The 72089-nt window shown below is 42.4% G+C and overlaps 1 pseudogene; it reads left to right on the top strand.

Annotated features, from left to right (window-relative positions):
• Nucleotides 1-32024: 32024 nt before the first annotated feature.
• LOC147236211 (uncharacterized) lies at nt 32025-35616 on the top strand (annotated as a pseudogene).
• Nucleotides 35617-72089: the final 36473 nt, after the last annotated feature.

A 72089-nucleotide genomic window follows, 5' to 3' on the forward strand; every position in this document is an offset into this window, starting at 1 on the left:
AGGCTGGGCTTTCATTTGATTTATTTGCAAAGTCTGACCAAACTGAATCTGAGACAGTAATCTGCATAAGCATCATCAATTACTCTGCAAAGTTAGAAATATTATAAGAGAAGGAACAAATACTACAACAATTACTTACTAAGTACTCTCAGGCTACTGAATCACATACATTGTCTTAAATGTCCCAGATCCAGTATTCCAGCCTAATCCTGTTGTGTCAGATAGTTTAGTTGATGAGGGTAATGTAATATTATATAGATTCAGGCTATTATCTTACATGAAACTAAATGTTGTATCATCAACCAGGATTGCCAATTGTACATATGCATCACACTTCATTAAGCTAAATAGTGAAAGTCCAAAATAGCTGCCAAAGCAGTTTGCAGCAAGGGGGCAGCTTAGGTTATATTAAGATCGTGGCAGTGCTTTTATGCTTGATACCTCTATTTTGATAAGACGTAAGAAGACTGTTAAGAACATTTTAACAATAGATTTTTAAAGGTATCAAAGTCTAGGTAACAGTTATCTGTGGTGATGGCTTCACAGCAGCTTGGTGGCAGCAGTTTTCAGTGATTATGGTGCATGTAAGACACTAAATAAAAATGACAGTTAGGGGCTGGTGACACTGTTTAGGGTCAGCATGTGCCAGAGTTATGGATGGTAGGGTCCACAGAGATTGTGTCTTTATTTTTCAGGGATGCAGGCATGAAACATCTCTCTATCGCTCCCCCCCTCTCTCTCTCTCACACACACACTCTCTTTCGCTCCGTCCCGCTCTCTTTGTCTCTGTCTCTCGCTTTTTCTCTCTCTTTCGCTGTCATCGCATTCCCCATTTGCTGTCACTTGCCCAAAAGTTTTTTTTTTTCCTCTTTCACTCTTTTGTAGTCAAAATGAGAGACACCAACTGATCCTTCCTTTATTTTTTTTCACCTCCTTCTTCTCCCCATTCCAAGTATCTCTCCACTGGAAGAATAGAATACATAATGTATATCACAGACAAGCAGGAAAAAACAAGATTATATGAATAATTAATAAGCTGTGATGCATATGTATAAATATTTCCATATCAAATAAATACGGTATCCAGTTTTATGTCTGTATTTTAAGCTTTGGATGATCAGTTGCTGATATGAGTGTCTGATCATTTGTAGTGGGACAGTCTTATGCAGTGGGATGGTCTGATCAAATGACAGTGGGCTTGAGAGTGGGAGGGGGAGAGAGTTGGGCAGTGAAAACATAATTTAAAGATGATGATACAAAGTTTGAAAAAAATATAATCTTTGTGGTTGAAAATTAGTTCAGGTGGATACCTCCCTAATTAAAAAGATAGACTTCCCTTCTGTCAAGTGTCATTATTTCCGAATTATATTTGAAGATTTTCTAGATATTGTTTGACTCCAGAAAAAACATGAAGCTGCACTGTGGTGGAATAAGCTGTGAAGTGTCTGGAAGTCACTGCAAGGACGGCTTACTCCTATGCTCCTATGCATATGCTATTCCTTTGGATAATCTGTAGCACATATGAAAGATGAGCCCGTTTGTTATGTAGAAAAGTACTATTACTGAGTTAGGCCACTACTTTAGCGTCATAAAATGGATAAATACTTCAGCTAGTCAGAAGACAACACATATAGATTGATGTTTTACACAAATGCTGTTAAAAACAAGGGTGGAAGATCCAACTGCTGAACATGTTCAGGTAACTGTGGCCATTCTCTGAGATTTATCTTGACTATTAGAAGGCATTTATATCAGCAACCCCCTGCTTATCAGATAATACTTTAACATTGACACTATCTATCTATTTATTTTTTAATGTTCATTTTGCAGGTAATTACTGTGAATCCCAAAGTGGACAAAGACTGTTTGTTCATCTGTTTACAAACGTTTGTGGTACTGGACATTCATTCATGATTTACTGATGCAGGCTGGCAAGGACTATATATTTTGATGTGTGGACTGAACACAAAATCTATATGCCCTTAAACATGTTTAAAAAATAAATAAATTATATATATATATATATATATATATATATATATATATATATATATATATATATATATATATATATATATGTATATATATATATGTATATATATATATGTATATATATATATTTTTTTTTTTTTTTTCAATTTGCGTGTTCTGTCTAATTATCTGCAAAGTAATTGTTTCCATCTAATGCTTCATGAAAGAAACCTGTTAATATTGTGCTGAAAAGTAAAATCAACAAAAGGTAGATGATTGGGAGGCAGTAGAGTGCAGAGTTACAAAAGGGTCATTGTGAGCCATATTCCTGCAGACTTTTCTGTTTGAGAGCATGTTACACTGGATATCTGCAAAAACATTAGTAGCTGATTCTGTGGTAAGAATGTTAAATAGTTGATAAATGTTAGAAAACCATGAGTCATGTGGAGTCTAGTCCCACAACGTGTGGAGTCTACTGACTGCTGGGATGCAACTCCAGACATTTCAACATTTGGCTCTCGTTACAGCTAAACAGGTGGGCGTTGAGGGACACTTTCCTCATCTTGTATCACCCTCTGTCCCTCTCTTCTCTCACACACTCTCTCTCACACACACATAAACATAAGCATGTGCACACACCTTGCCATCACACTCACCCAATCTCACTCACACATATTCCTACTCTCACCTTTGTCTCTCACTTTACCTTTTATCTCTCCTTCTCTTTTTACACTGCCTCACGTTCTGCTTCTCATCTCAAATGAACTTCCTCTCCCCTTCTGACTCATACTCCATGTCACATTGACCCATGTGCGTGCAAGCATGCACACATAGACACACACATGCTCCTTATCTCTTCCTTCTCATCACTCTCGATTTTGTCTCACACACTCCTGCTCTATCCCTTCATTTTGCCTAGCCTTGTTTGACCTTCTCCTTTTTATTCTTGATCTGTGCAAAATGCAAAAAAACTGACCCTCTAAACAACTTAATGCATTCCTCTTTCCTTTAAGTTCTTTTTTTCTGTTAGTTTACCCCTGTAACCTCTATACCTATCCCTACTTGGCTTCACATCAAGGCACGCACTCATGTACAAGCACACACAGGAATACACATTGGCACATAGCCCATACACACATTTGGGCGTGGATACATGCTTCTCAGTGTCAGAGGCGGATGTGCATGTGTGTTTATGTGTGTGTGTGTGTGTGTGTGTGTGTGTGTGTGTGTGTGTGTAGCTCAGGCCAGATAAAAAGAAGAATTTGGCAGGACTGTAAAATCAGTCTCCACTTTGCTCAACCCCCCTAGACCTGCATGAAGACAAGGTTATCATGTTCCCCTTTCACTGCCAGACACTCACACAGGCCTATTTCCATCCCTTCAGAGGACATTATACTGTCTTGTATTTATTTCCTGAGTTACTCTAAGCTTAACTTCACCTTACTCTTAGTCTTCAGCCTCAACTTTAATGATTTATACTGTAGAAAAGTGTCTTTGGCCCCACAATGAGTAACAAAAACAATGTGAGTTTGAGAAGTAGCAAATGCCATAATGCCATAATAGTAATGACATTCTTATTACTTTCTGTATGATGAAATCATGTGCGCTCCATTTTTTGTCCATGACCACTTAAAACAGAAGCATTGTGAGTTGCAAGTTCTGTGTGTGTCCGTGTGTGTCTGTGTGTGTGTGTGTGTGTGTGTGTGTGTGTGTGCATGTGTGTGTGTGTGTGTGTGTGTGTGTGTGTGTGTGTGTGTTGGTTGTGAGGGTAGATTGTAAGGGTAACATAAAAATGCTACAACCCTGCCTTCTACTGGCCACTGAGCAGAACTAAAGGTCACACATCCTGTGGGCACGTGCACACGCACAAACACACAGACACACACACACACATCAGATTAAGTGTTTAATTCTGTTTAATAGGTGAAATTTCATCATTATGCAATTTCTGTTACCCATACATGTTATCATACAAGCCAAGTGTAGTATATTTCTTGTTTATTTCTTGTTTATTGATTTACTATGATTTAAGTAATTGTGTATCGAATTTTGAGTTACAGTTTTCTGTGTTTTGTATCATCCACTGATTTTAATGTGTGAAAAGAACATTGCATTTTGTTGTTGCTGTTCTGCTGTTGTTATTGCTGATGTTGTGGTCGTTGCTGTTGTCCATCCAGTTGATGCAGGAAGTTCCTTTCTTCACATTCACTAATTAGAGTCTGAATTTTTTGCTTAAACAGATAGGTTTAAAATAATTAGTGACATCTTAGTAATGTTTGAAGCCAGTCGTAATACAATTGAGCATTGGAGCTTCAGGTCACAATTATTAAGAATAGATGAAATCTTGCGTTCAGTTTTCAACTTGAGACATTAGATTGATAGATTTGGCACAGGAATATATGGACTGTGACAGATGTGTTGATATCATTATTTAAAAAAGAAACAAGTATATGTGGAAGTGATGCAGCAGAGCTGACATGCAATGTGCTGACCAGATCAATCTGTCGGTGTGGCTGACCAAGAACACTTGGGCACACACAAAGGAGAGGCTGAGAATCGAACCGTTAACCCTTTGATTGGAGTGACGTCTGCTCTACACGCTATTTATTTCCATGATAGATGAGCCACTTGAGCATTTTAAAACTTTAATACAATGTATTTGGTCCCGAACCATTGATTCTGTATTGCTGGTGTAACAGAGATCACCAGGGGGCCTCAGGGCACATATTCAGTATGCCACATGTATACCTTCAAACCGTTTGGAGCTTCCAGTGAAACCAAGGCAAAAGTCTGCAATAGATTAGTAACTGGATTAACTTTTTTTTTTTTTTTTAATCTACCATTTAGCTGTTAATACATAGCTCATGTGTAAGTGCTTCCAACTCACAGCCCGAAGGTCCCTGGTCTGATACTGACTGGGCCTTGACTGCATGACTGAGTTTTATTGTTTTTCTCAGATCCATGTGGGTTTCCTCCTAGTTCCTTGGTTGCCCACAGTCCAAAGAAATGTATGCAGTAAAATGTTTTGGAGACCCTAAATTGTGAATAAGAGTAACCATTGTTTGTTTCCACATGTGTCTACTGCAATCGATTGGTAACCTGTCCAGGGTGTAGACTCCAGTCCCACCAATCCCACATGCAGGTGAAGCGGTATAGATAATGAATGATTGAATTTATATCTCAAATGTAAATACAGTAAAGTTCTGACTGTGAGTTGTCAAAATGTCTCAGATCAGTAAGATAGTACACATATAACTTTGATGTTTAAACAACAGGACAACCCTTAGTTTTAGGAAGATAGAGTTACAGAGATAACCATGTTAATCCAACAATTTACAATGCTACTTGTAAGAATCTATTAAGTATGCTTTTTTTTTTTAGAGATAATGTTTCCAAATGAAAAGTTGGACAATCGGTTTATCAGCTATAATGTGTTTATCCTCCAGAGACCATGAAAGTGTGTGACGGTGAATGAGATATTCCAATTCAAGATATTTCAAAGAAGCACTGCTTAAATACATGAAGTCATTCCAATGAATGAATTTGAACCCTGGCCAAACCCACTAACAAAACATTATTTTCATCCCTAGAGTTGCATTAGAGCCAGATTTGCAGTAACAGCTTAAGGATCTTCAGACACCAACGGTTTAGTGCAACAGAATTACAATGAGAATCAGTGTACCAAAGGAATGGTTTAGGTATATATGTATATATTTGTTATCTATGAGTAATTGGAGAGACACCACATCTTCATTAATATACCCATCTCTGATTTTCAGTGAGTTTCCTGGATTCACTTCTTCCTAAAAAAACAGGGGCAAACACTCTAGTTTGACCAAAGTAAACCAGGAAGGTATGAAAGCATCGAATTATTCTGTTGTTTTATTTATTTATTTTTTTGCAATGACGCTTCTATATCCTGGAATTTGCAAATTATGCAAATTAACAACAGTTTCTAGACAGGCAGCCTTAGCTGATCAGACTGCCTAATCTGATCAGAAATGACTCACAATAGGAACCCTCATGTTGCTTATTGATAAGCAATCCACACTGTGATGAAGTCACCCTACAGCTTTAAGCTTAAGCAACATCGGGAAGAGTTTGAGTTTGAGTTTATTTGAAAAGAGGGACAAAACATCTTAATGAACATGTACATGTAAATATGAAGATTATAGTAAAAGGCTAAATTCCATCTTAAGTCCCTTCAGCAGATGAGATTAATATTTTGTTCTGATCTTTATTCCTATCACTTAGTTTTCTACCACAGCCTTTCCCTTCTTTACAAAACATATTTTCCAGATGGCTTAGATGAATCGTTAAAAAATGACTGGGAGTTTGTCATTGAACATGTTTTGTTTGGTGGTTGGATGCAGTCAATGCCAAATGTACAAAGTAGCGTGGGCTATAAAAAGCATTGCTGAATCAAAACAACTCTGCCTTCCTCTTTCAGAGCATGAAACATCAGGAAGGATGTTGAAAGCTTTGCATCTGGCTGTCAAAATGCTGGCATGTTCTGTGCTTCCATTGTTGAGGTGGTAGACTGCAGCCGCAGCCGAGGGCAGTCAGTGCTTGTCGGGATGGCAACCCTCGAACCCATTGGCGTCAAACTGAAGGAGTCCTATTGGGCCTTTCGGCCTGTGCGGCTCCAGAGGTAGTTGACAGGTGCTGACAGGCCAAGCAGCATGCAGCTTCGGTGGTCGCCGATGCAAAACCTCAGGTGTGGGAGGAGTTCGGGAGACTAAGGAGAATGACTTCCGGAGGGCCTCGAGGAGATTCTGGTCCACAAGACCGGCAGCTCAGGAGTGTGAAGCAGTGCTCTGTCAACACTGTGTACAGTGGGAGATAATCCACACTGAGTAGGCTGCTGCTGATCTCAACTTGAGACGTTGTAGATTGGTGGAAGGAATACTTCAGAGGCCTCCTCAATCCCGTTGAAACACCATCCAATGAGGAAGCAGGGCCGGGGGCTCTCGAGCGGACCCATCTATTGGCTGAAATACTTCTTCAGTAGCGTGGATGAGGTCTTCTCTAGGTTCCTCAAGGCTCTTGATGTTGTAGGGTTGTCCAAGCTGACACGCCTCTGCAGCATTTCGTAGATGTCAGGGACAACGCCGGACTGGCAGACTGGGGTGATGAACCCCTTTTTTAAAAAGGGGCATCAAAATGAGTTTTGGACATCCAGAAGGGACTCAGAGTAGAGTCGCTGTTCCTCTGCATGGAGAGGAGTAGGCCCAAGCATCTGGTCAAGATGGCTCCTGGTCATGTACCGGGGGAGGTATTCTGGACAAATCCATCTGAGATGAGGTTACGAGGAAGACCCAGGACACACAGGAGAGGCTATGTCTCCAGGTTGGCCTTGGAAGGCTCAAGAAGAGCTTGACCATGTGGCAGGAGCGAGGGAAGTCTGGGCCTCTCTGCTCTGGCTGCTGCCCCCGCAGATAAGCAGCTGAAGATGGATGGATGGATGGCTGGATGGAGATGGTGGTGACTTTTTCCAACAGGCAGTGGGAGCTGGCTAGTCACGACCATGATCCTTTGAAACCCAGTTGCAACTTATTGAGTAGTATAAGTATCTGGACACCATCTTTGACAACCAGCTCAAATTTTCCACAATCACTGAGGCAATCCTCAAAAAATGCCAACTGGAGAAATACCTTCAAAGGATACTCGATTCCTTTGGAGTAGGGAAGAGCATCCTTCGGACCCTCAACTTCTCTGCAATTGAGAAGAGAACACCATCACCATTTCCATGACTTGCTGGTTTCACTCAACCAGCTTCCAGAACAGAAACTATATGCATCTCTCAGAACTATGTCAGCTGTATAGAACAATATGACACTAAGATTAGTTAACCGTGTCCTCCAAGACCTGTCACATGCAGTGTTTGAGCGGCTGTCATCGGGTTGCCATCTTCGTTACCCTGCCTGCAGGACTCAGAGGAGATAAGCTTCCTGTGTACCGAGGGTCATCCAGCTCCTCAACTCCACTCATAAACACACACACATACAATACCCACAATACCCCTACCCCCTGTCCTCAATTTGCACCTTGGAAATGTGTTTACATTGTTTTCAGTTGCACTATACCTTTTAACTTTATTACCGCAATTACTTGTTTACATCAATTACTTGCTTACATATTTATTTGTACTACTTTTTTCCCCTTTGTGTTACAGTTGCAGAAATTGCCCCCAGGGGACATATAACGTTTTTTTTAATTTGAATTTGAATTTGAATAAATGAGATCACTGTGTGCATATGTTCCCATACAAGTGTCAGTGCTTATAAAATCAGTCTATCATAAAGGCATTTCAGTAGTTTGAAGAAGTATTGGATGAAATATTCAAACCAAGGAAAAGTATGGGAAAATAGTATCTAACCTGCAGAAATCATGAGTAAAGTATATATGATTAAGATATACTGTCTGACGAACAAATTACAATTATGTCATGATTTTCCAATTAGCAAAGCTTTCCACCACTCGATTAAGACACTTGTCTTGCCACTGGTCTCTCTGAGGAATAAAAGAAGAGACTCAGTCGATTTCTATAAAAACTATAAAAAGTGAAAACATGTGTAACCTCTGTTGACCCATTATATCTTCCTAATCACATCTTTCCAGTGAGTAAGAGAGGAGGTAAATACAGAAAAAGATGAAGTGATAATAACTATGATAGAAGGATGGAGAGGAGGGATAAATATAGTAGATAATAAGAGGAGAGCACTGGTTAGACCTGGCTCAGGAAATGTCATTGTTAATTACCACCTCCTCACAACCTGCACTACACACACACACATACATACACACACACACACACACACACACACACACACACACACACACACACACACACCACACACACACACACACTCACACACAAACGCGCACACAAACACAAACATTGAAGTCACACTGCCGGTGTGGACTTGGTTAAAGACACTATTAAAAGCATCATATTTTAGGATCATAATTAAATCACATGAGGATAATGAAAAAAAAAAAATACAATGAACTAAAATGTCTCCCTGTGTTTTAAGTAAGTATTTGAATTTCAGTGTATTTTCCTGTTGGCACAATACTTGAAGCTCTGTACACCCTATAAGACTTCAGTGAGGCAGAAAACTCATCCAAACATGCTTCCTGTAAAATTAGAATTATGGCAATTGCAAGATAGAGGTACTTTACGATCACATAATTTCAGGTAAAATCAAACTTTCCACGAAAACCTGCTCTTTATTCTAAGGCAAAAAATGAACCTTGGTTCGATTCCAACAGGGGACATTTCTGTGTGGACTTTGCATGTTCTCTGCTGTGACTGTGTGGGTTTCCTCCAGCTTCTCCTTTTTTCTCCAATTGTCCAAAAAAGCAGGTTAAGTGAGAAAATTGGGAAAATTGCCCTGCTGCACGAATGAGAGAATGAATGGTTGTCAGTCTGTTTATGTGGTTTCCAGGGTATGGCCTGCCTCCCGCCCAATGATAGCTGGGATAGGCTCCAGTCCCCTCTATAACTACCCCCTGAGTAAGCAGTAGACAATGGATGGATGGATGGATGGATGGATGGATGGATGGATGGATGGATGGATGGATGGATGGATGGATGGATGGATGGATGGATGGATGGATGGATAGAGGATATATTGGTCTCGAAAACTCTTTCATTATATGTATAATAAGCTTTGCCTATTGTTTATTTGTTTAGTTGTTTGTGTGGTTTTATGTGAATGTAGTTATTCAGTGAATTAGTTAGTTAGTTGGTTTGTATTGTATGAGAAAGTCTGGAGTGGCAGAGAAGTATGTTAGACTGGTGCAGGACATGTATGCTAGCTGTGAGACACTGGTACAGCTGTCGGGGTAACAGAGGAGTTCAAGGTGGAGGTGGGACTCCATCAGGGATCTGCTCTGAGCCCCTTCTTGTTCGCACTGGTGACGGACAGGCTGACAGATGAGGTTAGACAGGAATCCCCATGGACCATGATGTTTGTAGATGACATTGTGATCTGCAGTGAGAGCAGAAAACAGGTAGAGGAAATTCTAGAGAGGTGGAGGTATGCTCTGGAAAGGAGAGGAATGAAAGTTAATCACAGCAAGACAGAATATACGTGTGTGAATGAGAAGAACTCGGGTTGAACGATGAGGCTACAGGGAGTGGAGATCAAGAAGCTTGAGGATTTCAGGTACTTAGGGTCAACAGTCCATAGCAACGGAGAGTGTGGAAAAGAGGTGAAGAGATGGGTCCAAGCAGGTTGGAATGGGTGGAGAAAAGTGTCAGGGGTACTATGTGATAGAAGACTTTCAGCCAGAATAAAAGGAAAGGTGCACAAGACAGTGGTGAGACCAGCGATGATGTATGGACTAGAAACTTTTACAATGACCAAAAGACAGCAGGCAGGACTAGAGGTTGCAGAGATGAGAATGTTGAGGTTCTCTTTGGGAGTGACCAGGATGGATAGGATCAGGAATGAGTCTGTCAGAGGAACAGCACATGTTAGATGTTTTGGAAAGGTCAGAGAAGCCAGACTGAGATGGTTCGGTCATGTACAGAGGAGGAATAGAGAATATATTGGTAGACGGATGCTGGAATTGGAGCTGCCAGGCGAGAGGTCTCGAGGAAGACCAAAGAGGAGATTTATGGACGTAGTGAGAGAGGATATGAAGGTAGTTGGTGTGAGAGAGGAGGATACAGAGAATAGGGTTAGATGGAGAAAGTTGACTCGCTGTGGCGACCCCTGACGGGAAAAACCGAAAGAAGAAGAAGAAGAAGAAGAAGAAGTTAGTTAGTTGGTTAGTTACAATCTGTCAAATTAATCAATGGCTACATCAGAACCTCAGTAACTACAGTTTTTGTGAGACTTATTTGCAGAATTATGTAATGTATAAGTTAAAACTAGTATCACTATGTGAGAACATATCTAAGGAAAACCACAGCAGAAGTCATTATAAATCAGAGCAAATTTTATAATCCCAGTGACAACCTCAGCCTCATCGTAATTATTTAATGATAACCATAATTTCTAGTCCTTAAGAAATTGGTAAGTTAAAACGAGAAATGATAGTGTTTCCTCTACCTTTACAGGCTATTTGTTTGAACCAAAACCTTGAAACCAAAATCAAACTTTGAATTCCTCACTTATCAATATATTTATTCTGTTTTGATATGGTCACTACTAATGGATAACACAGTCAACTATTTACTGTTTATTTTGAAAGCCCTTCTGTTCCACGTGCTCTACCTACATGGTTGCAGAGAGCTTATACAATCAATTACCTTTGGTGAAAATCTAGTTAAAATCACACATTAAAATGGAAATTTGGATATCTACCTAAAAAAGGAAGAAAACAGTGTCCACACCACCATGTACAGATACAGTATTTAAGATCAACGCACTTGAAGTTTGGCAGCTTGATCATGAATGTGTTGTATTGTTTAGACAGATAAATCAAATCATTTATTTAACTTCCGGCTGTTGACTGATGTCCTCTTGATCATTCTGAGCCTTTTCAAAACCAATAAGGAAGCTATCAGTTTTGAGCGGTGGTTTCATAAGAACAGCTGGTGACCAAGGAGGAGGATTAAATCCACAGCACGGTGCAGAACCAGTCCTGTTGACACCAAAAGCTTCACATCTCAAAAAGATTCATCTATAAAGTGTTACAAGAATGAAAAAGTGATAGTTAGGCAACAAACTTTACTTTCTCAGATTCAAACATTTTCATGAGGTGAACTGAAAATGTTGAGTCACTCCATAGTATGAAAGTATTTTTCTTCATTGCAATCAAATACGTCATAGACAATGATTAGTTCTTTGCAAGCTTTGCTACAAAACTGGTATATATGTATGGTTCTAGTGTTTGAAAAAATTATAGATATATCCATCACAGTGTTTTTGTTCACATCTTTATTCTCCAATAGGGAGACATTTGATTCACCTCACAAGGAAAATAAATAAAGGACAGGGAGCATTATATAGCCTGCACATGTGTCCCAGTATTCTGCTGCTGTAAATTATTTGTTAATATGCAGTGGTGCACTCAGACATTTTTTTTACTCATTCAACAAGCTTTCCATACTTTGCATACAATGACGCATTCTGACAATTACAACTTTCCCGTTATCAATTTTACATGAGCATTCCCCAAGATTATGTTCTGTGTAAAACAGAGATAAAAATCAAGGCAAACAAGAAGAGGCATGCAGAAATCATAGATTGTCTATCACAATTGTCAATTCCCAGTCATGAAACAAGCTTGCTGTGAGATGCAATCTTGTCTCTGCGTGGTTGACTACTCATTTCATAATGATGAAAGGAGTGAAAGTTGTTTAGTCTAGATTTAGAGCCACTAACTTGAGCTTTGGCTAGAAGTATAACGAAATGTTATGCCACTGTTCAGATCAGTGACGTGCAGTCAGTAGAGGCAGGTGAGGCCGGGCCTCACCCGGCATCAATGAAAGAAAAAAATGAAAAAATAAATTGAATAGTTCTATTTATTCAGTGATATGTATCATAAAGTAATTTTCCATCTAACTTCACCATTTTTAGTCGTTTTTTTCAAAATTGCTGAAAAAAAATCACATTTAGCAGTTAAATATGAAGAAGAGATATGTGGTGACACGGAAGCCAGCAGAGCCCACTATGGATTGTGCAATGATTTTGCTAACTGCGCTGCCATGCTATGCGGCTGAGACTGCATTGCTGTCTCTGTGGATGTGACTATTAAAATTTTCAAACACTTCAAGCACTAATATATGAACTACATTTCATACTTTAGCAGATGTGTATAATTTTTTTCATCAACAACTGTAACGTGTTTCTCGTGCCGAGCGATCATAAAGCGGCAGCGACGACACACTAAGTGAGGCACGCAGGGACAGGGCCTCATGATAGGGGGCACTGGTGATCCCAGGGATCCTTTTTACTACTCACTCTAAAGAATAATAGAATTTGCAATAGCAAGCTACTGTAAACAGTTAGCAAGTCAAGTGCAGCCATCCAGTTATTTTTTTCCTCTTGCTTGGCTTTATTTCCAAAATGGAGTATTACATAGCTAAACTGAAAGAATTTTCTAAGCCGGACTTTCAGTCGAAGCAGGAGATAATAAGTAAGGGAAGACCGACGCCGGCCCTAACAGATTTGCTTCAGACTAGGAGACAGAAGACTCGGTCTTTTCAAATGGATTGGTACACTCGAAAAGGCTGTCTGTTTGGATGTCCAGTAAGAAAGTGCCTTTTCTGCTTTTCCTGCATTCTTTTCTCAACTTCTGACAATGTCTGGAGTCAAATGGGATATTGTGACCTGACGAATCTGCAAAGAAGCCTAATCAAACATGAGCGGTCAGCCACTTACATTCAAAGTCAAATCGCACTAAAAACTTTCGGGATGTCCAGGATAGATCTGGCTTTGAATGAACATCAAAGACTCAACATCAGCATCCACAATGCTAAGTTAAAGAAAAACCGGTCAGCGCCGGTCAACGACTTCATTCGTAAGTAGAGGAAAGAGATAATGTTTTTTTTTTAAATGTGCTTTTTTCTATGCTACAGTTTATATATGTAAAGAATGCTGATATGATATTTTAAACAAAACACATCAACCGCTGCCAATAAATGGTGAACAAACTACTCCGTGGGTTTCATATGTTCGTAAATCTGACTGATGACATCAGTGCCTCACCAGCCATGAACCTCACCGCACGTCACTGGTTCTGATATACCTTTGTCTTTTTGTTTATCCGTCTATGTTATAGTCATATTTCTGTGTGTGTGTGTGTGTGTGACAACAAAATCACACTAAAATGATCAATGGAAATCAAATGTTCGGTCAAATGTTCAGTTTCATAGACAACTGCTCTACCTCATGCGCTAACTGTTCCCTTTATTTGTTTGAGCAGTATATATTTATATATTTATATTATAAATCTTTCGGCTTTTCCATTCATGGGTCACCACAGCAAATCAACCTTCTCCATCTACCCCTATTCTCTGTACCCTCCTCTCTCAAACAAACTACCCTCATATCCCCTCTCATTACATCCATAAATATCTTTGGTCTTCCTCGAGAACTCCCGCCTGGCAGCTCCAATTCCAGCATCTGCCTACCAATATAATCACTATCCCTCCTCTAGACATGACCAAACCATCTTTGTCTGGGTTCTCCGACCTTCTCTCCAAAACATGTGTTGTTCCTCTGATAGACTCATTCCTGGTTCTATCCATCCTCGTCACTCCCAAAGAGAACCTTAATTTTTCATCTCTATAACCTCCAGCTTTCCCTCCTGTCTTTTTGTCATTGTAACTGTTTCTAGGCTGTACAGCATCGCTGGTTTCACTCTCACACTTTCCGTTGCTCTTGACTCCTCCCCCTTGAACTTCTCTGTTACCCTTAAAGCACACCCCACCACTGTCTCACAGCTAGCATACATGTCTTACACTGGTCTTACTTCTCTGCCATTTCAGAATTCCTCATATGATACCTGAATTCCTATCTCTGCACCCTGTCATATGATTTTTCTAGGTCTACAGTAACACAATGCAGCTCCCTCTGGCCTTCTCTGTACTTCTCTATTAAGAGAAGTACAGAGAAGTATAGAGAAGTATAGAGAAGTACAGAGACATTCTCAAACCAATACTGCATCTATAGTTCTCTCTCAAGGCATGAAGCCTAGAGAGTACTGTTGTTCACAAATGCTGACTTCTGCTCTCAATCTTGTTTCCACTACTCTTTCCCATAACTTTATTGAATGGCTCATCAACTTTATCCCTCTATCGTTGACGCAATTCTGCACATCCCCTTTATTCTCAAAAATGAGAGCACCATCACACTTCATATCCATTTTTCAGGCATCTTCTCACACTAAGATCCTGTTGAATATTATAGTCAGAAACTCTGCCGCTGCCTCTCCTAGACACTTCCACACCTCCATAGCTATATATCATCAGGACCCACTGATTTTCCACTCTTCATCCTCTTCAATGCTTTCCTCACTTCACTTATACTTATCTATGCTACTTTGTGGTCTACAATAATCACCTCTACTACCCTTCCCCTCTTTCACTTTCCACATTCATCAGATCTTCAACGTACTCTTTCCATCTTCCCATCACGCTTCTAGTATTTGCCAATACATTTCCCTCTCTATCCTTAATCATCCTTTCCATCATTATCTCTCTGTATAGATAATTCTCTCCCTCCTTACTGTCCAACCGAGCATACAAGTTATCATACGCTCTCTGTTTTGCCTTTGCGAACTCTATCTTTACCATACGTTGTATCTCCCTGTACTCCTGTACTCTTTACCAACCGCTTTCTTTGTATATACTCCTGCACTTCCTCATTCCACCACCAAGTCTCCTTATCTACTTTCCTTTCAGATGACACACCAAGTACTCTCCAACCTGTCTCCCTCATAGCACTATAGCTGTAGTTGTCCAATCATCTGGAAACGCTCCCTGACCATTCAGAGCCTTTCTCAACTCATCCCTGAAAACCATACAACACTCCTCCCTTTTCAGCTTCCACCACTTTGTCCTCCTCTCTGCCTTTGTCCTCCTGATCTTTCTTGTCACCAGAGTCACCCCACAAACCACTATCCTATGCTGTCTGGCTATGTTCTCACCTACACCCACTTTGCAGTCACTGATCTCTTTCATGTTACCTTGTCTATGCAGGATGTAGTCTACCTGTGTGCTCCTACCTCTACTCTCATAAGTTACCCTATGTCCCTGTCTTTTCTGGAAAAAAGTGTTAACTATAGCCATTTCCATCCTTTGTGCACAATCTACCACTGTCTGTCCCTCTGCCTTCCTATCCTGTATACCGAATCTGCCCATCACTTCTTGATTCCTCCTATTGGCTGCACATGCCCATTGAAGTCACCAATTGCACAACCTACCACTATCTCAACTCTGGGGATATTCTGCATCACTTCATCTGGCTCATTCCAGAACTTCTCCTTCTCCTGAAAACTCACATCCCACCTGCGGGGCATAGCCATTAACAACATTGTGCATCACACCCTCAATTTCCCATTTCAGACTCATAAGTCTATCCAACATAACATTGTTTTCACCTCAAGAGCATTCCTAACAAACTCCTCCTTCAAGATAAGTCATACTCCATTAAAGCCTGCTCATAAGCTTCTAGCCTTACTACCTTTCCACCTTGTCTCCTGGACATGCAGTATATCTACTTTCCTTCTCTGCATCATGTCGACCAACTCTCTACTTTTTCCTGTCATAGTCCCACTATTCAAAGTCCCTACTCTCACTCCCAGACTCTTGCCTTCCTCTTCTCCCTCTGCTTCAGAACACACCTCCTTCCTCTCCTTCTTTGACCTAAAGTAGCTCAGTTTCCATTGATACCCTGTAGGTCATCGATACCAGTGGCGGTTGTTGTTAACCCAAGCCTCGACTGATCCGGTATGATCTGGTTATTAGGTTTGATTCGAATGTTTTGGTTTTGGCAAACGTTTGACGCCTGACACATGAATCTGTACGCATATATATATATATATATATATATATATATATATATATATATATACACTGCTCAAAAAAATAAAGGGAACACTTAAAAAACACATCCTAGATCTAAATGAATGAAATATTCTTATGAAATACTTTGCTCTTTACACAGTTGAATGTGCTGACAACAAAATCACACAAAAATGATCAATGGAAATCAAATGCATTGCCCATAGAGGTCTGGATTAGGAATCACATTCAAAATTAAAGTGTAAAAACACACTCCAGGCTGATCCAACTTTGATGTAATGTCCTTAAAACAAGTCAAAATGAATCTGTGTTGCTTCCTGAGTGGACACTATGATTTCACAGAAGTGTGATTGACTTGGAGTTACATTGTGTTGTTCAAGTGTTCCCTTTATTTTTTTGAGCAGTATATATATATATATATATATAACTTAATAAAAATTAATGTTCCAGAATAAGTTACATATGTTATGATAGAAACTCTTTGCTGTGCATTTTCTATGTATCTTCTGCGCAAAACATAATTTCCATCAGAAGTGAGTATACACAGTCCAACTGTCAATCAAACAGAGTTAACTACCTTAAAAATAAAAAATAAAAATGTGCGTAACAATTCTTGGACGACAGATATATGTTTAGATCCCTACCTGAACCTGTTGTGGCCCTCTATTTATGAAGTGACAAAAAGTTACTGGAAGCAGCATCAAAGTCCCCTCCTGCAATAAGTCAAATCCTGAGATGAACCATCTGCTGCATGTGAACGACACCGAAACAGTGCTTGCTGGACAGAAGCGTGAGATTATTCTGTTGCTGTGTTATGTAAAGATAGGTATACTTAGGTTGGGTCTCAGAAGATGATGCATTTATTGTCTTCATTAAACACAACCTGTTACGTCTAACTGCCGAAGGTCCAGGCGGAGGTGACTTGTATATCACGGGTCATCATTTGGCCTCAGGAGAATTCACACGGAGGGATGGAGACCCCAAAGTCAGTGGGGTAGTTGGGGAACATCAGAGGCTACAGCTTGGAGATCCAAGGGGAAATTAGCCAACATTTAACTGTACACATGCACACCAGGCCCAGCTGGGAGACACAGCCTTAGATCCAAGCATGGCAGACATGAAAGAGACAAGCTCTGCTGCCAAAGGGAGGAGATTCTTTTCTTCTCCGTCTGGTTCAGTCCCTCTCTCTCTTTACCTCCTAATTTTCCTTCTATTTGCTCTTGGCCCTCATCTTTCATTCTCTCTTGCTCCCCTTGCCTTTTCTCAGTATTTTTCATACCCTTAGATTTCTTATGAACGTCAGTGGGTCCTGGAAAGTGTTCATGTGGCGAATGGAAAAAAGAAAAATACAGGAAGATGTTCTGCAGGTTCTTCAAAGGCCCTATCGCAGTCCTTTCACCAACATCCTGAGGGCATATATATTCACACACACACACACGCACACACACGCAGGTCTTTATCTGTCAGGGGTCACAGCAGGAAGCTGGAGGATAGTAGTATCAGAGATGGCAACAAGCAAGCATGTTTAGTTTTTTGTTTTGATTTGTTTAAGTTATTGGCTACAAAGTACTTGTTGGAAATGGAATTTACAGAACAAATCCATGATAGCTAGAAAATAACTATATGTGTATAATACAGAACACATAATCAGCAGTCTGTTTTTTTTCATATTTCATATTTCATATTTTTGTCATATTAAGGATTAAGTTTGGACATTTGCCATTTTAGGAAAAACCTAAAACCGACAAATGGAATTATTCATTTTTTTTTATCTTTATTGTTATGTATTATATATATATATACTATTATTTTACAACCTATTTGAAGCTCCTGCTTCAAATAACTGCTCATGCAGTGCCTATATCTAAACTACTGCTACTACAAACTACAACTATGGTACATTTGAGGATTTACTACTTTACTACTGAGGTTTACTACTAGGATTTGATACTTATGTGGTGATTTCTCGCAACCACCAATAAATATAAAACACAAATGAGAGGTGAGACATGCACTCACTTCACATCTTTCATGTGAGCCTATGTTATTTTTTTTGAAATGGTGCATAGCATGAAGTCCTGCCACTCATATATTCAAATTGTCTTTTCCTACACTCCAGGACTTAGGGTTTGTGTCTGTTCTGAAATCATGTTCTCAGGATGTTGTGTCAATGTTGTACGCCTATTCTGTATCGAAGTGTTCAAATGGATTTGTTTTGCGATATGGATCACAGCCACAGTGACACTGTGGGTTATGTGCTCTGGCACATATTCAACTGTTAATGGAAATATTTTACTTTCCAAACCCATTACCTCATTTCTGGGGAGACAATGATAACTGACATGATTCTTTTGTATTTTTTATTTGTTAACTTTACATTTTCTCAGTGTGCAAAAACAGGTGTGTGTCTTTCAGAGCATGGTACATGCAATGAAGCCACTATTATTTCTGCAGGACATTGAAAGGTAACACATATAGATTTTTTAAAGCACTTTGAAAACTTGGGCATCCTACAAAGATGAATTAATGATCAATTATCCATACTGACTGTAGCTTGTAGTCCCCATAAGACAGTGGAGCTCTGGCAAAATCACCTCAATCAACTTATCTAGTGGCTGGTAAAGTAAGATGTAAATAAACAAATAGATAAATAGATATAAATACATAAATTGGTGCTCAATTTTTCTGATCTGTTTGGTTAGTGTGTATACTGCCTGGTGTTCAACTGTCCCAAATTCTCCCACACAACTCCACTTCTTATGTCCCTAAACTGGCTCCCGGTAGCTGCCCATATCAAGTTTAAGACCCTGGTGTTTGCCTACCGGGCAGCGAATGGGACAGCCCTGCCTTATCTCCAGGATATGGTCAAGCTACATGTCCCCACCCATCCCCTCCAATCTGCCACCTCTGGGTGACACACCACCCCATCACTCAGAGCCCCTGGCTGCCGATTGAACCTGCCCCGGCTCTTCTCGGTCTTGGCTCCTCAGTGGTGGAACGAACTTCCAAAAAAGGTCAGAACAGCGGAGTTGCTGCCCATCTTTCTCCATGACCTGAAAACATACCTCTTCACCAAGCACTAACATACTGATTGCACTTAGCCCCCAATCCCCCCGGAAAAATAAAATAAAGTAACGATGAAATGAATGTATGTATATGGTTCTGAGATGGCTTCCGACTACTGGTACTTCGGATCTTCGGTGACTGAATTATATTTTTTGTAAGTAGCTTTGGATAAAAGCGTCTTCCAAATGATTGTAACGTAATGTAATGTAATGTAATATACTGTGATTAATCAGCTTTAAATATATAAATGAGTATATCAGGTATGGATGGGACTGCATATTTAAAATGGGAATGATTTGCATATTAAAATGTATGCAAAAATATATTTCAATACAATTATAATAACCCTGAAGAAGGCTTAACCTTCTGATGCATGACCCATGATATACTGAGTTAAAAAAATGTTAATAGTTGTCCACTGTTGTGACTGTCATGCATGAAGGGGTTAATAAGGGAACCTACAGTCTTTCAATTTCTCATTGATTCTGAAAATAAAAGCTCTGCATCTTTGTTTGAGGCATAAATAGTAATTAAAACAATGGTTAACCTTATTAAAAGAAGCCTTGGCTGAAAGACACCTTTCCTGAATCACATGGTCCACTTATATGTGGATTGGAGTGAAGGCTTTGAAGAAGCCCTCTCCTTCACTGAATGACGTGGCAGGGATCAGAACAACATTGCTTCTCCACTTTCAACACCAGTCCACCTGCTGACATGAACATAAGATACAGAATTGACTTTGGTCTGTGGTCTGATTTTTTTTTTTAGTCTGTACACTTCATCAGTAAACAGATTCAGTTTTGCGTTTGATGTGATCTGTGTGCCTGACTGAATATTAAAAACTGTGAGGCCAGGGAATTAGCATTCCTACTTTACACTTCATGCACCTGGTTTGCTGAAAGTAGTTCTTAAATAGTGTGATGGGGGAAAAGACCCTCACCTGTGGTCAGTTGCATCACAACCACAAGCTGCACCATTAGCTGGTTATTTTTATTTTTCATTTTTTTCATTTTATTTTTTTTTCAATTTTTCCATTTTGTTTCCATTTTTTTCCATTCACCTACCTGTTCCATTCTTACCTCACCCATTTCTCCACTCTGCTCTCTACACACCTGACCAGCCTCACTCTTTTTGCTTGTGACAGAAGAGTGCACACCACCCAGGCTCCTCCACCAGGCCCCCGCCAGAATATGGGACGCTCAACAGTGATGCACTTCACTGTATTCCAATATCCATTACCAGACTTCACCAGCAGGTGAGTCTGCTCCACCCTCTCTATAAATAAAACAATGGTTCTTTTTATCCGCACAGTGGATTTCACAGATCTGTGGCCAATGGCGTCCCACAGCAAAGCCACCTCCTCCACGCTGCACAAAGAGCTACTGACAACCCACCTTGACACCATGCTTCCACATTAGCCATTGCTTCTGAGGACATCAACTGTCATCGACAGAACAAAAACAAACTTAAAACCCTCAAAAAACTTAAGCCGCAAACACAACTTTATCATAACACAACAAAACAAAAATGTTAAAATCCAAATCTTTCATCAAAGACACGGTCTACTTGATCTACTTCATCATTTTCAAGCTAACACTCCTTGAAGCAGAATACTTTGATTTTACAAATGAGGACACGATAACCAAAGCATTAATGAAGCCATATATAACTAAACCAAGGACTTTTCTGAACTTTAGCCGTCCTTGTTTGGAGACACTAGAGAGGATACCCTGTAGTGTCCATAGCTTCAAAAACATACTATAAATCCCTGTAGCATTATGAAAGGCAAACTCTTAACTGTAGTCTTGCCATCACATTGCACTCCCTGAAATCCACAGCATCCAGCTTACGCCCAAATTGTAATCACTCCACAGAGATAAGAAATAGCTAGTTTTGCTTCCCCAAGAAAAATGTTTAAAAGTTGTCTTTTCTTATTACATTTATTTATTTTTCACATTTCACCTTTCAAATAAATCAGGGACCAGAGAAAGTGGTGGCAAATGGGTTCAAAACATCTGTTAGGAGGCAAAAAAGAATCAACAAGTCTCCTACATTCGGTACAAATATGAAACTAATGTTCAGAGAGATTGTAGATAGGACACTTTAAAACAGAGGGATTTATCACAGACAAAGAAATGCATTTGCTGCTCCATGTAAGATCCTCCACTGCAGACCACCAGTCCATTTCTTGAGAGATGATTTATACAGCATCCTCCACTAGGAGGATTGGTCCATAAGACTGTCTGTCCACACACACACACACACATGCACACACACACACACACACACACATACACGCGCACACACAAGTGCACACGAACACACGCGCACCCACGCGCGCGCGCGCGCACACACACACACGCACACACACAGCTCTGTCACACAGGTTGTCTTTCCTGATGGCTTTCATGCGGTTTATGTAGCGGGTCTTTCTTTCCATGTTGTGAAGTGAAAATTTTACTGTGTTGTTGTTGGTCAGGAGGGTTCAGCCTAGGTCTTTGAATCCAGGGCTCAGGTTGAGATCAGGGAAAGCATCTGTGGGACCGGATTGAGCCGCTCTGTCCATATGCAGTAGAAGAAAGCACTTTTCTTTTGTAGACAGTTTTTGCCCCCAGAATTCGAAATTTCTCTTTGCCATCCGTAGAGCAAATCCCTTGCACAGATGATGCTTTGAGCTGATGCTTCCCTTACCTGTTTTAAAACCATAGTCCTTGTGCAGCACAAAACTCACATCAGTCCTGGTGCTGAGCTGGAGCTCACATCCAGCCTGGCTCCATCAACAGCCAGTGCAGAGAGAAAATTCTCTCCACTATCTATAGGTAACAACAAATCTGACTGTGGGCAAGAACAGGGTAGGGGAGCGGTGGACAAGAACAGGCAGGAGAACGCTGGACAGGAACAGACAGATCAGGTAGGAGGACACTAGTGTGTGTGCGTGTGTGTGTGTGTGTGGGGGGGGGTTCATGCACGTAGGGCTGGGATAAAGGCATTACAATCGAAGCTCAGTTTCCACTTTGTATTTGATGAGATGCCTTGTTGAATGATAGAACACAGTAAGGACCAAGTGCTCTATTTTAACCATTTTCATGCACTTTTTTTCTGAAGGTAATGCAGCAGGTTAAAAGTTTCCCTGACTGGTTGACATCAGCATTAGGATTTGAGGTTTTGACCGATGCGCCAGACGTGTCACTGGGTTCCAGGGCAGCTCACACTTTTCAACATCATAAATCTGTGTTCAATCAGAAGAGACTGCCATAGATAAACATGTACCTTTGGCCAGTTCCAATCACAAATTTCCCTCCTTTTGTTCTTGTGATGCAAGATACTGATATGCAATATATGTAATATAAATTGTATTCATTTGAAACTTCACACTTTTTTTTCCTGACTCAACATGTAAAACATTATTGATCATAGTGGGCCTGAAATTATTGTGTATGGTTGTGTGTGTGTGTGTATGTGTGTGTGTGTGTGTGTGTGTGTATGTACAGAGTATTTTGTTTTATGTCTTGCGTTTCAGCTGGCACAGCTGTCCAGTGGTTAGCGTTTGGCCTCAAAGCATGAAAGATGAAGAATCTCTGGTACAATACTGTTTGCATGTTCTCCCAGTGTCTGAATGGGTTTCTCTGGCCTCCACCCACAGTTCAAACATGCAGCAGGTTAATTGCAAAATTTGGGAAAATTGTCCAGATGTGCAAATGAAAGCATGAATGTCAGTCTGTATATTTGGCCCAATGGAAGGATGTCACAATGGATGGTGTCTTCTTTTTCATTTTTTCAGGCTGAAAAATAAATGAAAGACAAAGTTATTAGACTGATAATTTAAAATAACACAGACTTTGGGTGAGGACCTAAATGTCTCAACACTCCCTTAACATTCTCAGTGTTAAAAAAAAAGAAATCCTGTATGATAATACTTTACATTAATTTCGGATTACAGCTTTGGATCCTCATATCCTCATATGTAAAATCAGTGAAATCAGTGTTTAACAGGAACTGGAGTCAGTTGAGTATTTACATTGTGCGTAAAGGATCAGCTGTGGACCTACAAGCATATGGTATTTATGCCTGGTTTCTTCCCAACAACAGATTTTCTGTAATGTGTGACACGGAGGATTGGTTACATCCAATTAATTTAATTTATTTTGACGGAGTCAAGGGACGGAACCACTTTTCTTTTGCTTTTATTTTCTTTTTAATACTACTAATTTGTTTATTGCAATTAGAACTAATTTAATTTCCAGGGAATAATTTTGAAAATATTTTTGAGTCAAGTAAACCTTCTTTTCCCTTCAATCCATAATTTTCTGAGACTTTAATGAATATACCAAGAGTAAGTGTTTTATTTTACCTGCTTCACCCTTTCCTTGTCATAAGGTTGACCAGTATGATGTATACTACTGTGTATAATACTGTACAGTATTATATACTAATACTATACTAATACAGTATAATACTGTGAGCAGTACTGTCAGAACCTTCATATTCTTTTCATTACTGTTAGATATTGCAGATATGTTCAGTTTCCTTGTATGATCCTGTGATTTCTTTACCTGCTTTCTATTGAACAAGATAGACAACAAAAAAAAAAAGCAGATCATGCTGTTTGTATTTGCTCACATACAGCAAATCTAGTTTCAAAACGCACTGCGCTTTAGTCTTTCTAAAAGCATCAATTCTTATTCTTTTTTTTTTTTTTTTTTAAAACTACTGTGCCGTCTGTATGTGCCTGGGTTGTTATATTATATTATCATTTCTATGTCATGTTCGCATAACATTTCTCATGAAGGGATGGATAGGCTTGAGGATTTGTAGCTTGCCCTCACTCTCCCCTCCTTTGTGTCATTGTTTTGTCGAGTAATGATGCATTGTTTTGCAACCTGCAATTGTTGGGGTCATGAATTTGCTTTATTATATTGACTACAATCATTGGAATAAAATTGCATTGACAAATAAAGTTTCATTTCAGCCATGTGCGCCAGTATAATGGAGCTCTAAATATACAGAATGAGAATCGCTTATTGAAAACCAAATAAAAATAGAGGAAATTATTTGGTTAATTTATGCTGACCCAGCTTATATGTGTCATATTCCAAAACTGTATACATGTGTCACCACCACTTTAGCTTATGTCTAATTTGTCCAATATTTTATCAGTCCCAGTGTGTGCTAGTGTGCCTGTACAGGTTTGTGTGATTTTTTCTATGTGTGTATGGCTTGGGTCTGTTTGTGAATCCCCCTCTATCACACAACATCCCCTTCACTGCACCAGCCCCCCATCTCTGCATGCCCATAGCCCAGCAGTAATTCTGTGTTTATCAACTCTTTATTATGGCCTCTCACATCATCATTTACAATGGTAGCATCTGCTCATTGCCTAGCCCAAGCATGGGGCAAATTGCTTTTATAGTGAAAAAAACAGCCAGTGAGAAAACACACACACACCCACAACTGTGCACAAATCAAGACATCGAGTCTTGGCCATTTTACAGTGGTTATTAACTCGACTGGTATAATCACACGCAAATATACAAACACTTCAAATCCCAATACCAAATATTCTGAGGGTGTGTCTTGATTTTTTTTTTTTTTTTTTTTCTTTTTTCCATTTTTATTGTTCTGTTTCATTAACTTCTACTTGATGCTTTGAATGTGAAACACAAATATTACATATTTGCTCTGTGGTCTAAGTTCTCAGTTTGGCTCAGTCTAATTTAGATGCTTCTGCTATGTGGGGAACTGTGGCCAAAAAATCACGAGGCGTCCTGTCTTTGTTATTTCCATTTAATAAATTAGCATCCCCTAAATGACAGAAATGAAGAGATGGTGAATTGAAGGAACCTGCTAAATAGTATAGGGGACAAAACACCATGCAGTTATGACATCCCTTATCTTCCTCCTGTGGGGATGCAGAATAGAGAGTGGCAATTTAGTTTTGTGGATATTGTCGGTGTTAAAGGCACCAGTGAAGAGAGTAAAACTGGATCTGATGAAATGGGACACAAGCATTCAAATAAAAATGATAAATGGAAAGTTAAATATACCCACCTTGCTATAGAAATAATAATTTTAAGAGAATAATACGAATAAATAAAAAAAAAAAAAACATTAATTTTGTTTTATTTATTGTGATAGTTGTGTTTAGCTAAAATCATAGGAAAAGAGCAAGATGCACAGTATTAACTACAGGTTTTCATCTGAATAAAATCGTTTCCAATCCAGAGTTGATTGTATTCAAACCAACACATAGGCTACAAAATTGCTTGTTATAAAAGTTGTAATGACAATTAGGAAAACGATTTTCATGCTCTTCATTTCAATGTTGTTATAAGGAAGTCAGCTAATCCAGCCTTAAGTGGTCACAAGACATGATTCTCAACCAGTCTCTACCCCAGATAAGTACAGAGGGTTGTGTCAGTGAGGGTATCTGACGTAAAACCTGTGCCACACTAGAAATAGAGGAATTAGTAAACCTCCTGGTCAAATTTACGCTAACCTTTGTACACATGGTGAAACCTTGGAGAATAGGAAGATGCACTGTTGTGCTTGTGCACTTCCGCCAACACAGACGTTGCACCACATTATAAGGAATATTTCTATCCAATGTGCGTTCACTGAGAAATAAACTGGATGAACACCACCTGCTGTTGGGGAAAAGCAGAGACTTTTCTCCACCTTCTGTTTTGTGCTTCAAGGAGATGTGGCTGTGTGGATTATTACTGAAGTCTGCACTACAGTTGGCAGGCCTCCAACTCTAAAGAGCAGACACAACTTTCCAGCAAAACAAAAAGTGGAGGTGTAATGTATTGTTTAATGAGGACAACTTTGGAACTTATTGATAACCTTTTTCTAAGCTTAGAAGAAACTTCAATATCAGTTCTCAGCCAATGATTGCTTCGGTCGGGAAAGGATTTGGATAGATTATCTACTTCAAACAAAAAGAAAAACACTCCATGTACAATGCAGGCCTGGCCAGTTCTATTGTCACTCTGAAAGACGATGGGGCAGTCCTGACACCATCTCCTGTGACACAAGCTCCATCTTACCTGCCCCACTTCCTTCATCACAGGAGAAGCTGGGGGTGGTAAGAAGCTCCATGAGCACAAGGGAGATACTGAACAGTGCCAGGGGTTCAGTGTCTTGACCTTACTACAATTCGACAGGCCTCAGTAGAGAGTGGGAATCAAACCAGGGATGTTCGGTTCAAAGGACAATTACTCTGACCCCCTGAGCCAGCCTACTGAAAGGATATGGGATTTTCAAGAGGCACAACCCCTGCATAATAGCTGGGCCAGTCTCTGTCTCCCACTCCACCCTGACGCACTGTGCTGATAAGCTCTCACCACTGTTTATTGACAAAATTAATACCTCACTAGAGACATGCCAAGTACCAGTCTGCTTCAAGGCCTACACCATCATCCCCATCCCCAAATAAAAAGGACAATAGGACTCAGTTTTTATAGACCTATCTCCCTGAACTCTGTGGTGATGAAGTCATTTGAGGGCCTTGTGTTTTCCCACACAAAAGCTATCAGACCTGTGGATGAAGCATTTAACTTGACCCTACAATTCATCGTACGGCACTTAGAAACAGCAGCACCCTACACAAGGATTCCTATTTAGAGATTTCAGCTCTGCCTTCAGCACAATCATCCTGGTACTGCGACACGACACATTCCCACAGTTGAATGTGCCTAACTCCACCTGCAGGTGGATCACAGGCATCCTGTCTGACAGAAGGTAGCATGTGAAGCTGAGAAAACACGTCAAATCTCTGACTCCTAATACCATAAGCACCGGCTCTCCCAGAGGCTCTTCTTTCCCCTCTACTCTTTTCTCTTTACATCAACAACTACAGCTCTGGTTACCAGTCTTTCAAGCTACTGAAGTTTACGGATGATACAACCATCATTGGACTCTTTTCTGGCAGGGATGAGTTCTTCTTGGGAGATTGATCACCTAGTGACCTGGTGCAGTCAGAACAATTTGATGCTAAACATTACGGACAGTAGAGATGGTGGTAGACTTCAGAAAGAACCCCACTCTGAGAGACTCCTCAGCTAGCATGGTGGAGTACTGCCACTTCCTGAGAACTGGAAGCAGCAGGAAACTCATCTCCCAGAAACTCAAGAAGAAGCTGAACATCAGCTCCATCACAAGCAAAGCACAGCAGATGGTGCACTTCTACACCTCCATCCTCACCTCCATCACCATCTGATGCACTGCCACCTCTACCAAAGACAAGGACAGACTGCAGAATATTGTCCGCTCTGCAGAGGTTATTGGCTGCAATTCTCCCATTTCTAAAGGACCTGTATGCCCCCACGACGCTCGCAAGCAGGATTGTAGCTGACCCATCTCACCTTTGACACAGACTATTGGAGCCACTCTCCTCTTGCAGGAGGCTGTGGTTCATCGGGACCAAAACCTCTTGCCTCAAAAGCAGTTTCTTCCCGTCTGGCGCCTGCCTTATCAATAAGGCCTAGGACCCCACTGATAAGGTCTTGAGCCCTTCCCTCTTTTTAATTTTAATCTTCTTCTACTCCTCCTTTCGGCTTTTCCCTTCAAGGGTCACCACAGTGAATCAACCTTCTCCATTTAATCTATTGTCTACGTATATTCTCCTGTCTCACACCAACTATTTTCATATCCTCTTTCACTGCGTCCATAAATCTTCTGTTTCATCTTCCTTTACACCTCCTGCCTGGAAGCTCCTATTCCAGCATCTGTCTACAAATATATTTACTATCCCTCCTCTGTACGTGGCCAAACCATCTCAGTCTGGCTTTTCTGACCTTCTCTCCAAAACATCTCACATGTGCTGTTGCTCTGATAGATTCATTTCTGATCCTATCCATCCAGGGTTCTCCCAAAGGGAACCTTAGCCCCTTCATCTCTGCAACCTCCAGCTTTTCGTCATTGTGATTGTTATAGGCCATACAGCATTGCTGTCTCATCACTGTCTTGTACACCTTTTGTCACGGGACGCAGACTCGAATTGGGAACCACACCACCAAGGCTGAAATCAGGGTTGGAGCTCTTTTATTTAGGTAGGCAGGGTGTCTCAGGCAGAGTTGCAGGCAGGGTTGCAGGAAGGGCCCCAGGCAGGGTTGCAGGAAGGGACCCAGGCAGGGTTGAAGGAAGGGACCCAGAATCCTTCAGCCCTGGGACCTCCAGTCACTCCTTCCTACAAGCCTTCTCAATCCCTCGCAAATTCCCCAGCCTCAAGCAGAGAGTGCCGCTGCTCTTTGTGGGGCCGGGTAATTAGTGACAGCTGGCGCTGATTACGAATTTGACCCAGCCGTGTAAGACCCTGACTGATAGTCCTCTAACGCATAGTACCCTTGACTCTTTTCTCCACCTATTCCAACCTGCTTGAACACATCTCTTCATCTCTTTTGAACACTCTCCGTTGCCCTGGAACTGTTGACCCCAAGTAACTGAAATCCTCCAACTTCTTGATCTCCACTCCCTGTAGCCTCACCGTTTCACCTGAGTTCCTCTCAATCAGACACATATACTCTGTCTTGTTGCGACTAACTTTCATTCCTTTCCTTTCCAGAGAATACCTCCACCTCTCTAGATTTTCCTCTACCTATTCTCTGCTCTCACTACAGATGACAATGTCATCTGCAAACATCATAGTCCATGGAGATTCCTGTCTAACCTCATCTGTCAGCCTATCCATCACCATTGCAAACAAGGAGGGGCTCAGAGCTGAACTCTAATTGAGTCCCACCTCCTCAAACTTCTCTGTTACCCCTAAAACACACTGCACCACTATCTCACAGCAAGCATACATGTCCTACAACAGACGAACATATTTCTCTGCCACTCCAGATTTCTTCATACAATACCGGAGCTCCTCTCTTGGCATCTTGTCATATGCTTATTCTAGGTTTACAAAAACACAATGCAGCTCACTCTGGGCTTCTCTGTACTTCTCTATTTGCATTCTCAAAGCAAATATTGCATCTGTAGTACTCTTTCTAGGCATGAAGCCATACTACTGCTCACAAATGCTGACTTCTGCTTTCAGTTTAGTTTCCACTACTCTTTCCCATAACTTCATTGTATGGCTCATTAATTTTATCCCTCTATAGTTACCGCAATTCTACACATCCCCCTTATACTTAAAAATGGGCAATAACACAGTTCGCCTCAATTCTCCAGGCATCTTCTCACTCTCTCGGATCCTGTTGAATAATCTAGCCAGAAACTCTACCGCTGCCTCTCCTAGACACTTCGACACCTCCACAGGTATATCATCAGGACCAACTGCTTTTCCACTCTTCATCCTCTTCAATGCCTTCCTCACTTCACTATTACTAATCTGTGCTACTTTGTGGTTTACAATAGCCACCTCTTTTACCCTTGCCTTACTTTCATTACACACATTTGTCAGCTCTTCAAAGTACTTTTTTCCATCATCTCATCACTCTTCTAGCATCTGTCAATACATTTCCTACTCTATGCTTAATCCCCCAGACCTGTATACACATCCTTTCCATCTTTATCTCTCGATTTCACCAACCTGTATAGATCATTCTCTCCTTCTTTACTGTCCAATCGAGCATACAGGTCGTCGTACGCCCTTTGTTTTGCCTTTGCTACCTCTATCTTTACCGTACGTTGTATCCCCCTGTACTCTTTTCTGTTCTCTTCAGTCCTCTCAGTATCCCACTTCTTTGTAAATAGTCCTGCACTTCCTCATTCCACCACCAAGTCTCCTTATCTACTTTCTTTCCGGATGATACAACAAGTACTCTCCTACCTGTCTCCCGGATGACACTAATCGTTTGTTGTCCAATCATCTGGAAGCTCTCCCTGACCACCCAGAGCCTTTCTCAACTCCTCCCCGAAAACCAAACAACACTCCTCCCTTTTGAGCTTCCGCCACTTTGTCCTCCGCTCTGCCTTTGTTCTCTTGATCTTCATCGTCACCAGTCATCCTACAAATCAGCATCCCATGCTATCTGGCTACACTCTCACCTACAATTACTTTGCTGTCACTGATCTCTTTTAAAGTCTGCAGGACATCAATGCCCCTCTCCCAAAGGAGGAAGAGCTAGGCGCAAGAGAGGAACCTGAATCCAACACAGCATGTCCATCAGCAGAGAAGAAGCTCCAAGGGGCGAAGGCCATCAGTCAAGTGGTGACAAGCCACTGTGGAAGCAGACCAACACTGATCTACGCAACATCCCAGAGGGGATCAAAAGCACCACCATGAAAAGTTATGGAGAATGGGCGGGCTGATCTATGCCTATGGAACAGAACGGTTCAGTGTGGTCGAAAGCAAACAATCAAATGGAACAGTTCCTACCAAGTCCAGAAGGCAGACAGAAAGAGACTGCCTGGTCAAGGATAGGAGGCAGCTGAAGAAACAATGGTGGAAGGCCACAGAGGAGGAGAAGGAGGGAATAACCCTGCAGGAAGAAATTCAGAGCAAGTGTACAACACTGAGGAGAGCTGAAAACCTCCGCAAGAAGCACAGAAGGAAGGAGCAAACAAGATCACGCTTCTACAAAGATACCTTTCACTTTGTGAAGACTCTCTTCACAAAGGAGAATAGTGGAAGTCTGACTTGGAAAAACATCTGGAAAAGACCTTCACAGATGACCATCACCATGAAGGGGTTCCACTCCCAACTGACAAGCCATCAGTCAACCCACCAGAGCACGAGCTAGACACTAGCCCACCCAGATGGAGCACAGTGGACAAAATTGTGCATACAGCTAGCGCTGCGTCGGCTCCAGGTCCCAAAGGAATACTATACAGGCTCATAAAAACGCAGTTGTGTGGCAAAAGAAGGATGTCCTGGCCGAGGGCTGGAGGGATCTTTATCCCCAAGATAAAGGATTCATCGGAAATCTGCCAGTTTTGCCAGATCGCCCTTCTAAATCTGGAGGGATTTTTTTTCTTCAGCGTGGTTGCTCACAGACTGGCAGGATTCCTGAAGGAAAACAACCTGATCGACACATCAATCCAGAGAGCAAGCATCTCAGGCTTCAGGCAATTCAGAACACAGAAGAGTCCAGGTGACTAGCATTCTAAATTCCAGTAAGTAACTCCCCTACCCAAATAACTATCCAGAAACTTGTTGTAGCGTACCTTGTCTAGAAGTTAATCATTGTGAGTAGAAGTTAATTTACTTTAGTATGCAGTTTGAAACTAGCTTGTTGCTGTTGCTGTTGTTGTTGTTGTGGTTCTAGTCCCTGTTGTGATTGGTTTCGGTTTCTGAGTGGCCCATCAACTTCGGGTGTGTCCGGGCCTATCTCAGTCTCTTGTTGTAGGCGATTGACCGACAATTAGTGCTCCTTAAATTCCAGCCACACTTGAAAGCTGGGCTTTTGTAGCGTAGGGCACTACAAATTAAGGCAAACGCAAAACAAGGCAGTCAACTTTTTCAAGGCAAAAACTTCCTCAAGAAAAACGCAGTCAAGTAAAACTAACAAAACCCAGTTACAACCACCCCCCAACTGCTTCCCTAGTTTAGACCATGTGCTTCCTTCCCATCCCCAGTGTAGCACCCACCATCAGACGTTGGGTCACACCTAGACGCCACAACCCTTCCAACCTCATATATCCAACTGTATCCAACTACACTAAACAGGAGGTATCCGGGGCTCTCTGGAACTGCCAGTCAGCAGTGAAAGAAAAGGCAACAGATTTCATTGCGGCCCGTATATCCTCTCGCACACTAAACTTTCACTGGAAAACCCAGCCACACCAGCTGCCCTGTCCGATATGTACACATTCACTCACACCCCCAGAGCAAATGAGCGTGGCGGTGGAACCGGCTTGTTAATTTGCCCGGAATGAAAATCCTCTCCTGTTTCCCTCCCACATTTTCTGCCATCCTCCTTTGAGTTCCATGCCGTCCTTGTCACTCAGCCGGTGGACTCACTGTTATAGTTGTGTACCGTTCACCTAGGCCCCTTGACTTATTTGTGGAGGAACTTGATGCACTCACATCACACTTCCCCATTGACAATTCCGCTCTTACTCCTCTTGTGACTTCAACAGTGGGGAAAAGGACAAGCTAGAACAACTAGTTTCTCTCCTCTCCTCCTTTGACCTTTACCTCTCTCCCCCCCTCCCACCCATGCTTCCGGTCGCAGCTTGACCTAATCGTCACCAGAAACTGCCCTCTGACTAACATCTCGGTCATGCCTGTTGATAAGAAACAGCTCTAAGATCACCATTTCATCACCTGCACCCTAGCCCTCTCCCCTTTTCCCTTTTCCCCACTGCCCAACTGGTCTCCACACGCAGACACGTCCGTTCACTGAATCCCATGGATCTTGTCTCATCCACTACTGCCTCTCTCCCCCTATCAATTCATTTTCCCTCCTCCCCGCTGACAAACCACTGACACACTGATTTCCACCCTCTCCTCCTCAATAGAACAACTCTGCACCCTCACCTACAGACCTGTTGGCTATCTGACACTGTGCGTAGTGACAGACAGACCCTCAGAGCGGCTGAACGCAAATGGAAGAAGTCCCTACTCCCTGTTGACCTCCAAACCTTCCAATCGCTCCTATCCACCTTCTCCTACATTCTCTCAAAGGCGAAAGCCACCTTCTATCGCTCCAATATTCAATCCTCTTTATGTTATCCCAAGAAACTCTTTGAAACCTTCACGACACTTCTCCAACCCCCTCCTACCCCATGTAGGGGTAAATGACATCAGATCCTCTTTCTGTCACAATCCAACTAGCTCTACAGCCAACCGCCCGTTCTCTCCCTCCCCACCCATCGCACCAGTCACTGACCCCCTCCCTCCCAAACCCGTCCTCTTCATCCCCTCCTAACCCACCTCAGCCTACCCTACCCCAGTTCACCCCTCTCTCTCCCCTCGAGGTCCTCAAACTCATAACATCCAGCCGACCGACCACCTGCTCCCTCGACCCGGTCCCCTCCCCCCCTTACAATCCGTAGCAACAGACCTTCTCTCCTTCCTATCTCACCTCATCAACACGTCCCTCCAGACAGGTTGCTTTCCATCTGCCTTCAAGTCTGCGAGAGTCACCCCTCTGCTCAAGAAACCAGCACTTGACCCATCTGACGTCAAAAACAAGACCCGTCTTCCCACTACCCTTTCTCTCAAAAACACTTGAGCACGCAGTCTTTAACCAACTCTCTCACTACCTTCAGCAAAACAACCTCCTGGACCCCCTTCAGTCAGGGTTCGACAGAGACAGCCCTCCTTGCAGTGTCACAATCACTGGAGGAAGCGAGAGTGACCTCTCTCTCGTCTGTGCTTATACATCTTGACCTGTCAGCCGCGTTCAACATAGTCACTGTCAACCACCAGATCCTTGTCTCCACCCTCAAGGGTGTCACAGGATCTGCACTCTCCATGTTGGCATCCTACCTGACAGGTCGCTTCTGCAAGGTGACATGGCGGGGGGCTGTGTCTGAACCACGCACACTGTCTACCGGTGTTCCACAAGGTTCGCTTTTAGGCCCTCTTCTCCCTGTACATAACATCGCTTGGTTTGGTCATTCGCTCCCATGGCTTCTCTCACCACTGCTATGCTGACGACACGCAGCTGATCCTGTCCTTCCCTCCATCAGACACACAGGTGGAAACCCGAATAACAGCTTGCCTGTTCGACATCTCAGATTGGATTGCAACCAACTACCTGAAGCTCAACTTAGACAAGACTGAGCTGCTCTTTCTCCAGGGGAAAGGTTGTCTGCACAGAGAACTGGCCATCATCATTGACAACACTGTGGTAAGGCCAACCACAACTACGAGAAAACTGGGTGTGGTCCTACACAACGAACTGTCGTCCTCAAGTAAGGTCGCAGCAGTTGCACGTTCCTACAGATTCCTCCTTCACAACATCAAGAATATTGGCAGATTCCTCACGGAGGATACAGTGCAGATACTCATCCAGGCTCAGTCATCTCTCGTTTGGACTGCCGCAACTCCCTCCTTGCCGGGGCCCCAGCGGTGACCATCAGGCCTCAAATGCTTATTCAAAAAGCAGCAGCCCACCTGGTGTTCAACCATCCCAAATTCTCCCACAAAACTCCCTTTCTTATGTCCCTTCACTGGCGTCCGGTAGCCGCCTGCATCAAATTCAAGACCCTGGTGCTAGCCTACCGGGCAGTAAATGGGACAGCCCTGTCATATCTTCAGGATATGGTCAAACCACATGTCCCTACCCATCCTCTCCGATTTGCTACCTCTTGGCGACTGTCCACCCCATTACTCAGAGCCCCTGGCTGCTGCTCAAACCGGTCTCGACTCTTCTCGGTCTTGGCTCCTCAGTGGTGGAACAAACTCCCGGAAAAGGTCAGAACAGTGGGGTCGCTGCCCATCTTCCCCCTTGAGCTGAAAACATACCTCTTCACCAAGCACTACCTCACTAATTGCACTTAGCCCCCCCACAAAAAAGAAATGTATGTATGTATGTAAATGGTTTTGAGATGGCTATTTGGTAGAGCGCTTACTTCTGAATAACGACTACTGGTACTTTGGATCTTCGGTGACTGAATTGTACTTTTTGTAAGTAGCTTTGGATAAAAGAGTCTGCTAAATGACTGTAATGTAATGCTTCTCCAGGTGTGTGGAGGATGCTAGTGTCATCTGGCGTCAGATTCAGGTTGCCAAGAAAGAGGGAACAGATCTTCATGTGATGTTCCTGGATCTTGCGAACGTATTTGGCTTAGTCCCGCACAACCTCCTGTGGACAGCCTTCAACAACTTCAGCATCCCACCAGCTCTTACAGCCCTGGTCAAGGCCTACTTCCAGGACATTCAGCTCTGTGTGACAACAGCAGCGTACACCACAGCTTGGCAACAGCTAGAGATGGGAATCATGGCGGGCTGCAACATCTGCCCCCTGTCCCTCACCTTGGCCATGGAGGTTGTCATACCAGCCTCACGGTGGGTGGTTGGCGGACAGCGAATAAGACCTGGACAGAGGCTGCCACCAGTCAGAGCATACATGGATGATCTCACAACACTCACCACAACCAAGGCTTGTACAGTACGACCACTAGGCAAGCTCCAAGATAACATCAAGCTGGCTCGCATGAAGATCGCATTTCCATTGTCAAGGGGAAGCTGTTAGACCACCACTTTTACATTGGCGAGGAACCCATTCCAACGGTCTCTGAGAAACCTGTGAAGAGCCTCGGTCATTGTTATGATGCCTTCCTCAAGGATAAAGAGCAAATAGAGCAGCTCAGGAAGGAGGTTGCCAGCGGCCTGGAGAACATTGACAGAACCCTGCTTCCGGGCAAGCTACAGCTCTGGTGCATGCAGTATGGACTACTCCCAAGCCTCCTGTGGCCACTAACCCTATATGAAGTTCCACTCTCAAAGGTAGAAAAGCTGGTGACTGGTCAACTCATATGCAAGGAAGTGGCTTGGTATTCCCGGGTGCTTCAGCAGTATTGGGCTCTATAGCAAAGGGATGCTACACCTGCTCATTTCCTGTCTGGCAGAGGAGTACAAGTGCACCAAAGTCAGATTGTAGATGATGCTATTGGATTCGAGCGACCCATTCCTAGCCCAAGCGCCCCCCATCCTGACAAATGGGAGGAAGTGGACCCCACTGGCAGCAACTTAACAGCAAAGGCAGAACTCTGACACAAGGAAATAATGGGGAGGGGAGGAGTGGACTTGGGCTCGGGGCCAGTACACTAGCCTGGAGCAAGGCCAATCCAGCCTAGAGACGCAAGCTGGTGGTCCAGGAAGTTTGCTGGGAAGAGGAAGCAGGAAGGCGCTCACAAACTGTCACAGGCGAAGCAAGGGCAGAGGATGACATGGAGTGGAGAAGCGGATGATCTCCTGGAAAGATCTGTGGGAGCTTTACCACCAGGGCGTCCTATGATGTCCTGCCTTCTCCTGCAAATCTAAACCAGTGGTATGGCAAAGACATGCCCGCTATGGTCAAGTCCAGCAACACTGAAGCACATCCTAGTCGGATACAAGACCAGCCGCACCCAAGGCCGTTATACCTGGCGGCATAACCAGGTACTAAAATGTCTTGCAGCGGTGCTGGAAACTCGCCAGACGAACATGAGCGCCCTTCCTCCCCCGTCATCCTGTTGGCACGCAACTCTATTCGTGTTGGAGGGGCAAGCCAGCCTTGGGCAACTGGGCAGTGCACAAGACTGGAAGCTGCGGGCAGACCTGGACAAGAAACTTTGCTTCCAAGCTGATATTGCATCCACCAACCTGCGACCAGACCTCATTCTGTGGTCATCATCACTCAGGCTCGTCTACATCATAGAGCTCACGGTGCCCTGGGAGGGTGCAGTGGAGAAGGCCTTTAAACAGAAGAAGCTGAGGTATGCTGAACTTGTTGTAGATGCTCAGCAACAAGGCTGGAAAGCGAAGGTTTGTCCAATGGAAGTAGGCTGCAGAGGTTTCATAGCCACTTCAACATCTAGGCTACTCAGGGAGATATGAGTACAAGGACACGCCCACAGCCAGGCAGTCAAGGACCTCTTCAGGGCTGCTGAGAACAGGAGCCAGTGGCTGTGGTTGAAGAGAAAAGATCCAACTTGGGCCTTCAAGTGAGCTGATGGCATCTAGGGAGTGAACCTGGGATGCTGGGATTCACTGCTGAACCCTCTGGAGTTGTCATGGGCCAATTAGCAAAAAAACATGAAGGAAGGTGCTCACTTGACAACCTAAAGGAAGCCATCGCTCACTTGAACCCCATCGGTGCCTTAGGTATGCTTTTACCGAGGGATATCAACACCTAGTCCTACACAACAGGTTACATCATCTATATAAGATGCAGTCTACCCGCATGCTCCTACGTCCACTCTTATAAGTTACCCTATGTTCCTGTCTTTTCTGGAAAAAAGTGTTCACTACAGCCATCTCCATCCTTTTTACAAAATCTACCACCATCTGTCCCTCTGCATTCCTATCCTGTATACCAAATCTGCCCATCACTTCTTCATCCACTCGATTGTCTTCACCAACATGCCCATTGAAGTTGCTCCAAATACCACTTGCACATCTCTGGGGATATTCTGCATCACTTCATCTCGTTAATTCCAGAACTTTTCCATCTCCTCAAACTCACATCCCACCTGCAGGGGATAGCCACTAACAACATTGAGAATCACACCTTCAATTTCCAATTTCAGTCTCATAAGTCTATCTGACATTCTTTTCACCTCCAGAACATTCAAAACAAACTCCAACTTCAAGATCACTCCAACCCCATTTCTCTTCCTGTCAGTACCACGATAGTACAACTTAATGCCTGTCGTAAGCTTCTAGCCTTACTACCTTTCCACCTGGTCTCCTGGACACACAGTATATAGACTGTCCTTCTCTGCATTATGTCGCCCAACTCCCCACCTATTCTTATCATAGTCCCAATATTCAAAGTCCCTACTCTCAGTCCCAGACTCTTGCCGTTCTCCCTCTCTCTTTGCCTTCCTCCTCTCCTTATTTGACCTACAGAAGCCCAGTTTCCATTTGTTCCCTGTAGGTCATCAGGCCTTGACCAGTCCGGTATGATCTGGTTATTATGATTGATTGGCATGTTTGGTTTTGGCAAAAGTTTTGCGCAAGATGCCCCTCCTTACACAACCCTCTGCATTTATCCGGGCTTGGGACCAGCTCAGGAAGACACTGGCCCATGCCCCCGGCAGGCTGGCAGTGACAGTGGCCTGTGCCACCCTGAGGCTGTATTCTCCCTTTTTTAATTTATTGTAATTTATTGTAATTAATCACTTGCAGGAAATTCTTCTCTGCATTTAACCCATCATGGATGAACAGTTAGCAATTGGCAGCCATCTAGTGGTGCCAGGGGATTAGATAAGGGTTCAGTGTCTTGCTCAACAACACTTCGACACACTAGGAGGCGGGAATCAAACCAGCAATGTTCAGTTCCAAGAACGATTTCTTCACCCCCTGTGCCACGCTGCCCCCACTACGTTGCACTACTTTGCACTATCCAGGGCATGAGAACAAGGGCAAATGTCATCCAGTGAACAAGTGAACCAACACTGACTTAGGGATACACAGAACATTTGTACTCTGCAGTTAATGGGAGATAGATGGAGACAATCAAGAACAGAGTGAGGAGAGGGAAACAGGTGGACACAATCAGTTCAACAAACCTTCATGACAGGTAAAAGGGGCCTCAGATTGACTGATGAGTCTGAAGTGGGTAATGTGTCTTGGGTGAAAAGAGCAGTAACCGTGGAATTGATCATTCCTGGTTCATTTCCACGCACATGGTGTTTTGGAAATAAAGTTGGAAAGCCAGACTGAGATTGTTTGTATGGTGGAATTATACTAAATATATGGGTAGCATGATGCTGAACTTGGGGTTACCAGGAAGGTGGCTGAGAGGAAGACCAAATAAATGACTTTTTGATGCATTAAAAGAGGACATGACATTGATTGTTAACAGAAGAGGATGCAGAGGCTTCGCCTTGGCGACCCTTGAAGGGATCAGCCGAAAGGAAAAGAAGATGACGACAAAGTCATTTATGTAAATTTAGGTAATGTGTAGTGTTTTGTACTTTCTAATGCAACTTCTCTTTTGTGAAGACTCGATAATGTTGCCCTGGAACAGAAATCTGAATGGTACTCGTTGTGGCTCTTTTAATCTCAATATCTCCATCAAATTGTTTTTTAAAAAAGGAGTGTTACCAGTTACAAATGCAATTTTGAAGCATAGTAATACGTTCTCAGAATAGGTGGCATGGTGGCGTAGTCGTTAGTGCTTCCATCTCACAAATCAAGAGGGACCTTGATTGGATTCTCACACACTCTGTGGAGTTTGTATGTTCTCCTGATGTCAGAGTGAATTTCCTCCAGGTTCTCCCAGTTCCTCTCACAGGTCAAAAGCATGCAAAAGGTCAGGAAAATTGTCCTACTGTAAATGAGAGAGGGAATATTTATTTGTCTATATATGGCCTTGGCAACCAATACAGGTTGTACCCGCCTCTCTCCCAGTGACAGATAGGATAAGCTCCAGCATGTCCCATAACCCTGAGAGTAGGACAAGCATCAAATGATGGGTGGACAGATGGATATTCAGAATAAAGTGTTTGACTCCATTCATTTATTTTGTTTGTCCAAATAGTCCAAAATAGCATACACAAAAATACTTTTGTCTCATGTCAGACATTTGCATTTTGGTTCAGAAAAAAATAATATTGCACCAAAACTTTTGGACCAATGTGAATAATGACTAATTTATCAGTAACACATTTTATTGAAGCACTTCTCAGTTTACCATTCTAATCAGTAAACAAGAGTAACAATCAAAGTTTTAACAGCTCTTGAAACTAATAGGGTTTAGATATGTTTAGAAATGCGAAATTCTCCATTTCTCCATTCTCTGTTGTTTTGTTGTGTGAAGTTGGCACAAGCATAATCCTCAGATGCATTATCAGGAGTAAAGTCATTCTTCTTCATCTTGGAATAAAGCACGACATGAATAATTCTTATCTGGCCCTGTATGCACATTTGTCATATCTAAAATGCACAGTTTTTCCCAGATCATGCATCGCACTTTCTCGAGAGCATCTAACACTTGAACTGTAGAAGGTTAAAAGGGGATTAACAGCAATAGCTGAGAGGCAAAAATGGACTTGATCTATCATTTATTCTGTGTGTGTGTGTTGTGTGTGTGTGTGTGTGTGTGTGTGTGTGTGTGTGTGTGTGTGTGTTGAGCTAGCATACAGCTCTGTTACAAGGCTTTATGATTGCTCACACATAGTGTAGTCACACACTGGCTACCATCAATACAGGGCAAGGGCTTAATGGGTTTGTATTTTATGATGGGCAGATACAGAGCGAAAAAAGTTGTATGCACAGCATGTGTATACAACTTTTTTTGACATCCCACGTGCCAATCCTAAGGTCACATAACACATCAGCAAACCCACTTTAACAATTAAATATAGTGGCCAAATAATTCACAGTGGTAGCAATAAAGCACTCTGACCTTTTTATGCGCTATGAAGCTGCCTTTTGACCAATCATTGAGTGGCATGTGAACCACATGGAGGTTCACCTTTGGCTTGTTAGGTGTATTGTGTGGATATTATTGTAACAACCCTGCGGTACTGTTTAAAGGTATGTTCGGAATTCTGTGATTTCCTATTGGCCGTGAATGTGTTTTGGGATAAGAGAGAGTGAGGGGTCAGGGTTTGAGTGGGAGAGTGCGAGGGACGCAGAAGGTAAGTTGAGTAGCTGTTACTTAAGGGTGGCATAATTGTTCTAATAAAACTGAGGTTATTTAACTAGCAACTTGTCATCATTGGGCACCTATGCTCAGACATTACATTAATATCAAGTAAAACCTGAGGTTTAACCTGCAGAACTCCGCTGGCGCAGTGAGCCCAGACAGGCTAACTCCTGTGCAGCCGAGGGTATGGCAGTGCGACGAGAAAACGACAATGTTCATCAGACAGTCAAGGAAGGGGTAATGGATAGTGTTTGTGTGGGTAAGTTGGGATGTAAGGGGGAGTTTAACCGTGCTGCAGAGCATTATGCTCAACTGAGCCATACAGTCAAGAAGCTTGCTGCTGAGGCTGGTTCTGGCCAACCAAGTGCAGCAGGGAGCGCACAAGCAACTAAGAGGAAGAAGGGCCGGGGCCCCAAGCTGGACAGTCAGTGTGTGAGGCCTTGTGAGATATAGGAGAGGCTGGGGGAGGTGGTAAGGAGGGTCCAGCTTCCTCCCAGGTGGTGGTCCTCCACAGGGATAGGTTTGCCCCTTGCAGAGGTGACTTACATCCACATCGAAACCCCGGACCCTCAATGCCTGCCCAGAGAAGTAAAGCAGCCACACCTACAGGTTCAGGGACTGTTCCCCTTACAACCCCCCCACCTTCTCCATCCCAAAACTCACCTCCTGCTCATCAGCAGGTAGTGTAGACACTGCATGTGCAGCCTTTCTTGTGCACTCCTAGGGGGGCCTCGGAGTCAGAGAAGACCTCCGTAACATTTAAAGGCCTTTTCCTGTGATCACTTGGAGCAAGGGTATTGTGAGGATTGGGTAGTGACCCTTCAGTACTGTTTAAGGAATGTTCAGAGTTCTGTGATTCCGTACTGGCTGCGAAAGTGTTTGGGATGAAAGGAGGTGGAGTGTGAGTGAGAGCTAAAGAGGCACAGAAGGTTAAGTTGACCCATGTTGCTTTAGTGTTGTTGCTGTTGTTGCTGATCCCTGATGAAGTCCCACCTACACCTTGAACCCCTACAGCTGTCACGACTCCTCGGTCCCCGGGCCAGCTGCACAGCAATCACTGCAATTATCCCCCGCACCTGGTGACCACGCCTCACAAGGAAACAATTCCACTAATCAAGCCAGAGTATAAAGGCAGACCCAAGGATTCAGACATCGTCTGATCTCGTTTGAATCAGAAGTTTATGTTGTCTCCAACTTGGCTTCGTGTAGAAACGAACAAGACTGAGAATTCATTAAACCACCCGCATTTCAACTTACCTGTGTCTGTGCTCTTGGGGGAAACCATAACAACAGCACACATCACCACTGTCATACATGTCCTGCACCAACTCTAACATACTTCTCTGACACTCCAGATTTCCTTATACAATACAAAGTTCCTCTTGGCACCCTATTATATGCTTTTTCTAGGTCTACAAAAACAAAATGCCTCTCTGTTCTTTATTAGCATTCTCAACGCAAATACTGCATCTGTAGTACTCTTTCTAGGCATGAAGCCATACTGCTGTTCACAAATGCGAACTAATGAATGCGAAATAAATGTGAAACTTTATTGTACGGCTCATCAACTTTATCCCTCTATAGTTTCTACAATTTTGAACCCCCATTACTCTTGAAAATGAGAGCACCATCACTCTTCTCCATTCCTGTGGCATCCTCTCACTCTCTAAGATCCTGTTGAATAATCAAGGCAGAAACTCTACTGCTGCCTCTCCTGGACACTTCCGTACATCCACAGGTATATCATCAGGACCAAATGCCTTTCCACTCTTCATCCTCTTCAACGCCTTCCTCACTTCAATTTTACTCATCTCTGCTACTTTGTGGTTCTTCTAGCCTTGCCTCTCTTTTATTTTCCACATTCATCAGCTCTTCAAAGGAGTCTTTCCATCTTTCCGTTCACTCTTCTAGAATTTGTTACTTCTTTTCCCTCTCTATCCTTAATCACCCGGAATCACTATATATCCACTCCATCTCTATCTCTCACATTTTTTTCCCTCCTTTCTGTCCAGCCAAGCATACAAGTCAGCGTATGCCCTTTGTTTTGCTATCTATCTTTCCCTTAGGCTGTATCTCCCTGTACTCCTGTCTGTTCTCTTCAGTCCCCTCAGTGTCCAATATATGTAAAAATATATGGATATATATTTTTATTAATGAATTGATAAATATATCTATGTATAACTGTGTGTGCAGAATGGGAAGAACCAGCATATCAGAATCAGTCAGCTTTATTTACTTTATTGTAGCCCCCCCCCCAAAAAAAAACAAAAAAACAAAGAAATTATATATGCATGTATATGGTTTTGAGATGGCTATTTGGTAGAGTGGTGACTTCTGAATAACAACTACTGGTATTTTGGATGTTCGGTAATTGAATTGCTATTTTTGTAAGTCGCTTTGGATAAAGGTGTCTGCTAGATGACTGTAATGTAATATAATGTAATGAAGTATGTTCAAAAATAAAAGGTATTTGGGTATAGCTGATAGTTACACCTCATATTAATGTGAAGATTCACAATAACTTGAGAAGAAAATTATACAAACACAAAGTGCAGAGTGCAATGTCTGTTTAAATAGTAAGGTAATATTCAACATGAGTAAAGTGGCCACTGAGGTTGCGGGAAATCAAGGTAATTAGGTTAACCATATTAGATTAGAAGAGACAAGGGCAAGCTTAAACGCTATTCCTCAACCACATAAAAATACTATCAAGGGAACACAATGAATCAGAAAACAGCTGGGACGTAAACCCCCCAGCAACAGTCCTATTGAGTGAGAGGCACTGCCTCTTGTGTCCATCACAAAACAATAATAAATAAAGTGATGAACAGGTACAGATATTTTGTTGGTGTGTGACATGGCATGTAAGGGGTTGTGAGGATTTATGCATTAAGTAGAGTAATGGATTGTGGGAAAAAGCTATCCTCATGTGTTGTAGTGCTGGTATAAAGGCATCTTTACCTCCTACCTGAGGTGAGAAGTGAGACCAGGTTGTGTTCTGGGTTGAATGGGTCAGCAGTGATGTTTACTGCCTGGCTCTTGACCTACAGTATACCTTCTGGAAGGGTATTGGTCATGTAAAAAAGGCAGTTTGTTGCTGATATTCTGTTTTCTGCAGTCCTCACTTCCATTCACATGTGTTTATGTCCTGTTTGGTGGCTGTACCAAACCTGACAATCATATATGAGCAGACTGGGTGACTGTAGAGTAAAACTAAGGCAGCAGCTCCTGAGGCAGGTATAACTTCTGAGCTAACATAGAAAGTATATCCTCTGTTGGGCCTTTTTGATGACATCTTTTTTGGATGACCAGTCAAGGTTGTGGGAGATGATGGGTCCAACAAACCTGCAAGTTTCCTTTAAAATTGTGTAACAGTGGTCCAGCGTGCTGTGTCCCTGTTCAGACACTTTACATGCCTTCTGCACTTTGATAGTTTGTGGCTGAGGTTTACTCCGTTGAAGTCCACAGGAATAGTACCAAGGGGTCTGGATTTTACTCCATGTCAGTCACCTGGTCAGCCAGGTGTTGTAAAGGCTCACTAACACGTACCTTAAGTGGAATGTAATCACTGACTAACGAAAACCCCTGTGGTGAATAAAAAGGCAGTAGTTAATGAAGATGTCTCTAAGAGAGTGTTCTATGATTTCGTCAGCACTGTGGCATCTGCACACCAACCTTCATCCATGTAAAAACAGTTCAACATTGCAGTCTGCATGGTAAAGCTGACAGTCAGGCAGTGCCTTGGATGTAATTGCTGAGCCAGGACCCAGAAAGTACAGGAAGGCAGATCTACTAAAGTCTGAATTTGTTCTGTCAAGGATCATCAGTTTGCTCATCTTCTTTGGGAGGGAGTGAATGTTTGTCAGATGCATAAACAGGAGTGTAGTGCGGATTCCCTGCAGCCGCAGCTTAACGAGTGTGCACACTAGGTTGCATCTCCTGAGTGTCTGACACACCACTGCCTCTCCTCTGACAAAAAGTTCAGGAAATCTTTTGGGATCAAAAGAACATTGAAGAACTAACAGTAGTAGGCTAACATAAGCTTGAAAGTTTGTCGAGTCTACTGGATGGGGGAGGGACTGGCAGAGATGCGAAAACAGAAAAAGTATGAGAGGGCATTTACAGTACATATGTATTGATAACAAATAATGGCAGTGATAAACATACTGTATAATCTATAAACGTTGGAGGGAAATGAAATAGATATTGCAGGTGGCTGTAAACGTATGCAGAGATGTAAAAGTTATTATAATTATGACCAGTGTTGTTAGTGCAGATAAAGCATTTGAGTGCAGCTTGGTGTTCAACTCACAAAGTGCAAGTGCAAGGATGAGTGCTGTTAAATTGATAATGACACCTAAATGAATGACAGGCCAACATTTGAATTTAAATTACAATTTAAGGAGCTGTTGTTCTAATAGTAAGCTATACTGCTAAAACAAAGCCGTTTGTTCTTAGTTTTTTTGGATGACTAAGAAGTCTTTGACGAAGCTGCCACAGAAGTCTTGTATTATCAACCCCAAAGAAGTAAACAAAAAGCAGCCTGTCTGTACAATTCAATTTTGTGACGTTCAGTGAGTTAGGTCCAACTATGATGTGTTGAATTTTGTTAGTCGCCACTTTAGCGTTTCAGAGACCACAAATTTCTTCCTCCTGCTCAGCCCCCCCAACCTACAGTATGTATTCAAGCAAACGATAAGACCACATTAAATCATCTATTTTAAAACAGAAAATGCTGAGGCTCTCCTATGTTTTTCTGAGCACAGCTCTTGGCCTACATACTATAAAACTTTGTCTTAGGAGTTAAGCAGAAATTTGGCCTTCTTGCATGCTAGTTGCCAGAGGGATATATCCATCCATGCATTAGCATTAGAAAGGAGGAAATGGTGGAAAGGAGAGGAGAAATTGTTTGGCTGGCATCTTAACAGTATGCGCCTAGCCAAGCTCGACCAGGAGAAAATATAAACCCCAGAGAATGAGGTTCATTTCTACTGGTGGCCAGTAAGGGGATAAGACGCTGTAAGTGAGCTTTGTTTCCCTGTGTGTGTGTGTGTGTGTGTGTGTGTGTATGTGTGTGTGTGTGTGTGTGTGTGTGTGTGTGTGTGTGTGTGTGTGTGTGTGTGCCACATTCCCAGAGCATAGAAGACTTAAAAATAGCCAGTTGTTTTGCATTTGCCTTTCTCAGGTGTTGGTGTAGTATGTGTCCAAATCTGCATCTCTCTTCCTCTTCGTTTCAATACGGATAAATGTCATTAGCCAGGCAGCTAGTCACAAGATGCTGCTTTAACTCAGTGCGAGTGAAAGGGGTGACTTTGTCCCAGTAAGAAAGAGAGGGGTCTGATACATGGACCAGACACAAATCCTCTTAGTCAAAAGAAAAAAAAAGGCTTTTGGGTGGCGGGCTTATATCTGCCATTGTGGCTATACTTTAAGACTTCCTCTGATGACTTTCTGCCTGCCACTAATGTAAATAAATGAGCCCCAGTAGGAAACTAAGAAGGAACTGAGGGCAGGAGGTGGGGATGGATCACATGCCTGATCTGCCAGATCTGCACACTGCTGGCTTGAGTAGCTATAGCACCTTTCACATGGGTTGCTGTTCCTTATAGGTCTCAGTAAAGGAAGACAGATTAGAGAAATTCTCCAAGGTAGAAATATTTCTTACTATCTTCTTACGAGAGTAATTAATTTCCTTCTGAAGTGGCCAACCACTGGTCGTGCCTTGGTGAAACACCACTGAGGTAGTCTAAGCATTTTAGTATTTCTTGAAGAAAAGGAAAAAGTCTGATAAGTTCTCTGAGTAATCTATTGATAGGAAACAATGATGACGCAATAGTAGTCCCAGAAATCCAAAGCAAATACCAAAGAAAATTATGGTACATGGGTTCATGTTGATGAAACCATGGCACTAAACCCAGGACCTCATAAATGCAAAGCATGTAGCCTACCACTAAGTTACATACAACATCAAATCCTTTGAGAGGCTAAAACGTGTTTGATAATCAAACCAGGAATATCCAGTTCCAAACCCCTGAGCAAGGTTGACCCCCAAAATCAAGGATCACGTGAAAATGTCATTATTTTATCAAAGATATTCCAATAACAATTTATAATATATCAATTCTATATATATTATATATGAATTGATGTGAAAAAGATAACTGTACTTTTCTGTCAATATTATTGAGGAAAAGATCCAGTAATGTAATGGCCCTTGCAAATGAATGATGTTACCTCTCCTTTCTATGCCAGATGTGGTTTTAAGGTTGTATTCGAAATAACAATTATGTTCATTACTATTAATGTATATATTTCTTTATAATTATTATTATTTTAAATATGACTTCTTTGTCCATCCAACATTGCTATCTTGCATACTTTAGATCCACCCTCTAGGTTAGTGAACCATCCTCTATCGTGACCCGATGACATCTTTTATTCCATTCAAAAAATAGGGATGATGATCTTTCTTTTGCATTACTCTACATAAACACCCCAATCAAAGCTGCTGTCCATAGAAGTATAGCTGGAGAGCCTGCATCAGCAAACGCACAGAGACCATCATGCACTACAATCATACAATTGTGCCATATTCGTATTTCAAGCACACGCACTGACCCACGATGATCAACCACATGCCACAGACAGGGAAGGAGGATCAATGAGCTTAATAGGAAGTGACACAAACCAGTAGCAGATGGCCAATCAGCATTCATAGAGGTTGGATGTTACTGTGGGAACCCTGCAGGACAGCGGTCTTCATTTTTGCTTTATTGTATATTAGCTCTTAGTGGCTGGGCCATTAAAAAGCCATTGCAGGAACACCTAAAACATATGCTCCATGATCAGATCATTTGAATATCATCAAGCCTTGTTGTCCTGCTCAGAGCTACTATAAGCTGTACTCTCTCCTTGCATGCATGAGAAAAGGGGTTTTACTATCTCTTGTATAAATTAGATTTTAGCAGCTGATGTTTTCATTAAGATCAAGTTAGATAGTAAACCAATCTGCCAACTTTGTAAATGCCTCTGTGTTTCATCAAGACATAATATTGCCTTTAAACCTGAATGCTCCGTAAGCCCCAACAAGTGAAGGGACCCTGAACTCGCCCAAAACCCTGTCAATTATATTTAGAAACTCCCCACAGGTCATTAGAACTGAAGAAGCCTCTCAGATGAGGGGTGAAATGTCTTCAAGTGAAGAAATTCAGGTCCAGTTGCCATGACAAGAAGATTTTGACAATAATTCACCATGACTTGGATGACTGAGAACCTACACAGACAATATAAAACCCTCCTTTTCATTTAGTGACAACAGACAGATATTATGTACGCAAATGTGCATCATTTTTGTCTTGCTTGTCCATCCTTCAGTAGATATTGGCTAGTCATCATACCAAACCCACCTCTCCCCAACCAAGTGAATCTCTGACTGAACGGGAAGAAAAAGATGCAAACAATAACAGGAAATGCAATCTTTAATTGGGTGGAGTCAAATAGTTGGTCAAGTGGAATGGAACTGTTTCCAAGACAGTTTGTTGTGAATTAAAAAACATGAAAGACTCTGTCTGGTCACTGTTGAAGTGCTATGTAATTTAATGGACATTTAATGATTATTTCATTCTAAGTGGTAAAAAATGCAGGACTCTGAACTTTTGCCTCCGAGTCTTGGTGTTTTACATTGGCAATTATTGTGCCAATTGACACTGAGTTTCACAGTGATGCAGAGAAGCTTCTCATACTGCTTTTTAAAGACACATCTTTCAAGCCCCTACATAATGTAGCATCTCATGGCTTATTGCTAAGGTGTGTGATGTATACGGAACAAGGTGGTAGAGCTATCGGTTAGTTGAAAGCATGTTTGTTTGCATGTGAGTGATCAAAAGCTTTGGTCAAAAATATTTACCCTTGAAGATGCTTTAAAACTGCCTGTGTTAAATTAGATTTTTCCCATTCATATGTTGTTTCTTTCAAGCATAGTCAGTGGAAATAAATGTGAAGGGGATAGTTTCTCTTGGATATGGTGACAAGCAACTACTCATCCTTGCAGGCTTGACTGCAAGTAAAGCAATTCTATCCCCAATATAATATGTGTGCCATTTGAGTCTATGCAAAATTTTGCCTCTCTCCGTCTTTCTCTGTCACTCGTTCTTTTTTTCCAGCCCCCTCAAGTCAACAAGGTTCACATCATCCTCGTTATGCGTTTGTCTCCAGTCTAACTCACAGATGATTATTCATTTAGCTGCTTTAGACAGCTCCCGTCAGCCACAAGGTCTCCACTCATCCACCAAGGGACAAATCAATGTGAGTTTTTTCCTCCTCCTCCTCCTCCTCAGTTCTTTCTCCACTTCCCATCTCTCTCCTGGGCCATTACACTGAGTGTTATGTTTACTATAACCTGCATACTTGTTAATTATAAATCACTGGGTGCTCTTACGTTCTATTAATTGGTACCTCCTTCTTGGCCTAGGTATGAGCGTTGGCAAATAAATTCAGGAACAGCTTCATTAAGTAGCACTCTCACAACAGATCTTGACACATACTATGGAGATAATAAATGCTGAGGGTTGGGAGAAAAGAACGAAGGGCCTCTCAAATTGTAATCACTGCTTCAGTGTCGCAACAATGGAATCTGAATGAATACAACCCAAAGGCCAGATAAGGGGCAGAAGATCAGAGCACGAGAAAGGTTTGTACCATGAGACTGTTTGACTCTATTTCCCATCACACTTCCTGTGTATCAGATGCACAGAAAGCAGAAGGGCATGGAGTTTTTCACTTAAAAGCATCTCATCAAAGATGCAATGTTTATCTTTGTATTGCTGTTTAACCTACAGGAGTGTTTAAGTGTGGCCAAGCCATGATGTGTTGTTTATAAATAACAACACAAAAGACAATATAATGCACTTTGAACAAATCTTTATGTTTCTGACAAAACCTATGGTTTCAGGCTTGTTTGATATTGAAATTATTTTTAAGAATTATATGAATTATAATGTTAGGCATGATAACTTTGTAACATGCCAGCACTTAATCTAACTATTGTCAGTCTGTGACAGCCTTTTATTTAAAGTTATATTTAACCACTAACAAAGTTCAGATTTTACTTTATGCAGCGCTTGTCCAGATAGCTACTGTGAGATAGAAGCTGGTGGCAGATGGAGCTGAATTTGAGAAACAGCCACCAGGGACACGTAGTTTAGAGAGCATATTATTTTCTCTCCTCTCTGTGCTCCAAAAAACAATTATCTAAGCAGATGTCCATGTTGTGCCTGCAGTGAGCACATAGCTCTATCTCTGATATCCAATAGCTTGAAGAGTTTAATATGGACAAAGGGAAAGCATCTGGTCTGTTATTATAATTTTCTTGACTTGTCATTGTTTTGCTGAGCCTTACTGAAGCCCAAATGCTGGTAACTGAACAGGCAGTTATTTCTGTGAATATTTCGTAATACATTTAGAATTATGAGGTTGATCTCTGATTATTTGCTATCAGTTGATATAATTCTGTTCATTTTTAAGCTACAATCTACATACATTTTGTCCCTGTCCTTCATCACCAATGTATAATCAGAACAGTCGACCCAAGCAACGTACAGATTAAGTTCTGATTTAGATTATAGTCCATGTTCCATATTATGAGAAAATGCAAAACGAAAGAACTAAAATGACAATAATGACTTGATATGGAAATTGCAATGTGAGAATCTCTAATAAATCTCCTTGCATGTTTGATATTTGTCAATAATCAAAGTAAATACAGATAGATACAACATGTTTTGAGGTTGTTAAAGCTGAAAGTACTTTGCATGTGAATGGACAATGTACTTGATTTCGCTAAAGATATTGTTTAAAACTAATGGACAACAACAGCCTGAATGTGTGTTATATGCATTCAAATACAGAAAGGCAGAAAGGCATTAGCACTTCATTAAAAAAAAAAAAAAAACAGCAACACAAAAACACTGGTGGGGTTTTATGCCAAGTTATGTTTTATATGTGCCAGGATATGAAGCAATGGAGAAGATAAATCTGCCCTCAAAGAGAGTATTTCTATTTTTAAACTCCATTGAATGTGCTCTTACTCAACAAGTTATTTAACAAATGTATGACCGCAAAACCACACAATTTCAGATACACAAATAGAAAATTTGGAAAACAGCACCTTGACAAAAATCAAAACCAGGTAATGATTAAAAGTAAAATAAAATATGTGAAAGAAATAGCTTTAAGAAGTATATTCACATTGAACTTACTAATAACATTGAGTCTCACAGCATTGTCTTGTTTAATTAAGGAAAATGGCATATAAATAAACTAAAATCAGGTAAAAATGCAGTGAAAACAATTATGATGTGTTTAAATGTGAAAATGTAAATTTCCAAGGTAAATTTGTATATTTGTTAAGATCAATTTAGTCTTGACGACAAACACTGAACGTTGTCCCACTCTACAGCTAACACCTTCAGATTTTTAATTTGTCTTTTAGAAAATTAAATTATTTTTTTTATTTTTCACTTGTACTGGTTACATGAATCCACTCAATATAAAATTATCCTTAACAAAAAGCAAATAACCTGCAAGCTAAATAGCAACTGCATTTCAAACCTTCACCAGTCATATCTTTCAGAGAATCAGCCATAAATAAATGAATAAAGAAGGAAAAAAATTGCCATGGACAGGCATGTAACAATATTTTCACTATATTTTAAATATGTTGCAGATTAATTGGATGAAATAAAACTATATGACTGGCATGAATAAATTTTAATGTAAAAAATGTGAACCAAAACATTGAATCAGTGGGAACCCTAATTATTTTTGTTATTCTGATAATAAATAAGATGAATAATAACAACATGTTATTCGTTCTTCTGATGCAGCCTGGTACCAATTGACGCACGGACCAGTGGTGGTCAACAAACTGGTGGCTTTAGATCTCTGTTCCCATGTAAAAAATTCATTAAAAAAAAATCTTCTCAATATACAAATGCAGAAACAGAACAACAGTACTATTTTGATATTATGTGATATAAGATATTATGACCTTCGTCATTTAATAATTTACAAAAAATAAAAATAAAACTGTTCCTTTATTCTCATGATGAAACGATGGTCAATGGAATTTGTGTATTTGTTTATTTTCATATATATTTTATTGGTTTAATGTATACGCTACTACTGCAATGCTTCTTAAAATAAATCAAACTCAAAAATACTGAACACATCTTGAACAAGAACAGTTGTTCTCCCATTGAAATGTAAAGGATTTGACATTTTTTGCCTAAAATACTTGTTTGGTTAATCCACAACATCTAATATTAAAAGAAAAAGAAAACTCCTCCACGATTTTAAATTAAATACATATGACACATATTTTACATCTATGACAAAGAATAAATGATTCAGAACTACCAAAAGTGACAGGTACGGACAAAAGCACAAAGAGATAGGCTCTCAGAAAAAAAAAACAAAAAAAAACTGTGACTGAGGGTTTGCTCATGGACCTGAAATGACTGGGTACTGTATCACACCGGAGTGCCATTAGCGATAATTGGATGGATTTCATATTAATATATGCTCTGTCATTTAGCATTACACACAGGCTTAACCTCAGCATGGGATTTCATCCCCTGCCAAGTCCTGCAATCATACACTTCACACTGATCATAATGATTGGAATACTATAGTCCACAGGAGTGCATAATGTATTTGAGTGAAATTAAAATTAGAAATGAAGTAACTAAGAAAAAACTAGTTATTGTACATTTCTATCTTAAGGTTACCTGAGAATGTATTCTATTGATTCAATAGCTGTTTGTATCAAGTCTTATAACCATTCTTGTTCTCTGTAACTATTCTTGTGGACTTGTGTTGTAACTCTTATCTATGAAAATATTCTTCTCTGTGTAACTATTCCTGTGTCATCAAGGATTATTAAGGATTTAGTTGCTTGAAGGGCAAAGCTAGGGAGATTACAAAAAATATTGGAAAATAAAAATAAGATAACTACAAACATAAAAAAAAAACAATGCTTGTATATATTTGTTGGTCTAATCCGGTATTGTTATGGTTTTTGTTTTTATTTTTTAAATAACTGGGCTAAAACTAGTGTGGAGTTTGACAGTCAAAGTCATATTTCATTTTGTGCCGTCACAGAATGAAGAAGAAAGAAGAAATCACCACAGTATTTAACAATGGTGTGGATGTTCATTGTAAGCTGAGTAGAGACTGATCACAACTCTCTAATATCTGTGAGTCCAAAATAAGCACAAGGGAACAACACGCAAATGTTGAGAGCAAACTTAATTAGACATTTCCTATCCCCCTCTGAACACTTACAGTTAGAAGAATTATCCACAGGCAAAGCGCCTAAAGCATGTATACTGGAACTTCTCCTTTCGGCTTTTCCCTTCAGGGGTTGCCACAGCAAATCAACCTTCTCCATCGAACCCTATTCTCTGTATCCTCCTCTCTCAAACTAACTAAATTCATATCATCTCTCACTACATTCATAAATCTTCTCCTTGGTCGTCTGCCTGATCTCCTGCCTGGCAGCTCCAATTCCAGCATCCATCTACCAATATATTCACAATCCCTCCTCGGTATATTGTATGACCGAACCATCTCAGTTTGGCTTCTTTGCCGTTCTCTCCGAAACATCAAGCACGTGCTGTCCTTCCGTTGGACTTATTCCTGATCCTATCCATCCTCGTCACTCCCAAAGAGAACCTCGACATCTTTCTATCTGGAACCTCCAGCCCTGCCTCCTGTGTTTTTATCATTGTCACTGTTTTTAAGGCCATACAACATCACTGGTCTCACTACTGTTTTGTACACCTTTCCTTTCATTCTGGCTGATAGTCTTCCATTGCAAAGTACCCCTGACACTTTTCTCCATCCATTCCAACCTGCTGGAACCCATTTCTTTACTTCTTTTCCACACCATCTGCTGCTCTGGACTGTTGATCCTAAGTACTTGGAATTCTCCAAGTATTTGATCTCCACTCTCTGGAGCCCCACCATTCCACCCAGGTTCCTCTCATTCACACACATATACTCTGTCTTGCCGGGGCTACCCTTCATTTCTTTCTTTTCCGAAACATGCCTCCACCTCTCAAGATTTTCTCAACCGGTTCTCTGCTTTCACTACAGATCACAATGTCATGTGACTGAATTGTTCTTTTTGTAAGTAGCTTTGGATAAAAGCGTCTGCTAAATGACTGTAATGCAATGTAATGTAATGTAATGCCTCTCCGTTGTGTGGAGGATGCTAGTGTCATCTGGCGTCAGATTCAGGTTGCCAAGAAAGAGGGAACAGATCTTTATGTGGTGTTCCTGGATCTTGCGAACGCCTTTGGCTCAGTCCCTCATAACCTCCTGTGGACAGCCTTCAACAACTTCAGCGTCACACCAGCTCTTACAGCCCTTGTCAAGGCCCACAGTAGCCCAATTTCCAACAGTACCCTGTAGGTCATCAGTACCAATGGCGGTCGTTGTTAACCTGGTCCACGACCGATCCGGTATGATATGGTTATGGTTGACTTGCATGTTTGGTTTTGGCAAAAGTTTTACGCCGGACGCCCTTCCTGATGCAACCCCCTGCATTTATTCAGGCTTGGGACCGGCACAGGGAGACACTGCTCCGTGCCCCCCCAAGGCAGGCTTGAGGTGACACAAGCCAGTGCCGCCGAGAGGCTGCATTGATTATCATACTCACTCTAAGAGGTGAAAATAAACATAACGAGCTAGGAAAATCTTTGTTTTTCATTTAGTTCCATTCTGCACACTAATAGTTACCTAATAATGGCGTGCATATAGATGTTCTCTTAAGAAAGCCAAAACTTCCCCTTTACTACTTAAATGTCCAGGTTTGTTGACATTTTGGATTGACTAAGAGCACTGTAGTTGTACAATAACAATTAATCCTTAAAAATACAACTTGCCCAATTATTCTGCACGCAGTTTACATAGTGCTTTAACCTGCTTGCAGATCGAGCACTTTACAGGACTGTCTCGGAAAATAAGAATATTGTGATAAAGTTCTTTATCTTCTGTAATGCAATTAAAAAATATATATATATTAAAAAAAAAAAAAAAAACAACTTTTTCATGATATTCTAATATTTTGAGATAGGATTTTTGAGTTTTCTTAAGATGTAAGCCATAATTGCAATATCAAAATAATAAAAGGCTTGCAGTATTCCAGTTGATTTGTAATGAATCCAGAATGTATGACATTTTTGTTTCTGTAATTGTATTACAGAGGATAAAGAACTTTATCACAATATTCTAATTTTCTGAGACAGTCCTGTACATTGGTTCACTATAGCCCATTCATACACACACTTACAAATAGATGGCGGCAGAGCTGTCATGCAAAGCCCTAACAAGGCCATCGGGAGCAATTGAGTGTTTAGTGTCTTACCCAAGGACACTTCGACATATAGAAAGAAGGAGTCAGGATTTGAACTACCAACCTTCCGCTTGGAGGGATGACCAATCTACCAACTTAGCTATAGCCACCCGCTTATATATTTTTTGCCTATACGCACATAGAAATGTATTTTAAAATAAATAAATGAATAAATAATCACCAGTTTGAGGTTTAATAAGATACCTATTTAATTACATTCTATTCTTTTTAAAGTCACAGTCTTATCATAGATGCACTTCCTTAAAGAACAATTATCCTCCAATTCGGAGTTTCGATGGCATTGTCATGGTAAGAAATATCCAGGTAAGATATTAGTGACTTGTATCACGACAACATTTATGAAAAGTAGAGCAAACTCATATCTATGCTTCCATTTACAATCTATAATCAACATTGTTAAATCTTGGTGTGGCAACTTACTTTCCATACTTGTTTTTTTTTCGAATTCTGATTTCTTAATTATACTAATTTTCCGTTTGTCCTTTTCACAATCACCAAACACTTACCCTTGAATACTTGAGGGTCACCTGGGTGTACAAAAACACTCAGACTTCAAGTTAATATTCATACTTCACTGGCCTTGCCACCAGTACTACAATTAAAACACTAAACACTAAAACACAATGTGACCGAATGGCAACATAGCTACACAGTCACAACATTCATTCTCAAATATTATCCATTGTCTGCTTCATTTAGCAATGTTTTATACAACCAGGAAGTAATGGAGTTATTGTGTGATTCAGTGTTAGTCCAGAAGTATATTGGATATTCCTTTTAAGAAAACACATTTCTCTCACCGCTAAAATGGAAGTGCAGAGGGCACTGAGCACTGCAAAGTGAGAACCAATACCACTCAGCAGAGATGCTTCATATGATAAACTGCCGGACAAACGTTTCCCTTGATAGCTCACGCCTCACCCTCTTGTCATCCATCTCCTCCTCCCTCCCCTCTCCTCCTGGCCTCTGTCACCCTTCTTTCTTCTCCTTCGCCTGGCTAGTTGACGGCTCGAGTCAGCCAGGGTCACCTCTCCCACCTCCCAGGAATTGGAAGGGTGCAGCTCTGGAGCTGGAGGCCCCACGCCCCAGCGGCTCCCTGACTTGCCCTCAGTGAGTTGGCAGCGAAGTGTAGGGAAATATGGGTCACTCTGCTTGGAGAGTGGGCTACAGGCCTGGAGGTTTGGCCCAGGACTAGTGCTTTCCTCACAGTAAGAGCGGGCCAGACACAGCCTGCCAGGCACTGACTTGACCTACTCAAACTGATGTGGCACAAGTTGGCAGAGCACTTACTGCTGCCATAGAGTTTGAAAAACAATCTCTGCCCCTTTTCACTTGCTACTGCTTCCTTTGTGACATGTTTTTTTTTTTTCTTTTCCACACACTTTCAGAGTAAATCCCTAACTCAGCTTTAACTCAGAAGATCTGATAAAACAAATGTCTCATCTATTACAAACCCATTATATTTCAACCCTGTCTCCTTGATTACATTGGAATTCAATTCATACATAATCCAAACAGAGGGCAGCAAAATCACTTTAGTGAAGGCCATAAGGCAGTTTTAAGTTTGTCCTTTAAGTCATGACTTTGTTTCAGAAATGTGTAATGGCCCATCTGTCTTACAAAGAAGAAGAAGCTGTCTATCGAAGTTTTAAATATATCGTAGCGTGTGGGGGGGACTGGCCAGCGGAACCCCAGAATCCTTTACTGATGATGATGACTGTAGGGAGCTTCTCTTGGTTCTATGTTCAAGAAATCCATGGTTGAATGACTGTACAATGTTGTGTTCGATGTGTGACACCAACCTACACCATTAATTATCATAACGGGGGAGTGCATCCCCAGGCTAGCTGTTAGCACTGAGAGAGATAGCCCCTGGGTTTCCACAGTTCGTTTTCTATGAAAATTAAAGCCATCTTCTAAAGAGAAATGTATCCTTGACTCAGATTATTGCTTTGCTAAAAGCTCGCCTCCTTGGTGTCACAAGTGGGATTGCAAAATGACAACAATGTTCAGAGAAATGGAGAATATGACACTCCCGCTAGAACTTCAGTTAGCCCTGCTGAAGTAAAGTGATGAGGCCGGGAAGTTCAAGAGCAGTGGATTGTAAGAAACCAACGGGAAGATCGGTGGTAGGGACGTGTTCATTGGCGGCAGCTGGAGGATGAACAGCAGCGACGATTGGAGCATGGATCAGCGACGGCCCGAGAATAAACAACAGCGACCTGAGGATGATCAACAGCAGTTTGAGGATGAACATAGGCGGTCCAAGGATGAAGGTAGGTGGTCTGAGGATGATTGGCGGTGGCCCGAGGATGATCGGCAGCAGCCCGAGGATGAACAATGGCGCTCCAAGGATGAATGACAGCAGCACGAGGAGCTGCAACTCTTTCATTGTGGATTACAGGAGCTGCGACCCTTGTATTGAGGATTACGTGAGCTGCAACCCTTGCATTGAGGATTACGGTCGCAGAAACCCTTTCCCGGGGGACTTAAGTCTGTTTCCTCGAGGAACAGCCCTCACAGAATGGACATTGATCACAGGGTCAGTTTTCCCATAACGCCAGGAAAATGTCCCACCAGCCATTCATCGTCCTTAGCAGCTGACATGAGCATGGCCGGTAACGTGGCATCACCCTGGAAGCTCAAGTTACCTCCCAGCAGTGTGTGACCAAGCTAATCTGCTACAGCAGGGAGGATCCCCGTTGTATGTCACAGACATACCTCATTCAGGTGCGGATGGTAGCCCAGTTCAACAACTGGTCCCTGAAGGAAATAGCCACTCAGGTTGCTCTGTTGCTGGAGGGTAAGGCCTGACAAATCCTTACTGACCTCCATCCACAGGAATGGTTTTGTTTCCAGGCCATAGAAAGTGCCCTGCACTAACGGTTTGGTTGTCGGCTCTTCTCTTGGGATGCTAGGAACCAGCTTTCCACCCGTAAGAATAGAAGGGGGGAGAACTTGCGGGTTTATGCAGCAGACCTCCAGACTTATGCCCGCCAAGGATTCCCGACCTTTGATGCTGCTGGACAGGGTGAGCTGGCTCTCTACGCTTTTGTTCAGGGGCTCCAACCCCCCCTCCTCAACCACAAAATGGGGGATTGTGGTTGATGTACCCGGGGGAAACACTTTACCTGGGTACAGAAGCCATTACACTCCATTCTACTGGTGAAGACAGACTAAGTCGAACCTCATCTCCAGCCCAAGACACAATGACTTCAACACTGGTCATCCGAGGAGGCAATCCAGCAACCCAGGAGCCATCATCTGCTGAGATTAGGCATGTGATTAATGACTTGTACTGTCGGAACTGTGGGAGTTTAGAGATGGGTCCGAAACACCAGTTACAGAAACTCCTGGATATGTTTGTCGATATTTTCAAGGCCAAAGATGAAGACTTTACCCGGACGAATTTGGTCCAGCATAAAATTTACACTGGCCCGACGCTTCCAATTTCTCTCCGCCCCCAACGTCTACCATCCATCAAGTGGGCTGCAGCTGAGGGGAAGATAAAGGAGATGTTGAAGGATGGGATGATTGAGCTCTCGATCAGCCCCTGGACACCTGGATCAAGGATGTTTCAGTAGGGTGAAGACTGTGCCTATGCGTTCTCCCTGTTAAAATCGGCACTTACCAGGGCCCCTGTTTTGGCTTTTCCTGACCTGAGACGACCCTTCGTTGTGGACAAAGATACAAATAATGTGGGTCTTGGCGCAGTGCTGTCCCAGGAAGATGAACAAGAAGAGCAGGTTATTGTGTACTTTCGTTATTCTCTCAGCCGTCCTGAGATGAACTACTGTGTTACTCCCAGGGAGCCACTGGCTGTGGTTCTGCCACTTCCGCCCATATCTTTATGGTCAAAAGTTCATCCTATGCACTGACCATGCTTCTTTAATGTGGCTACTTAATTCTAGATAGCCAGAAGGGCGACTGTCTAGGTGGCTGGAGGAGTTACAGGACTAAGATTTTGACATTCGCCATCAGGGGGAAGGGCACCAACACAATAATGCAGGTGACTAATGCACAAGTTCTCTGGAAGGAACTGAGGGGAACTGGAAGAAGGGACTTGAGAAGTTGCAGCCCTATGAGATGTGTCAACAGGTGATGTCACCCGAGGCTGCAACATTTGTGATCCTCAGAGCCTCTCCACTGCCACTTTGGGAGCTTTGAGCCCAAGCAGCTTTGGGAGGACCAGGACGCTGACCCCGCTTTTTCCCATTTGCAACGTAGGTTGGAAGCTCGTCAGCGACCAACTTGGCCAGCGGTTTCACTGCTTGATACAGAGACTTTGACTATTTTTCACAGCTGACCAACATTGTGACCTGTGAAGGCCTCCACCACCGTTGGAAAAACCCCCGCAAGCAACCTTGACCTCCTCCAGTTCCTAGTACCTAGCAAGCTAAGACAACAGGTACTCTGATTTGTCCATGGCTCACTGGGGGCAGGTCAGTTTTGAGTCACCAAAATGCTCCAGCGGCTTCAAGCCTAGTTCTACTGGCCTGGATGCTGTCAGGATGTCAAGCTTTTTGTCCTCTGTTGTGACACTTGCACCAGCCAGAAGGGACCAATGCTGTGCTCCCTCGCGCCCTTCCAGCAGTATCAGGTAGGCGACCCCATGGAACGTGTAGCAATCGACATCCTGGGTCCCTTTCCAGTAACAGATTGAGGGAATTTCTGGTTGCCATGGACTATTCCACCAACTGGCCAAAAAACATTTGCAGTTCCTGACCAGAGCGCCAACACCATGGCAGAGCGTTTGATGAACAAGATGGTCTGCTGATTTGGGGTGCCTGAGGACCTGCACAGTGACCAGGGGCGGAATTTGGAGGTCCAGGTGTTCGGCGAGGTCTGCCTGCACCTGGGGATCAAGTTGAGCAGTTTAATTGATTCCTGGCCACCCAACTGGCTACTCTGACCAGTCACCAGCAGCGAGATTCGGATCTACACTTACCACTGGCCCTGTGTTCTTATTGCTCATTAGTCCAGGAGTCCACGAAGTGAACCCCTGCAGCACTAATGTTTGGGAGAGAACTGTGCATGCCTGTGGCCTTGGCCTTTGGGCCTCTGCCTGAACCTGAAGTGGAGGGCAAACTTGGCTTTGATTGGCTCTACCATCTCGGAGAATGGCTCAAGGTAGTGCACAAGTTAACCAGGCAAGCCCTCACAAAGGCAGGGTCCAAACAGAAACGGGACTATGATGTCCACAGTTGTGGAAAGGATTTTGCTCACGAGGCTCAGATGTAGGTCTACAGCCCAGTGAGGAAAAAAGGCCTCTCCCCTAAGCTGATGAGCCACTGGGTTGTGCCTTGTACTGTTTTGAGAGACTGTCAGATGTTGTGTATAGGGTGATTACTAATCAAGGAGTTGCGTGGTAGTTTTGCAGAGATACTGGCCACCAGAGACCAGCCCACCTTCTGAGCTTGCTCAGGAGGGGCCTAGTTTACCTCGCCAATGCCATAGGACCCAAAACCGCTTTAAGGAGTTTGTGATGAGCGTTAAGGTTGCTGAGGACAGCTAACCTGCTTGGTGGAGGTTGTGTAACGTTGGGTCGGGACTTGCCAATGGAACCCCAGAATTCTTTGAGAATGATGATGACTGTTGGGAGCTTCTCTTGGCTCTACGTTAAAGAAATCCGTGGTTGAATGGCTGTACAATGTTGTGTTCGATGTGATACTAACCTGCACCATTAGTTATTATAATGGGAGAGGGCACCCTCAGGCTAACTGTTCATTGTCTGTTAAAAAAAAAAGCCATCTTCCAAAGAACAATTTATCCTTGACTCCAATTGTTGCTTTGCTAAACCTCAGTTCGCCACAATGTGCAAGGATTTGTCTCTTGTCATTATCATCCTTTTACACTGTGAAGACATCCTTGTCAACCCGATTGCTTGACTATATGTGAGGTTCCATTTATATTAAGTCTGTTATTTTGAACTTCCATGTTGTTTCCCTACACTTTCTGTCATACAAATACTTGCATACAGAAGTATTCTTTGCTCAGAGTGATAGCTGTAAGTCACAACACCTTTGGTTTTCTTAAGAGAATATACTGTATATATCTTCTTCTCCTGAGGCTGAACAGGTGGAGGGGAGTCGTCCTGTATCTCCCTTTAAGCAGTGTCATGCGGGAGTTTATGATTTCCAAGACCAGGGAAGCCCTTCAGTATCAAGGCTCCTTTTTCTTCTCCTTTCGAATTTTCCCTTCAGGGGTCACCACTGCGAATCAACCTTCTCCATCTAACCCTATTCTCTTTATCCTACTCTCTCACACTAACTACCTTCATATCCCCACTCACTGCATCCGTAAATCTTCTCTTTGGTCTTGCTCAAGACCTCCTGCCCGGCAGCTCCAAATCCAGCATCCGTCTACCAATATCATCACTATCCCTCCTCTGTACATGACCGAATCACCTTAGTCTGGCTCTGACCGTCTCACCGAAACATCTTACATGTCCTGTTCCTCTGATAGAACCGTTCCTGATCCTATCCATCCAGGTCACTCCAAAAGAGAACCTTAGCATCTTCATCTCTCCAACCTCTAGTTCTGCCTTCTGTCTTTTTGTCATTGAAACTGTTTCAAGGCCATACAGCATGACTTGTTTTGCCACTGTGTTGTACACCTTTACTTTCATTCTGGCTGTTAGTCCTCTATTGCATAGTACCCCTGACACTTTTCTCCAAACATTCCAATCAATCTCTTCAGCTCTTTTCCAACAACTCCGTATATATAAATATTGTATTTTTCGGATTATACGTTGATCTGGATTATAAATCTTACCAGACAAAAATGCATAATAAAGAACATTAAAAAAAAACATATATTAGTCACACTGGGGTATAAGTCGCATTTTGGGGGGAATTTTTTTTACAAAATCCAACACCAAGAATTGACATTTCATTTTGAAAGGCAATACAAAAGAGAAATGGAATAGAGAACAACAGGCTGAATAAGTATAGTCTAGTATACCCTATATGACGCATAAACAACAAACTGAGAACATGCCTGGTAGGCAATGTTAACATAACATATTACGTTAAGAGTCGTTCAAATAACTATAGCATATAGCACATGCTATAACCGAACAATCAGTGTCACTCTTAATCACTAAATCCAACAAAATCTTCTTCTCCGGTATCACTTCTGAAAAACTCCGCCAACTCCGAAAGTAGATAATGCACCGCTTCCCCTTCTACCGGTACGTCGCTTACGTCAGAGTAATCATCAGTTGCAGTTCCAATTATTCCAGCCTTTCTGAATCCCGACAGGATGATGTCTTTGCTCTGATAGAGGCGATTGCGTTGCATGAAGCGGTAACACCAGGAAGGTGGTTTTCGTCTACATATTTCACTACTTCCAGCTTGTAACCTGCAGAATATGATTTTCTATTCGATGCCATTTTTGTTCAGCCCTTCTCATTTGTTTTTATAAGTTACTGCAAATGTTGAAATGATCAATTTTCATAGGTACAGAAGTAGCAGGTCATGTCTTTTTTTTCACAACGCACTTCTTCCATGACCCGCCCCTGCTAAATTTGGATTGGTTAGCGTGTGCGTGTGTCTGTGTGTGTGTGTGTGTGTGTGTGTGTGTGTGTGTGTGTGTGTGTGTGTGTGTGTTTGTGTGTGTGTGTGATGATCGCTGATATATTAAAGGTACACACGCAGACACAGACAGACACACATCACAGCAAGAGAGCTCAATAGTTATATACAGACAGACACACACACACACACACGCACACACACACACACACGCACACACACACCATTATTTGGCCGTACTACCTGGGCGTCCACCAGCTGCTCTTGAACCTCTTCACCTGTATCCAGTCTAGGTTTTCCAGCCGGTTTTCCCTTGTCTGGTTTAGGCCTGCGAGAAGACAGAAACGCTACAGAATTCGTTAGCGTAGCCCAATGCTTCCGATAACACCAGGAGGGGTCCTGACACCACCAGCAGGATGTTCATATCCTCTTCCGGTATGAGGCTGGTACGGTGTGTACCAATATCGATCATTCTGGGGTGTATTTCTGATATCATGCAGTGCGATGGGTAATGCTTCAAGCCATATCAATTTGTAATGGGAACAGACCTTTCTTTGTCCTTAGTCCTGGTTTGGGGTTATGGTGACCACATACTGTACAACCATCCAATGTTTCCTTTACCTTTTGTTTGAAATATAGCAACCACCAACCCCTGAGCCACCTGATTGTCTCTTTCAGGCACACATGAGTTGGGCCGTGTGCTTCTCGAATTACCCCATGTGTGGCTTCCAAAGGGAGCACCATTTCTTCCGCCTGTGTCTTCCAGAACCCTTCGCCATTCTTTCTTGCTCTTTCTTGCTCTTTCTGACTTTTCCCATGCGGTGCCCAGTTCTTGCAGCTGCTTTAGTTGGTTAGGGTTCATGCTTGTCCATGAGCTTTGTTCTATTTCCTCCAGGGAGGCTCTCTGCTCCATCTCATTTAGCATTAGTGGTAGTTCACCATCCGCTGGAAATCCTGCAGCTATAGTAATTTCGCATATCTGTCTGCTTGTTCGTTCCCTTGTGAATCTTCATCCAGGCCCCCTGTGTGTGTTGTTACCTTTCTGATTGCCAGTTCATCTGGTTCCAGGATTGCTTTTGCCAGTCTTATCTCCAGGTCTCTGTGCTTACATCGTGTTCCTGCTAATGTAGTCCATCCAGACCTGGACATCCTTGCCAATTCTGTATGGCGTAAACCATATACATATTGGGAGTATGTGCAGATCTCTCCTCTCTGACCTTTAAGCTCTATGAGTGTTTCCACAATGGCCTGTACTTCAGCTCTCTGGGCTGAAAGTTTCTCATCCTCTTCCAGCACACCACAAGACTCCATGTCTTGTGGTGTGGAGTCATTAGTGGTTTCAGACATGATTCGATAATATGCTGTTGATGGAGAATAGACAACATTCTGCAACTGGGTGGACACCCAGTTGTTTAGCAATGACGCTTGTTTAGTCATTGGTCCTAAATTTTTGGCCTCACCTTCGATGTTTTGTATGAGCGAGCAGTGTGGCACAGCTGTGTTGGACATGCGATACCAGTCCATTTGTTTAGGTGTCAATTTAACAATTGCCGCTACTCCCGGCTCCCCCAATGATGTCCCCCATATGCAGCACGGACGGAATTTGGTCAGCAGCTGCAGCCCATCGCTCTGCATAGGTCTTGTTGTCTTCCCTGGTGTAGTACATTGGGACATGCGTCCCGGCGTCGGGTCCGGCGTCGGGCCATGTCCATGATCCATGGCTTCCAGCAATAAAAAGTGGTAAGAAGCCCTGGTCGTGCGGCGGTCTCTGGTGTTAGTAGCATCCAGTAGATGTGTGCCAGTGTTACTTCTTCTTGCGTCCGGGGGCTGTCCGTCACCATTAGCAGCACGTCCTCAGTCAGAACTGTCGATGTCACTACAGTCCCATCCGGAAATATGACTCTGACACCGTCCGGTGTACAGATGATAGACGCACTCAATTTCTGGAAAAGGTCCCTGCCACAAAGTGGCTGAGGACATGCGTCAGTTATAAGAAAAGAGTGACATAGAGTTTGTGTAGCACAAGATATCATAGCTGGGCGTGAGAGTGGCAGTCTCGATCTAGTCCCTGAGACCCCATCACGGTCATGAAGGCAGACGATGGTTCCAGAGCCAGCGCAGTTGGCAAAGTTGAGACGGTGGCTCCTGTGTCCAACAAAGCCTGCATTGTCTTGTTGTTCCCCTGAGTTTGAGCCTTGATTATGCCGTGGGGGGTGGCGCATCCCTATTGGTCATGCGGAGGGCATCGCTGCGATGCAAGGTCAGTCATCGGGGCTTGTTGCACCGCGGGGCCCCCATACTCCTGAGGCTGTGGGTTCTGACGATTAGAGTGCCACAGCCGAGGCTGGGGTTGACTGCTCCACTGCTGGGGCGGTAGTGACCGTTGCTGCAAATCCGGGCAGAATTGCCAGAAATGCCCCATCATTCCACAGCAATAGCATGGACCCAGGATCTTAGGTCCTCCCCTTCGTGGGCCCTGTCGCATGACACGTCCCTTCCCTCTCCAAGGGAAGCGAGGTCTGATATATGGGGAACGACTGGTCGCAGCTTGCTGGTAAAAATTGAGCGGGGGTCATCTCGGGCGACTTGTGTTGGGGAAGCTGGAGGCAGATAACTCTTCTTAGCTTCTAAAGTTCATTTTGCGCCTCCTTTAATTGGAGTTGCATCAACATTTTTTGAGTCATTTCCTGATTGGCTTTGAGTTTTTTCTGTTTGTCCGCATGTCTGTCCACAGCATGGGCCACCTTCAGAGAGAATTCTGTCCACTCGCATCCCATCAACATTTGATATGTCGTCTGGCATACATTCAGCTCTGCTGTTCGGAACCATGCTACTGCAACATCACTTGCTGGTCCTTGTGGGCAAACACCCACTGCGGACCCCAATCTCCTGAGGCTCACATTAAGAAGACCACGCCTGACTCGCCTTCTTTCTGGGAATATTTGATAGCAGCGGCATCAGTCCAATTCTGGGGGAATGACCCTTGAATGGCAGTATAGAGGGTGCCATGCAGCTGTCTGAGAGGTGTTTCATGTCCAAAAGCACTTGTGCCAGCTTTCGTTTCTATATCAAAGATTGCGGATACTGTAATTCCACAAGCAGCCAATATGCTGCATATGTCTCTCAGGGCTAGGCTAGTTCCCGTGGTAACATCCATCACTTTGGTGATCCCAGCTCCCCCACCCTGTCCAATAGGGGGCAGTCTGGCTAGTATAGCCGACACATCTGTCATTGCATAAGGCTTATGTTGTTTTTGGCCTATCTTGTCTGTCACAAAGGGCATTACATTAACTCTTTCGGGTCCTGGGGTATTATTCCCAGGCGGGCATGTTCTGCTCGACCCATCATCATCTGTGCACTCTGCCTCTGTTCCGCTGTCTATCTCACTGTAGGGCCAACTCTTTCCATGGCTTGCCACCGCTCTTACGGCTCTAGCCTTTTGACCTTGTTATCATTTGCTTCCTGTCTTTTATCCTTTCTTTTGCTTAACCGTCTTGACTTACTTTTTACCTTCTGTTTGCCCTGTGACTGCAATACTGTAGTACTATTCAATTGGTGCCCTGCTTAATTTATAAGCGTTATTAAATTCTCCAGATACTTCTGGTGGTTTCTCCTGGTCTCCTTTACTTCTGATCTAAGCTTATTCATGCATGTGAGTGCTACCTCTTGTCTTGTTCCAGTTTCACTTGCTCCAGTGGGCTCTTGCAGCAACTTAAGACTGTTTCTTCTTGTTCGTGTGTCTTCTCAGCATCAGCCAATAGGATTTTAAGTCTGTCATAGTCATCTGACCAATATTTAAACATGGCTTCGCACTGTCTCGTACTCCTGTTGGCATCTTCACTGAAACTGGTACCTGCACCCAATTCCTCTTGCTCCTTTTTTGTGGTGCTGGTTAGTCCTGAAGGAGGGGCAGATTGCGTGACTATCTTCCTTCCCCTGTTCTTCACGTCTGGCCCATCATTATCAGTGTCTCCATCGGGAGAAGTTGTCCGCTCCCCTTTACTATGCCCATAATTTGAAACATGGGGAGGAGAGTAGTTAAAAGAGCTGCGGGGAGTCACTGGGGGTGGAGTAAGTTGGGGGCAGGGTCGGGTAAAGTCGCGGTCTCGTCAGGATTTCTTCTTTTGTCTTTTCTGAACATGCGGTTGGGGTGGTGGTGGTGGCTGTGGCTGTGGCTTTGGCGCGGTCCGCTGTTTGTCCTTCCATTTTTGCCACATGGTTCACAATATGTGACAACATACTTACACGTTCTGGGGCAATTTCACCTTTCTTGGTCCTCTTCCCAGTGTTGCGTCTCCATTTAGGCACTCTGCATTCTTCCTCCCACCTGACTTCACAATACGACACCTCCGTTTTCCCGCTTAATAATTGTGTCTTAAACATTCTTGTTAGAGGTCAGGTGCAATCTGGTTTTGGCCAATAGGTCCGCTTTTTCTCATGTTTTTCAAATTGTTTAAGTTTTACGGTCATCATCTGGGGGGTGGTCATGTATGCTCCAGGCATGAGTGTTTCTACGATCACATTCCATCTATCGGCAAAGGTGGGGGGACCACCTTTACCTTCGTTCACCAGCACCATCTTATGATCAATTTTCCTTTTCACTCGCACAGCTATCTGCACTTTCACACCTACTTCAACAGGCTGCCAATTTTTCTATTTATTCCATTAGGTTTCCACTGACACTGCTGCTTCAGCGATCCAGCACGGCATTCACACACACAGAATAAAAACACATACAACATGCGGAGTGACGTGCAGTCAGTAGAGGCAGGTGAGGCCGGGCCTCACCTGGCATCATGGAAAGAAAAAAATATAAAATGAAATAAATTGAATGGTTCTATTTATTCAGTGATTTGTACTATAAAGTTATTTTCCACCTAACTTCACATTTTTTAGTGTTTTTTTTTTTTTTTTTTCAAAATCGCTGAAAAAATATCACATTGAGTGTTTAAATATGAAGAAGAGACGTGCGGTGACAAAGCAGCTAGCGGAGCCCACTATGGATTGCGCAGTGATTCTGATAACTGCGCTGCCATGCTATGCACCTGAGACCATATTGCTGTCTCTGTGGATGTCACTATTAAAATTTTCAAACACTTCAAGCACTACTATATGAACTAAATTCCATACTGTAGCTGATGTGTATATTTTTATATGTCAACAACTGTAACGTGTTTCTTGTGTCGAGGGATCGTAAAGAGGCAGCGAAGACATACGAAGTGAGGCACGCAGTGACGGGGCCTCATGATAGGGGGCACTGGTGATCCCAGGGACCCTTTTTACTACTCGGCTAAACAATAATATAATTTGCAATAGCAAGCTACTGTAAACAGTTAGCAAGTCAAGTGCAGCCATCCAGTCATTTTATTTCCAAAATGGAGGATGACATTGCTAAACTGAAAGAATTTCCTGAACTGGACTTTCAGTCGAAGAAGGAGACAATAGGTAAAGGAAGACCGACGCCGGCGCTAACGCATTTGCTTCAGACTATCAGACGGAAGACTCAGTCTTTTCAAACGGAGTAGGACACATGAAAAGGCTGGCTGCGTGGATGTCCAATAAGAAAGCGCCTTTTCTGCTTTTCCTGCATTCTTTTCTCAACTTCTGACAATGTCTGGAGTCAAATGGGATATTGTGACCTGAAGAATCTGCAAAGAAGCCTAATTAAACATGAGCGGTCCGCCACTCACATTCAAAGTCAAATTGTGCTAAAAACATTCGGGATGTCAAGGATAGATTTGGCTTTGACAGAACATCAAAGACTCAACATCAGCATCCACAATGCTAAGGTAAAGGAAAACCGCACAGTGGACTTCATTTCTAAGTAAGAGATAATAAGGTTTTTTTCAAAATGTGCTTCTATGCTACAGTTTGTATGTAAAGAACTCTGATATGATATTTTTTAACAAAACACGTTAACTGCTGCCAATAAAATAGAGAACAAGCTACACCTTAGGGTTCATATGTTTGTAAATCTTACGTCGGTGCCTCACCAGCCATGAACCTCACTGCACGTCACTGAACATACGTATATTATAACCTTATCCTTGTAATTTTTCTCTTTTTTTTTCTGATATTCTATTGTTTTTTGTCTTCCTAATATTCCATTGTTTTTTGTCTTTCTTTAGCTTTTTGAACACTAACAGTCAGCACTGAGTGATTACTTGCGATTCCCCTGTTAGGTGGGGTCGTAAAACCCCCACTGCGCTTTATTGCCAGTGTCTCAGAGATTCTGTGGATCTCGACTAGTCTCAGACTCAGTCACCATATTTTCTAAATTATTTGATTCTTTTTGGTTCATAAACACAAAATAAATATTTATAATGAGTAATGGGAACGGTATTTTGAACTCCAGCAATCCACACAGCGCAATCAGTTCCGCTGATCCACTAGGTGGAGTTTTCATCTCCTACTGTCTTCCTTCACAGTGTCTCAGAAGTTCTCCTAACCCTGACCAATCCTACATCACATCATCTCCTCCCTTTCCTCGGGGGCGGTCTTTTGAATGCTAACGGCAACGCGACACTACGATATTCTGTTAGGTGGAGTTACCAACTCCCACTGACTCATTTCTCAGTGTCTCAGAGGTTCTCCTAAACTCGACTGGTTATGGATTGCTCACCGTTCTCCGGGAGTCCTCAACTCCTCCAGAGGTTCTCTCTTAACCTCAACTTCTCTTCCCTTTCTATAACTTCGGGTCCGAAACTATATCCCTCTGACTCCCCACTTTGATCGACAAGTTCCTCTCCATGTCTTTGTCTTTTCCCTGATTTATTTTCCAATTCCAGGCTTCACTCTGTATCAGATTTCGGTCCCCCGTCGATTCCAGTAATTTATAATATACAAACGCAGTTTTCGGGAAAGGAAACTGCTACCTTTAATTGCGTGTGCTGTTTTTGGAATCGACAGTTTCTGTCCTCGAATACCTTCAAGCCTGCTTTTTTCCCGCATAGAAATCACGTCGGGAAGACCACACCAGTTGAAAATCACTTTGTTTTATATCACGTCGGGGTCACCAATTTGTCAGTTTTTGTGGCTCCCGCCACGGGACCGGACTTTGTTGTCCCGCTGGGTTCAGATTATCATTCAGGGAAAAACGTCACAACGGCCAGGAACAAATCAAGTAAGAATGGTTTATTCAAAGTCAGGAAAATTCACTTACGAGATATCCCGGGCCAGAATGAATATCACCCCACAAGGATCATTCGGCTTCTCTAGACACCTGCTGGAATGTGTCCTGTCGAATGTGTAGATGTAGAAGGTCTGGCCCCGAGCCAAAGGGTCAAGCTCATTTTTACCTCTTGATAGAGAGGTCGGAAAAAGTCCTTATAAGGACTTCCTCCAACCTTTTGGTGTCACACTTTCTTGGAATATGGGCACCTGGGGTGCGGGGCCGTGTAAAACCATGCTCCGATCAAAGCCACAGGTCTGCTTTGAAAGATTACGCACAGGGGGTGTCAGTAGAAAAGTACAGGGTTGTGCATTCCATGACGAGGTCTCACAGTTACATTTTAACAGTCTTTGCAATAGATACTGAAATATTTGTGTGAGGTAGGATATTCTATAATTTGAGGTAGGGGATTTTGAAAGTCCCTCTCTTGACGTGAGTATCCTCACATCACACAAGGACTACAATCAAAATAAACAGTAAATACAATGACTGCATGTAAACATATTGCATTACAATCATGACGCAATATTCTAACATTGGGAAGGGCCAAAAAATTCTTGATAAGGTTTAAGTAGGGAGAAGAAGGGTGCCATATCATTAGTTTTTCATCTTTAAAGCATTTAATGGCCAGCCACACAGTGAAGTACGTTGATGCATGTGATGGAGCGTTGTCTAGCATTAAAATCAAAGTCTTCATGAAAGATGCAGAGTTTTTCCTGTACCAATGCTTGAAGAAAGTGTCTTCTAAATAAGAGGTACGTCTGAGAGTTGATTTTGAATCAATTTTTAATCCAAAAAGGTCCAACTAGCTCATCTTTAATACCTGCCTATATAGGTATCTCTCTTCCTCCTTACTGGCGTCTGAGTAGAGGAGGAGCTCTGTGTCCATTACTGATCCAACCATGGGCCCATCCATCTGGTCCATCAAGAGTTACTTTCATCTCATTGGTCCACAAAGCCTTTTAATAATCTGTCTTCAGATATTTCTTGGACCATTCTTGACCTTTCAACTTATGGGTGTTGTTCAGAGGTGGTCAAATTTCAGCCTCTTTTCTTGGCCATGTCTCTGAGAATTGAACACCTCGTTCTTCCTGACACATCCAGGTAGGTTGCAGTTGTGGAATATGGCAGCACTGGAGGATAATGGGTTCCTAGTAGTGTCATGAGACTTCACAAATCTATGCTGGTTAATTTGCGTCTTTTCTTCGACACGTTTTTTGCAACCCTGTTGACTATTTGCAAAAGAAAAGTTTGATGGTTTTGTGATCATGCCCAAATATCTTAGATATTTCAAGAGTGCTGTATCCCTCTGATCCCTTTCTGGGATCTTGACAGGAAAAAAAAAAATCAGAAAATAAATAATAACATTATTAATGAAAAAAATTACACTATTTATGAAATACTAACCAAATAACCCTTTTTCAAGTTTTCACAGATAAAAAGACCAAGAAACTTTAACTTTCTTGTAGACACAACTGTTTGCAGCTCTCATATCAAATTCACTGTGAAAACCAGAAAGCAAGCAGGCTATGAAACTGAACTGATACCAACACCAACCAAGTTAATTAAAAAAAAAAAAAAAAAAAAATCATAATGCATCTCTGGTATTGTTCAGGGATCAGGCAAAATGTGGCGGTGGGCCGTATCCGGCCCCCAGACCAAAGTTTGGTTTCCTGAAAGTAACATTTTCCACCAGGCATTACACTGAGTCCTATATTAAAATTATTTTTTTTTAATTTTACATGGAGCATCATCATATGCATTTAAATTTATTCTGTTGTGCTCTATGTATAACTGAATGTGACACTGAAGGTATTTGCTAGACCAAGATTCATCAGTGAGAAAACTGGCCCTGAAGTTTGAACATAATTTTTTCTTTTTGGTGTGTTTCACAGTGTACAACTGCAAATCTGTGTGAATGTTTGCTATATTCCTTATATATACATTAGCATGGACCAGCTCTATACCCTCATCAGGGCCCTCGAGGGTGCATGGGAGTGTGCCCAACCAGTTTAGATATATTTTGTGGACCTGGAGAAGGCATTCAACCATGTCCTGTGTCCTGAGGGGGATGCTCCAGGAATATGGGGTGAAAACTCTAGGCCGTTCGGTTCCTGTATGATCAGTGTTAGAACTTGGTCTGCATTGGCAGCTAAAAGTTGGATTTGTTTCCTGAGTGTTGGACTGCACCAGCTGCCCTTTGTCACCTATTTAGTTCGTAACC

This window comes from Fistularia commersonii, chromosome 2, assembly GCF_037954325.1.
Source record: "Fistularia commersonii isolate RoL2024-O1a breed Wild chromosome 2, RoL_Fcom_v1.0, whole genome shotgun sequence".
Lineage (NCBI taxonomy): Eukaryota > Metazoa > Chordata > Actinopteri > Syngnathiformes > Fistulariidae > Fistularia > Fistularia commersonii.